The sequence below is a fragment of the Oryza glaberrima genome, chromosome 2, assembly GCF_000147395.1.
Source record: "Oryza glaberrima chromosome 2, OglaRS2, whole genome shotgun sequence".
Lineage (NCBI taxonomy): Eukaryota > Viridiplantae > Streptophyta > Magnoliopsida > Poales > Poaceae > Oryza > Oryza glaberrima.
The window spans coordinates 21,614,386-21,684,940 of record NC_068327.1 but is presented as its reverse complement, the minus strand read 5'-3'; the positions used below and the strand labels follow the sequence as shown (position 1 = coordinate 21,684,940).

At 43.0% G+C, this 70,555-nt stretch overlaps 6 protein-coding genes across 7 annotated transcripts; 2 read left to right on the top strand and 4 right to left on the bottom strand.

Annotated features, from left to right (window-relative positions):
* Positions 1-18,459: 18,459 nt before the first annotated feature.
* Positions 18,460-22,923, bottom strand: LOC127763875 (sugar transport protein MST1-like). The gene is made up of 3 exons (XM_052288676.1): positions 22,727-22,923; positions 19,945-20,264; positions 18,460-19,831 (listed from the first exon to the last, which is right to left on the bottom strand). The coding sequence occupies exons 1-3, from the start codon at positions 22,872-22,874 to the stop codon at positions 18,743-18,745; spliced, it is 1,557 nt and encodes a 518-aa protein (XP_052144636.1). The 5' UTR covers positions 22,875-22,923; the 3' UTR covers positions 18,460-18,742.
* A 1,230-nt stretch (positions 22,924-24,153) lies between these two features.
* LOC127764129 (sugar transport protein MST1-like) lies at positions 24,154-30,253 on the bottom strand. Its single transcript, XM_052288959.1, has 3 exons — positions 30,064-30,253; positions 25,744-26,063; positions 24,154-25,462 (listed from the first exon to the last, which is right to left on the bottom strand). Exons 1-3 carry the CDS (start codon positions 30,212-30,214, stop codon positions 24,386-24,388), a joined length of 1,548 nt encoding a protein of 515 aa, XP_052144919.1. The 5' UTR covers positions 30,215-30,253; the 3' UTR covers positions 24,154-24,385.
* A 5,738-nt stretch (positions 30,254-35,991) lies between these two features.
* Positions 35,992-40,698, bottom strand: LOC127761747 (sugar transport protein MST1-like). Its single transcript, XM_052286077.1, has 3 exons — positions 40,352-40,698; positions 37,541-37,860; positions 35,992-37,452 (listed from the first exon to the last, which is right to left on the bottom strand). Exons 1-3 carry the CDS (start codon positions 40,506-40,508, stop codon positions 36,355-36,357), a joined length of 1,575 nt encoding a protein of 524 aa, XP_052142037.1. The 5' UTR covers positions 40,509-40,698; the 3' UTR covers positions 35,992-36,354.
* A 7,937-nt stretch (positions 40,699-48,635) lies between these two features.
* LOC127763729 (ubiquitin carboxyl-terminal hydrolase 4-like) lies at positions 48,636-53,380 on the top strand. The gene is made up of 6 exons (XM_052288513.1): positions 48,636-49,088; positions 50,450-50,566; positions 51,323-51,421; positions 51,861-52,043; positions 52,124-52,305; positions 52,613-53,380. Exons 1-6 carry the CDS (start codon positions 48,825-48,827, stop codon positions 53,013-53,015), a joined length of 1,248 nt encoding a protein of 415 aa, XP_052144473.1. The 5' UTR covers positions 48,636-48,824; the 3' UTR covers positions 53,016-53,380.
* Positions 53,381-53,575: 195 nt separating this feature from the next.
* Positions 53,576-59,054, top strand: LOC127763730 (UDP-N-acetylglucosamine transporter ROCK1). Its single transcript, XM_052288514.1, has 7 exons — positions 53,576-53,983; positions 54,809-54,857; positions 54,932-55,158; positions 57,307-57,505; positions 57,575-57,718; positions 58,491-58,565; positions 58,643-59,054. The coding sequence occupies exons 1-7, from the start codon at positions 53,859-53,861 to the stop codon at positions 58,802-58,804; spliced, it is 981 nt and encodes a 326-aa protein (XP_052144474.1). The 5' UTR covers positions 53,576-53,858; the 3' UTR covers positions 58,805-59,054.
* A 952-nt stretch (positions 59,055-60,006) lies between these two features.
* LOC127763727 (cryptochrome-1-like) lies at positions 60,007-63,758 on the bottom strand. Of its 2 annotated transcripts, none has more exons than XM_052288512.1 (4): positions 62,949-63,758; positions 61,405-62,333; positions 60,457-61,315; positions 60,007-60,279 (listed from the first exon to the last, which is right to left on the bottom strand). In XM_052288512.1, the coding sequence occupies exons 1-3, from the start codon at positions 63,304-63,306 to the stop codon at positions 60,470-60,472; spliced, it is 2,133 nt and encodes a 710-aa protein (XP_052144472.1). In that variant the 5' UTR covers positions 63,307-63,758; the 3' UTR covers positions 60,007-60,279; positions 60,457-60,469. The 2 variants fall into 2 exon arrangements, with proteins under 2 accessions (XP_052144472.1, XP_052144471.1); XM_052288511.1 differs by having other exon boundaries at positions 60,474-61,315.
* Between the last annotated feature and the right edge of the window lie 6,797 nt (positions 63,759-70,555).

Below are 70,555 nucleotides of genomic sequence, written 5' to 3'. Positions count from 1 at the left end.
GTTTGGCAACTTTGGATCCTCGAACCCCGGTGGTTGCTCCACATAGACCAACTCCGAGATAGGTCCATTGAGAAAGGCACTCTTGACATCCATTAGGAATAACCTGAAATCATGGTGAGCGGCTTAGGCTAAAAGAATTCTAATTGACTCAAGGCGAGCGACAGGTGCGAAAGTTTCACCAAAATCGAGACCCTCGACTTGGGTGAACCCTTGCGCAACTAACCGGGCTTTGTTCCTTACAACCACACCATGTTCATCTTGCTTGTTGCGAAAGATCCAGTTGGTGCCGATGACATTTTGCTTGGGTCTCTCCACCAAAGTCCATACTTGGTTGCGAGTGAAGTTATTTAACTACTCTTGCATGGTCATCACCTAATCCGGATCACCAAGCGCATCTTCCACCCTGGTTGGTTCCAAAGAAGAGACAAACGAGAAGTGTTGACAAAAACTTGCGACACGAGAGCGAGTAGTTACCCATTTTCTTATGTCACCAAGTATGTTGTCGACGGGATGATCTCTTTGGACAGTGTCATGTATCCTTGGATGGTGCATTGGGGGGACCTGAGCCTGATCAGTATGCTCTAAAGTGCCCGCAGCATCGATCCCATCCACTTGTGCCCGTCTTCACTGCCACTGGTCCGGAGGTTCCGGACTGTAGAACCCGGAACTTCCGGGCCTGGAGATGTCTGGAGGTTCCGGTCAATAGGACCCAGAACTTCCGGCTCAGCAGACACAGCACTTGTAGGGCTATTGGATGTCGATGACGGAGGTTGATCCCTATCTTCTTGGTCATCCTGCGTCTCGACTGGTCGTATGTCTCCAATAGCCTTAGTACCTATAGCTTGACTTGGATCCCCATCACCTACAACATGTACAACAACTTGCTCTCCATGGGAGCCATTAGATTCATCAAATGTCACATCCCTAGTGACTTCAACAATACCGGAGGTTTTGTTGAAGACACGATATGCATGTGCATTTGATTCATAGTCAAGTAAGAATCCCTCATCCACCTTAGGTGAGAACTTAGATGAGCGAGACCTCTTACTTAAAATAAAACATTTGCTCCCAAAGACATGAAAATATGAAACATTAGGCTTCTTACCACTCAAGAGCTCATATGAAGTTTTCTTTAGGATTTTGTGGAGGTACAAGCGGTTGATGGCATGACATGCGGTACTCACGGCCTCCGCCCAAAAGACATCCGAAGTCTTGTACTCATCAAGCATTGCCCTTGCGGCTTCAATGAGGGTTCGGTTCTTCCTCTCAACAATGCCGTTTTGGGGAGGATCATAGGGGGCGGAGAACTCGTGCTTGATTCCTTCTTCATCAAGAAATTCCTCCACTTGAGTGTTCTTGAATTCTCCTCCATTGTCGGTTCGCACCCTCTTGATAGTGAGATCATAGAGGTTTTGGGCTTGCTTTGCGAAGCGCTTGAAGACATCTTGAGCTTTGCTTTTGTCATGGAGAAAGTACACCCAAGTGAAGCGTGAAAAATCATCAACAATAACGAAACCATACTTATTACCTCCAATGCTTACGTAGGCCACGGACCCAAATAAATCCATATGAAGAAGCTCGAGTGGTCTTGTTGTAGTCATGATGTTTTTTATAGGATGTGGACTCCCAACTTGCTTCCCGGCTTGGCAAGCACTACACACACGATCTTTCTCAAAAGAAACATTAGATAGACCAAGAATGTGTTCCCCTTTTAGAAGAGATGCCAAATTCTTCATTCCAACATGGGCTAACCTACGGTGCCATAGCCAACCCATAGAGGATTTAGCAATCAAGCATGCCTCCGGATTCACTCTATCCACGTCGAAATTAACGAGATAGAGATCACCCTTTAACACACCCTTGAATGCTATGGAAGAGTCATCTCGCCTAAAAACAGTCACATCCACATCGGTAAACAAGCAATTAAATCCTAACTTACACAATTAAGACACGGATAATAAATTGTAGCTTAATGAATTGACAAGGAGAACATTAGATAGAGATTGATTCTTGGAAATGGCAATCTTACCGAGACCCATTACCTTTCCTTTACCATCATCTCCAAAGACAATATTTGCACGACTTCCACCCTCCTCATCAAGACTTGTAAACATACTCCTCTCTCCCGTCATATGATTGGTGCAACCACTGTCCACAACCCATCTTGAGCCACCGGAGGAGTATGCCTACAACAGAAATCAAGCTTGGGATTTAGGAACCCAAACTTGTCCAAGTTTGGGTCCCTTGATGTTAGTCACCAAAGCCTTTGGCACCCACACACAAGTGCGGTACTCATCATTGTAATTCCCATTAAAATAAGCAACCACTTTGCCCTCTGAATTTTTAGAAATTACATATGAATCATAGTAAAGACCCTCTGGCCGGAACTTCCTGGCATTATACCCGGAACTTCCGGTCAGCCCCTTCGGCTTATCAAAAGTCCGGAACTTCCTGACAAAATGTCTGGAACTTCCTGTCTTACAGGGCAGGAACTTCCGGTCATTTTGCCCGGAACTTCCGGGTGTCTGACCAGTGAAGGGGCAAGTCACTTCACTTGCTTGTGGAGCTTTACCTTCTCTCACAAACATCAAGCATTCTTTCCCATTTACCATCACATGCTTAGACACAGGACTTCCACCAGAAAGCCCGAGCCCGTGTCCATCCTTGTTAGGATGAGCGGTGATGGTCTTGTAAAGGGCATCTCTTGAATGGTATGTCTTCATGCATCCATATTTCACCAATGTGCCCAACCTCTCATTCTCTTTCTTAAGAGCTTGCATAGCATCAACATTAGTAGCATAAGAGTTCAAATCAACATTGTAACACCTAGCACAACCATTGCTAGTAGATGGGTTGGAAGAATTAGAAACCACATTTGGTTGAGAAGTGCTATTTCAAAGAATGTCAATTGAACTTCAAGATCTTTATGACTTTTGTCTAAATTAGCAAATTTCTCTTGAAGAGTTTCATTGACATCCCTAAGGCTAGCTAGAGAACCATTTGCCAAATTAAGCTCATTAGCTAGTTGTTCATTTTTAGCACATTCTTTAGCTAGGCTCTCCTCTAAGGTAAGGTTTCTTTTCTTCTCAAGAATAAGCAATTCTTCTTGCCTTTCGAGTGATTGTTCTTTACTATCCAAAGCTCTCATTAACTTAGCCAAATGTTGCATAGCGGGTTTGCTAAAGCTCTTAAGCACATCATCTAATTCATTATCACTTTCCTCATCACTAGAATCAACATCAGGAGAAGTGTGAGAGGGCTTTTAAGTCATCACCTTGCGGCCTTGGGCCATGAAGCATGAGTAGTGGTAGGAGTCGTCGTCGTCATCACTCAAGTTGTTGAAGAGACGCTCCTTGCTTGAAGAGGATGACTTGAAGGCGACGGTAGCAACACCACCTTCTCCTTCAACCTTGTCTTTTGGCTCGGGCTTGGGCTTGACTTCGGGATCTTCTTCATCTCCGGAGTACCACACCTCCGCCATGTGTGCCTCCGCCACATGAGCACGCTCCGGCTTCTTCTTGCCTCCTTTAGCCTTAGCTTTATTTGACTTGGGACAATCGGCAATGAAGTGGCCATATTCGCCACAATTGAAGCAAGCTCTCTTTGATTGCCTCTTTCCCTTGTCATCATCCTTCCTCCCTTTGCCATAGCCACTCTTGCGAAGAAAGTGCTTGAATCTCTTGACAATAAAAGCCATCTCTTCATCTTCACTTTCTTCACAACTTGACTCTTCTTCTTGTTTTGCCTTCAAAGCAACTTCTTCATTTTTGATCATGGCGGCATTCTTCACCATTTGCCTCACTTCACGAGCTTCCTATTCTTGCATCTCATGAGACACAATTCTTCCAAGAATGTCACTTGGGGTGAGTCTCTTGAAGTCTTTCCTTTCCCGTATCATTGATACAAGAGTAAGATTTCTTGGACCAAATGCACGAAGAAGTCTCTTGACCACAAAGTGATTTGTCATGTCCTCACTCCCAAGTCATTTAATCTTGTTGACAAGGATCATCATCCTATCATACATCTCTTGTGGTGCCTCCTTGTCATCCATCACAAATCTTCCAAGCCTTCCTTCCAATAATTTAATCTTGGCCTCACGAACGGCGGGTGATCCCTCATGAGCCAATTGCAAAGTATCCTATATCTCCTTGGCCTCCTCAAGTCCATCAACCTTGTTGAACTCCTCTGGACTCAAGGCAGAGAGAATTGCATTGGAAGCTTGAGCATTGCGGTGGATGAGTTGTTCTTGCTCCGAAGTAAGCTCCATGTCATCATGGGGTACATCAACACCTGTACAAACAACTTTCCAAATACTTGGATGCAAAGAGATTAGATGAAACTTCATCTTGTGCTTCCAAGCGGCGTAATGTGTCCCATCAAATTGAGGAGCACGCCCAGAAGGCACGGAGACGAAGTTGTGTAGGGGAATGGTAAGTTTGCTGTAATCAAAAGGTATAGTAGCTCCCATGGGTGATGGAGTTCCCTTGCTGCTCGCTCCATCTTTGTCACGCCCGGAATTTCTATCCAAAATTCCAAACGCTTACATGTGTGTGAACCCTCGTCCAGGAATCAGCCGAGGCACACAATAACAAATTGATAATAGAGTACAATTATTACTCTAATTAATAAGCGAATAAAATGTCATTACAGAGGTAGATAGTTCCTCTCAATCAATAAAGATCTAAGCAGCGGAAAAAAAAAAAACGGCGGAGACGACTCCACTCCACAGGCAGCTTGACCAGGGCTACACCTAATCCTCCACACCATCAGCATCACTGTAGAACTCCTCCTCTAATGAATGATTGCAAGGTGAGTATATGACATACTCAGCAAGCCACGCAGCAATTATGCAAGTGCACAGGATAACAAAGGATGGCATAGTAGGGTTTCATTTGCATAAACAGCATTTAATAGACATTTCAGAATTTAATAAAACAGTTAAGTAATAATTAAACATTATTAATCCAACGCTATACAACATACCCTGTTGCATAGGCCCAACCATTCTGAACAACCAATCCCGGCTCCACAATTCTATCTCCAAACCAGGAATATACCATTCCAAACCAGGAGCTAATCAAATTATTACCAGTCATAGTATCTTTTATTATGACGAGAGGTGTGAGACTAATCACGAAAGACATTGTTAGACCCGCCCATAACCGCGGGCATGGCTATTCGAATAGTTTTACTCTGACTAGAGGTGTACCACTGTACCCACAAGACACAGCCCCACGACATGTCACCATGCGCCTTGATACCACCACGGTACCTCAGAAAGGAGCTGTGACAGTACCCCTCGCACAACACAATCCACTACAGCGCACCGTTCCTGGATCATAATCACCCCCTTATAAATAAGGCATGGACTCCCCAGCGACCCCCGTGGGCTTATCTCCGCCACTTCTCAGTCTGGTGCCCCGCAATGAACCATGCTATACAAAAGGTAAAGCCGTTGTCCACGCTGGCTTGTGGTTGGCACGGTTAATGTTTCACAACCGAAACTCGTGAACCGGTCCTTAATTGTCATGAGCACGACCATCAAAATCATGTGCTCACAACCCACCATTATCAGGTTTTAGTTGGCAAATTAATTAATTAACCAATCATGATTAACCATCATGAGTTATCATTAAGCCATCATTAAATAATAGTGAGTCATAAGTTATCCCAATAGTGTGCTAAAGTTTCTAAGCATGGCTAAGCAATCACATCTAATATCTAGCTGAACCGATATATAAAGCTCAACTAGTCAATTTATAATAACCCAAGGTATCAAGGAATAAAGTAATCAAGAACAAAAGGGCTATAACAAACAATAGGTTAATTCCACCCAATGACATTCGAAAATAAATGCAATAATTGAATAGAAATAATAGCTTTAAACGGGATCAACATGCTCAAAGGGTTGTTTGGGATCTGACTTGCCTTGCTGGCCTCGGAACTCCTCAAATTCTTCTCCTGCGAAAACGGACTCTCCGGAAACGTCGGAATCTAAACAGAAAAGAGCAAAACACCAAAACAGCACATAAACAAGCATGAGCAGTACATGTGGATATTTTTAACATGTAGATCTCAATTTTAGAAAAATTTAGAGACTTGAACCAACTAAATCCGAGCTAAGATGAGTTAGTTATGAATTTTTAAAGATTAAATCGGATTAAAACACTTATATGGATTTTAATTGAATTATGACGCAATAATGAATTATTTTTGAAAAGGAAAAGAGGATTTATTGCGTCAGCGGCTAGGGTTTGCGGTGGACCGGGTGCACGGCGACGGTTCACGAGATTGGACGGCCGAGATCGACCCATCCAAAACGAACGGCCGAGATCGACCGGTCCACGGCCGGACCACGGCGGACGGCATCGATGACGTCGGCGATGACGTCATCTCCGGCAGCGACCGAACCGCGCGAGCTCGCCGGCGAACGACGGCGCGGCGGCGTGAACGGAGAGCACCTACGGGTAGCGGACGGCACGGCGAACTCACTGGTGACCAAAGAAGCGGCGGAAGAACAACGGACGGCGACAGCGGCGAAGAAGAAACGGCGGCGACCTCCGGCTTGACGACGGCGACGTTGTTCCGGCGGTCGACAGCGACGGCGGAGGGGCGGACGAGGACGGCGACGTGACGGCGACCACGACGGCGGCCTTCCCGAGCGACGGCGACGACCGGAGCGACGGCGGCGCACGGCTGGAGCGACGGCGGCGACGGCGGCGCTAAGCTACATGGTGCTAGAGCTCTACCGGCGACGAGAGGCGAAGGCGAGGGTGGCGACGGGTAGCGGAGACACCGGGGATCCTTTTATAGGGGCAAGGACATGGCGGCGAAGGCCCACGGCGGCCGGCGACGAGAAGGAAAGTCTAGGGTTCGGAGGAGAGAGACCGATCCGATTTGACCTCGAATCCACGAATTTCTAAACGATTTTAGCCGATGATTCCAAAAGAGAAAAGATAGAGGAGATCGAGAAGATCATTTCCCCTCTATCGATTTCATCGGAAACGGAAAGGATCGGCCGGATTTGGAAGGAGACGGCGGCGGCGCGGCGCTAGGGTTTCGGGCGGCGGCGGCGCGAGGAAGACGAAGAGTCTGACAGGTGGGCCCCACCTGTCAGTGCGCGAGCGGCGGCTCGGCTGCGGACTGGGCCGGCTTGGGCCAGAGAGAGAGAGAGGGTTTTGGGCCGACTTTCGGCGCAAAGCCAAAAGAGACTTTTTAAAACTTTTTCCAATTTAAATTATTCATGAAATGCAATTCCATTTATTAAAAATACTTCCTTAGCTCAAATAAATCCCAGAAAAATCTAGGAATTATAGAATTAAGCAAAGTATTTAATGAAATTTTATCTGGCCCCATTTTATATTGGAATTTATTATTTAAAATTAGATCTTCTCTTCTAGGCTTTTAAAATCATTTCTAATAATTCCAATTAAACAACAATTTATATATTTAGGATTTTTAGGGTGTGACAATCTTCATTTCCATTTTCCTCGTTCTTTCCCCCTAAGTCCGACATCGTGGATCACTCAAAGTGGTGAAGCTTGAATCAAGAGCACCTCGCTCTGATACCAATTAAACGCGCTGATGAAGCCTAGAGGGGGGGTGAATAGGCTGTCCCTAAAAACTTTAAAACAAATCGCAGCGGTAAAATTTAAACAGACCTGGAACTTCCTGGTAAGGAACTCCGGAACTTCCAGCCTTTCAGGCCCGGAACTTACTGTTCTAGGACATGAACTTCCGGGTAACAGAACAGAGGTGAAATTCAAATTTCGACACAGGAGACTAAGTCAATCTTCACAAGATGGTGCACAGGTATTCTAAGCATAGGATATATCATAGAATCATCCACACAAACATTACAGAAAGAGACAAGAGTAATTTTTTCCCGAAATTCAGATCTTGCGATCCTACTCTTCGTTGAGGAGCTCCAAAGAGCTGGGTCTCGATTAACCCCTTGCCTCACTTGTGCAAAAACCCCAGAGGAAATCCACAGCCTTCAACCCCAAACACTCTTAGGCAAATTTCTAGAATTGAGTGAGCACCAAGATCCAACTCAACCTACTTCTAGAAATCCACCACAAGTGTAGGTTGCTCTACTTGTAAAACCTCTAGAATCTCAGCACAAGAACTTCATTAACTTACCTCGTTCCCTTTCGGAGGAGAGGAGATCCTTCATAAACTTACTCGGGACATCCACAATATGCAATGGATTCTCGTGGGCGACACCTAACTGTCTAGGAGATCATCTCCAAGAGTAATAAGCACCGAGATGACAGCCCACGAGATATTCCAAGTGCTCACTCAAGTTCCTAGTCTTCACACCTCTCCAAATCTTCTTCTCTCCCTCTCAATCTCTCTTTCTCATAAGAATTAGGCTCTAGATTGAGTGGAGAAGGCAAGAAACACTTGGGAGAGGCTAGTGTCACGCCCAGAATTTCTATCCAAATTCCAAACGCTTACATGTGCGCGAACCCTCGTCCAGGAATCAGCCGAGGCACACAATAACAAATTGATAATAGAGTACAATTATTACTCTAATTAATAAGCGAATAAAATGTCATTACAGAGGTAGATAGTTCCTCTCAATCAATAAAGATCTAAGCAGCGGAAAATAAGATAAACGGCGCAGACGATTCCACTCCACAGGCAGCTTGACCAGGGCTACACCTAATCCTCCACACCATCAGCATCACTGTAAAACTCCTCCTCTGATGAATGATTGCAAGGTGAGTATATGACATACTCAGCAAGCCACGCAGCAAATATGCAAGTGCACAGGATAACAAAGGATGGCATAGTAGGGTCTCATTTGCATAAACAGCATTTAATAAACATTTCAGAATTTAGTAAAATAGTTGAGTAATAATTAAACAATATTAATCCAACGCTATACAACATACCCTGTTGCATAGGCCCAACCATTCTGAACAACCAATCCCGGCTGCACAGTTCTATCTCCAAACCAGGAATATACCATTCCAAACCAGGAGCTAATCAAATTATTACCAGTCATAGTATCTTTTATTATGATGAGAGGTGTGAGACTAATCACGAAAGACATTGTTAAACCCGCCCATAACCGCGGGCACGGCTATTCGAATAGTTTTACTCTGACCAGAGGTGTACCACTGTACCCACAAGACACAGCCCCACGACATGTCACCATGCGCCTTGATACCACCACGGTACCTCAGAAAGGAGCTGTGACAGTACCCCTTGCACAACACAATCCACCACAGCGCACCGTTCCTGGATCATAATCACCCCCCTTATAAACAAGGCATGGACTCCCCAGCGACCCCCGTGGGCTTATCTCCGCCACTTCTCAGTCTGGTGCCCCGCAATGAACTATGCTATACAAAAGGTAAAGCCGTTGCCCACGCTGGCTTGTGGTTGGCACGGTTAATGTTTCACAACCGAAACTCGTGAACCGGTCCTTAATTGTCATGAGCACGACCATCAAAACCATGTGCTCACAACCCACCATTATCAGGTTTTAGTTGGCAAATTAATTAATTTACCAATCATGATTAACCATCATGAGTCATCATTAAGCCATCATTAAATAATAGTGAGTCATAAGTTATCCCAATAGTGTGCTAAAGTTTCTAAGCATGGCTAAGCAATCACATCTAATATCTAGCTGAACCAATATAAAGCTCAACTAGTCAATTTATAAGAACCCAAGGTATCAAGGAATAAAGTAATCAAGAACAAAAGGGCTATAACAAACAATAGGTTAATTCCACCCAATGACATTCGAAAATAAATGCAGTAGTTGAATAGAAACAATAGCTTTAAATGGGATCAACATGCTCAAAGGGGTTGTTTGGGATCTGTGTGACTTGCCTTGCTGGCCTTGGAACTCTTCAAATTCTTCTCCTGCGAAAACGGACTCTCCGGAAACGTCGGAATCTAAACAGAAAAGAGCAAAACACCAAAACAGCACATAAACAAGCATGAACAGTACATGTGGATATTTTTAACATGTAGATCTCAATTTTAGAAAAATTTAGAGACTTGAACCAACTAAATCCGAGCTAAGATGAATTAGTTATGAATTTTTAAAGATCAAATCAGATTAAAACACTTATATGGATTTTAATTGAATTATGACGCAATAATGAATTATTTTTGAAAAGGAAAAGAGGATTTATTGCGTCAGCGGCTAGGGTTAGCGGTGGACCGGGTGCACGGCGACGGTTCACAGGAACGGACGGCCGAGATCGATCCATTCAAAACGAACGGCCGAGATCGACCGGTCCACGGCCGGACCACGGCGGACGGCATCGATGACGTCGGCGATGACGTCATCTCCGGCGGCGACCGAACCGCGCGAGTTCGCCGGCGAACGACGGCGCGGCGACGCGAACGGAGAGCACCTACGGGTAACGGACGGCACAGCGAACTCACCGGTGACCAACGAAGCGGCGGAAGAACAACGGACGGCGACAGCGGCGAAGAATAAGCGGCGGCGACCTCCGGCTTAACAACGGCGACGATGTTCCGGCGGTCGACAGCGACGGCGGAGGGGCGGACGAGGACGGCGACGCGACGGCGACCACGACGGCGGCCTCCCCGAGCGACGGCGACGACTGGAGCGACGGCGGCGCACGGCTGGAGCGGTGGCGACGACGGCGGCGCGAGGGCTCACGGCGCTAGGGCTCTACGGAAGACGAGAGGCAAAGGCGAGGGTGGCGACGGGTAGCGGAGACACCGGGGATCCTTTTAAAGGGGCAAGGAGGCGGCGGCGAAGGCCCACGGCGACCGGCGACGCGAAGGAAAGGTTAGGGTTCGAGAGAGAGAGACGAATCCGATTCGAGATCGAATCCTCCGCTTTCCAAACGATTTTAGCCGAAGTTCCAAAAGGGAAAAGGTAGAGGAGATCGAGAAGATCATTTCCCCTCTATTGATTTCACCGGAAACGGAAAGGGGCGGCTGGATTTGGAAGGAGACGACGGCGGCGCGACGCTAGGGTTTCGGGCGGCGGCGGCGCGAGGAAGATGACGAGTCTGACAGGTGGGCCCCACCTGTCAGCGGGTGGACGCGCGAGCGCGAGCGACGGCTGCGGCTGCGGACTGGGCCGACTTGGGCCGGAGAGAGAGAGAAGGTTTTGGGCCGACTTTCGGCCCAAAGCCAAAAGAGACTTTTTGAAACTTTTTTCCAATTTAAATTATTCATGAAATGCAATTCCATTTATTAAAAATACTTCCTTAGCTCAAATAAATCCCAGAAAAATCTAGGAATTATAGAATTAAGCAAAGTATTTAATAAAATTTTATCTGGCCCCATTTTATATTGGAATTTATTATTTAAAATTAGATCTTCTCTTCTAGGCTTTTAAAATCAATTCTAATAATTCCAATTAAACAACAATTTATATATTTGAAATTTTTAGGGTGTGACAGCTAGCAACAGCTCTAGGTTCGAAAAGTGAGTGGAATAGCCAAGGAACGAGCTGGAAACGAGCTGTATATGTATAACGGCTAGGAGAGGTCATCTAGCCGTTACTCACAATTTTGAACTGGAAACTAGACAGGAAGTTCCGGACCTGGAAGACAGGAACTTCCGGATAACACTTAGGGAAAGTTCATTCACAAGACCGGAACTTCCGGACCTGGAAGACAGGAAGTTCCGGACCTGCACTTTTGGACAGATGGAGTATAAGCAAAAATGACTCCTAGGGAAACTTGACACTTGGTTCACACTAAGAGCACTTGACATATCTCAGAGCATCACCTGGAACCCCTCTTAATAGTACGGTTTTTCCTAAAAACTCGATTTCAAGAGATAAACTATCCTATGCACTTCTCGAGTTCTGGTCCGCTTTGATTTTGTACTTTTGGGGGGTCTCCAAGCATCCATCTTCCACACATTTAGACTAATGCACCTGAAAGTTAGTCAATGAACTCATTAGTCCATTAACCACATTTGTCATTAATCACCAAAACCCACTAGGGGGATTAATGCACTTTCAATCATAACATTAATTATAACATGTTGGCTCCATATTTGTGATGTATTTAGTGCTATAGATATTAATAGTTTATTTATTTAAAGGAATACAACTGAATCACAAATTGGATATATAATTTTAAAATTATTTAAAAGATAGAGCTTAAAATCATTGATTGGATATTATATATTTTCATTTGTGTAAATTTGAAATTGTTATATTTTATCCTTAAATTGTTTTTTAGGGTTATTATCCTTAAAATGTAGAAAAATCTTTTTTAAAGACTTCCGATTGTTTTACTTTATCACAAGTATTTTTTTGTCCTTCCCTCAGACAATATGTAAGCATTATTGTTTTTGTTTCAATCATCTGTACATACGGAGTAATTTTTCCGGTCAACAGTTATATATTTTTCATGTATCCGTATATAGGAGAATTGCATTATTTGTCAATAATAAATATAATCTAATGGTGTAAAATGAAACAACTAAATTGTGTTGTTTTCATTTTTACAAATGTAGATTTAAATTAGCGTTGTATATTCGTCAAGTGATATTTGATACCTTAAAATATGATATGAAATAAAAAAATATCATAGCATTAATTATTATATATATTAGTCTTGTATGTTAAGAGATAGAAATTGATGGGATATTTCATATTTATAATATAAATTTAGTTTAACTACGTATATTTACATAAATTTGTAGAGTAATATATTTATCTTCAAATAGTAGATAATACTATTTCAAAAGACCATCGATCTTTTTCCAATGATACACATTTTTTATGGTTTTTATAGTAAGTGATTTTGAAAATACTATTTCAGAAAACCACCGTGAGTAGATTTTTCTTGGTTCCGAAGGACAGTGGGTAAACTTCGTTTCTTTTTCCAGGTTGTATGCACGTACTGACTACTTATGTTTCCCGTATACGTACATAGAGTAATAGGGTGTTTTTAAAATAAAATACATCTAATCTAAAATACTAGGTTCACCAATTTAAGTGAAAATCGACGGTGATATTTGCTTAAATTTATATTTATAGAGTAATAGGTTTTATATTTAAATAGTAGAAAACTCCAATTTTAAAGATAATTGATTTTTTAATGGTACTACGTGTGTATATTTTTTTAGCTTTATTGTTTTCTATAGAAAGTCTGCGCATAGTTTTTTTTATAAACGGTAGGTAAGATTTATTGTTTTTTAGTCTTACGTATGTACGTACCAATATGGAGTGTATAATTTTGTTTTTGTTTTCTTTTTCTGGTGAACAGTAAGGTATTAGTTTATTTTTAAATAAAATATATCTAATCTAACCGAATGGTCTAAATTATCGGGTCCACTTATTTAAGTGAAAAACGACGATGAGATTATGTGTTTTCTTTCTTTTTCCAGCCTAACAGTTCTATATTTCTCCCATTTACGTACACAGCGTAATAAGGTATTAGTTTTTAAAATAAAATACATCTAATCTAATGATTTAAAATATTGGATTCACCAATTTAAGTTAAAATCGATAGTGATATTTGCTTAAATTTATAGAGATTAGGTTTTATCTTTAAATAGTAAAAAAATCTATTTTAAAAATAATCGATTTTTTTAATGGTAGTACGTACGTATTTTTTTTGGCTTTATTTTTTTTATAGTAAGTCTGTGCGTAGTTTTTTTTCCTTACGATGAACAGTAGGTAAGATTATTGATTGTTTTTTAGTCTTTACGTACTACGTAGGTACCTATATATGGATATATGCAGTACTTGTGCTTTTGTTTTCTTTTTCTGGTGAACAGTAAGGTATTTGTTTCTTTTTAAATATATAATACATCTAATCTAATCTAATGGTCCAAATTATTGGGTCCACCGATTTAAGTGAAAATCGATGGTGAGATTAAACATTGCCACGTGGCGGTCTAGGAGCGTTTGTAGAAGTGCCACGTGGCGGCTTGAGAACGTTTGTAGGAAGTTTAATGGACTTTTAGTACATAATAGATAGATTGAAGATGTTTTTGTTAGTATTTTGGTACGTCATTCATGTTTGAGTCGGTTTTTATATCCAGTCATCCATGTTTGAGTCGGTTTTTAAATCCATTCGCTTTTGGAAATAGCGATCCGTATTTGAGTCGGTTTTTAAGTTCTCGCTTTTAGAAATACAAAAAGAGTTGTATAAGAAATCTCTTTGACCAACCTCTCGTATGCTAATTTAAGATGATCGGACTCCTAATTATAGCTTATGATTTTGTAAAAAAAAATATCCTTCACCCGTTGCAGCGCACGGACATTTTCTCTAGTATATTCTAGTATATTCAATATTAGACTTATTTTTTCACATATTTTAAGTAGAATATGATGGTTTAAATGGATATTAAAAACAATATGCGGTCTATATTTAATATAGGTCATCAAAGATTCTATATAAAAAAAGAAAATATACTAGTGAATTGACATATAGCTGGCATATAGTATGTGGTCCTCTTTTTCCGGCCTTGTTTCTATCTCTTGGTTGGTACAACATTCACATGTTCGTATGGTATCCATCACCAACTAAAACACGAATATTAGGGAAGATCTAACATCAAATAAATAGAAGGAACGGAGTTTTGAATTCGGACCGGCTAGCCCACCACCTTATAGAACTAGCCAAATCATTTCTCCATCTCCATCATCAACTGATCAGATGGTTTACGAAAGGGCCGCTAGATAAGACCAAATGGTACGGGCGCACTAGATAGATTTTACCACGGCCCACGGGGCGCGCAACAGCTCGGTTTCAGTCCAGAGATGGCATTTTTGCATGACGAACAGCTCCAGATCGATCTAGCCATGCTGCAACCAACAACTATACATATTCCTAACTTAATTTAAACTTGCAGCAAATTAATAGCTACTCCGGCTCGCTTTGTAAAGAGATCGAGCTCGCACACATGACATTGATCGATCAGGATATGTAGAAAATATCAACAGCACACAGACTTACATGGTAATTAGTAAAAGAAAGGAACTTGCATTATATTGCAACCAAATGTTTGTGTGGATCGCCGCCTTACCGCAGTCCAACTCCGACATGATCTCCTGAATACGATCGATTGAGATGGAATTAACGGATCAGCAGGACGAGATCTCCATACGAGGGGGCAAATTGGAGCTGGTGGGCCATCAGATCCTCGTGGACCTGTCGACACGAGGGTTTTCTAAAGAAAAATGTCTATTTTGAGCCCCTCCCTCAACATTGTCCAAATTTCAGCCGTAACCGTAAAACTGAGTCCCGCGTCTTCGACAACACCGGCTGCTTCCCCTAGTAGAAGGGTTGAGAGAAACACCCATAAATCTTCCGGCTAGCTCCACAAGGTGGTGGGCTAGAAGACCTGTGTTCAAAGCCTCACTCCTTCTAATTATTTAATATTAGATCATTCCCTAATATTTGCGTTTTTTGAAGTAAGGGTTGAGAAGAGCTATGTCGCTAATGGTCGTGTCGCCGTGCAGCCCCTTCCCTGCCGGTGTGCATCACTTTGTTGTGCACGATGTCTCCATAAGGGTTGTCCTAGACGAGGAACAAACCTCACTGGTACATCGGCGAAGAGACCAACTCTATGGTGAACGCACCACTGTGGTAGAACACCACGATCGGCAACTTGTTGCCACTGCGCTTCCCTGCCGTGAGGTTGGCGAGGTTCAACAAGTAGTCCTTGGATGGCATGCTGGTGGCCGGGTCCAGGGATGTTGTCATGGTGTACGTGCCAATGAACTGTACCAAGCGACCGCACTTGTAGAGGACCAGGAAGGGGAAGAAGAAGAAGTCGACGTCCTCTCCATCCCTGGTGCCAGTTGAGGCAAACGGAGCCAGAGAAAGAGGGCACGGCGCAAGCAATGCTCTCGCCGTGTTGAACAGGAGCAACAAGCGTAGACAAGATGGTCGCCACCATGAGCAAGGCTAGCACGTATAGTGGAGTGGTGCCAATGCAGCTCCTAGATTTCCTTCCATAGTCGCTCCTCCGCCTCCAGCAGCCTCCATGTCGCCGTCTCCAATGCCAACGCTACCTGTTGCGAGGTCAGTTACAAGTAGTAATTAAGCGGGATCAATCGATCATCAGGAGGAGGATGGAGAGAGCGCGGGTTGATGGTGGGCTCGGCGCCGACGGAGAGGTCGAACGACAGCGTCGAGACGAAGGCATGGCTGTCATGGTGGAGATTTGACGGCTACCGACGCTGCTAAGACAAACAAAGAAAGGGAGAAGGAGAGAATGTACTGTCACTGACATATATATCTGCTCCATCAATTTTTGATTTTTTATTTAGACTGAATTGCCTTAATATGTGGGTCCTACGATGACTCAGCCATTACCTTAACTATATTACCTCTGAACCTCGAGTATACCGATTTTACAACATGTGAAACGTGTTATACTGGTATTGCAGTTCAGAGACGAACTTTAAAATCGGCATCAAGACGAGGGATTTAAGATGAACTTATTCCTATATTTATGGGTCCAAATCTATTATATCTATAAAGTAATAGAAAAAAGAGCCTCCACGTTCGCTCTCACAGCCTAGAAATTCTCACATTAATCCAAAAAAATAAGAAAAAAGAAAAATAGAACTAGACTAGGATTAGGATTAGTTAAAAACTGAAGAAAGGAAAAAAAAAAGAAGGCATACTAAGCCACTCGAATCGGACAACAGTCAAAAAGGAAAACCAAATCATACTATACACTGAAACGGACAGGAATCCGTGTGTTCACACTGCTTTTAGAAATCCTAATCAAACTCTGCCGATTGTCATGTCAATAAATACGAATAACCAAAGCAAACCAGAAATCTTCAACAAGCCAAAAAAAACACTATCTATCTATCTATCTACCTATCTATCTATCTATCTATTATTACATTATTAAAACAGCTTTGAAAATAGACACCACGTTTACTGTGGTAGCTAGAAATTCTCATATTAATCGGAGAAAAAGAAAAAAAAGAAAAGGAGAGTCCAAGTAGAAATACAATATAAAAATAGCTGAAATTTGGAATTAAAAATAAGTAATATTGAAAGAAGTTTCCATATAAGTACCCAATACGAGAATAATCAAAATTCAAAATAGAAATAAAATAAAATCTAAAATTAGAAAAAGAAAAGGATAATCCATGTAGGAATACAATTTTAAAATAGCTGAAATTCGGAATTAAAAATAAAAAATATTAAAAGAAGAGTCCATATAATAACCCAATACGAGATTAATTAAAATTCGGAATATAAATAAAAATAAAGTCCGAAATTAGAAAAAAAAAGAAGAGTTCAAGTAGGAATACAATTTAAAATTAGCTAAAATTTGGAATTGAAAATAAGCAATATTGAAAGAAGAATTCATATAAGAATCCAATACGAGATTAATTAAAATTCAGAATAAAAAAAGTAATATTCAAAATTAGAAAAACTAAAAGAGAGTTCAAGTAGGAATAAAATTTTGAAACAACTAAAATTGAAAATAAAAAATAAAAATATTAAAAGAAAATAATACGGTATTAATTAAAATTTGGAAAAAAAATTCTGAAATTATAAAAAGAAAAATAAGATTTCAATTAGGAATATAATTTATAAATAACTCAAATTTGTGATAAAAAATAACGACTATTGAGAGAAAAGACCATCTAAAACACATGACCAAATAAATTAAGTAACAGGCTTATAAAGGAGTAGAGTGGTGGCAGTTGATACGACATATAAAAACTGTTAATAAAACACCAAATAGAATCCTAATGACAATTAAAAGGAGGGACGACAGGCAGGCCATGAAACAAACAAGCAAGGCAGTTGCCGCGACTTCTATAAAGTTAAAAAAAACCATTTATAATCCATGACAATAAAAAGAAGAAGGAGCGGGCGGGGTGTATAGGAGTATAGTTGCAGAGCCGCCAATGGTTGTCGGGTCTTCCAAAAAATAAAAAATGAATTTCAACGATAGTTATGTTCGATTTTTAGAATCACAATGACAATAAAGAGTAGGCGACAAACAGGTCATAGAGGAGCATAGTGATATCGTTTGACGGGACTTCTAAAAATTATAAAAAATAGAACCCAACAAGACAATAAACTCTAAAAACTATAAGGTCTAATTTTTAAAGGTTTGAACTTCTAAAAAGTAAAAAAAGAAGAGAGGGAGCGGGCGAGCCGTAGAGGAGTACAATGGCAAAGCCGCTGACGGTTTGGCGAGACATCTTGAAAAGTAGGAAGTAAAAATGAACCCAAACAATAATTATGTTCGAATTTTAAATCTCAATGACAATAGAGAGAAGAGATGGTGGACGGGCCGTAGAGGAGTATAATGGCAACGTTTGACGAGACATCTAGAAATTATAAAAACAAAATCCAACGTGACTATAAACTTTAAAAACTATAAGATCTAATTTTAAAGGTTACAAGAAAAATGAATAGAAATAGTGGTAGATCAAGCAAGTAAATAAATGAGGAGATGACATAAGGGGTAGTAGCTGGTGTGACTTTTAAAAACTATATAATTAGAAACACAGGGATGATAAGGTTTGGTCTTTCGAAGTCTTAAGACAATGAGATAACTATTTAATAAATTTTAAGTAAAATCGTAATAAAAAAATATACATTTTGTTTAGGTGCTAGCCGCGCAATTGCGCAAGTCACCCACTAGTTAACGTTAAACAAGCATATCTTACACCTAGTAGCGCTTATGGTTTCGAACAACCATTACGCTCGGCCCCGGGCTCAACGAAATCCTAGGTACACCACCGCATGGACACGTGCCGCGAAACCCGATTCCCAACGCATCATTCTGGCCCATCGGCCTGCTTGGCCGGTGCCAGCTTGACAAAGCGCTTCCAGTACCAATGCTGCGCCCACACCGCGCCCATGGACTCGATCGGCACCCCCTTCGTCTCCGGCAGGAACGCCGCCACGAACGCCGTCATCATCACCAACCATCCGGCGTAGTAGGCGAACGCGCCGTACTTGAAGCTGCACAGCATCTCCAAGAACGACTGCGACTGCATGAACGTGAGCGCCGACGAGATGGCGCCGCCCAGCCCCAGCGCCGCCGACCTCACCTCCAACGGGAAGATCTCGCTGGTGACCACCGACGAGAGCGGGACCCATGACACGCATAGCCCCGCCGCGTACATGCACACGAGCGCCACCACCGCGACGGCGTACCCCCGCGGCATCGCCCTCCCGCCGTCGGTGCCCAGCTCCGCGCCGAAGATCCACGCCATGGCCACCTGGCACAGGATCAGCACGACGCCGCCCACCATGAACAGGGTGCGCCGGCCGCGGCGGTCCACCACGACCGCCGCGACGGCGACGGAGGAGATGCTGACGACGTCGGTGATGATGGACCCGAGGATGGCCTTCTGGCTCGTGAACCCGACGGTGTAGAAGAGGAGCGGCGTGAAGATGCCGACCACGACCCCGCCCGTCATCTCGTAGAACACCGTGATGAGCACGGCCATCACCAGGTGCGGCCGGTACTCGCGCCGGAGGAGCCGCCGCAGAGCGCCCGACTCGTACCTCCTGTCCTCCTCGGCGGCGCGGACGATGTCCTTGAGCTCGGCGTCGACGTCGGCGGCGGCCGCACCGGCCCCGCGGATGCGCCGCAGCGAATCTCGGGCCTCGTCGAGCCTACCGCGCAGCGCGAGGCTGTTGGGCGTGTCCGGGATGGACGCGGCGCCCACGATGACGATGAGGGCCGGGACGACGTCGGCGCCGAGGGAGAGGCGCCAACCCCATCTTGCCATGGTAGTGGCGCGGTAGTTGATCATGTCGGCCATCAAGAAACCAAAGTTGGCGAAGAGGCCTATGGAGGACGTGAACGCGCCGCGCCACCGCGCCGGCGATATCTCCGCCAGGTACACCGGCGCAGCCTGCGACGACGAAAGCAACAAACACAAACACCATGAACACTTCACGTCCTACAAAAAAAAAAAATGTATGTGTGTGCAAGAACGTATTAATTGGCTGGTCAGTGATCGATCACCAAGCTGCTGAAGCCGACGGCGACGCCGAGGAGGATGCGGCCGATGATGAGCATGCTGATGTTCACGGCGGCCAGGTTGAGGAGGGTGCCGGCGAAGAAGAGCACGCCGGCGATCAGCAGCGAGTTCCTCCTCCCCAGCGTCTTGGTTAGGTGGCCGGCGACAAGGCTGGCGACCATGGTGGAGAGGTAGAAGGAGGAGACGAAGGCGTTGAGCACCTGGCTGTCGAAGATGCAGTACGCGTCCTGCTTCGCGCTGGACATCTTCCGCAGGACCTCCGGGAAGAACGCCTGCAGGAACGATTCCATCTGCGTCAACCCACCTGAAAATTCAACATTAAACGAGATATGGTGATCAAATTTCTATTCATGTTCCATATTATAAGTTATTTTAACTTTTTTAAATCAAACTTTTTAGTTTTGACAAATTTATAGAAAAATATAGCAATACTTTCAGCATAAAACAAAGAAACTATAAAAAATAAGTTTAGTGCTAGATGTACTAAAACCAATTTGGTGCTATAAATGTTGCTACATTTTTTTATAAACTTGATCAAAGATTAAAAACGGTTTATAATATGAAACGGATGGAGTAGGATTTTAAAAATAAAGAAATACAATGCATAATTGAAATGTTTTGTACTTGCAGATCATGTGGTGCTCTAAGGGTAGTTGGGAAATTTTACCGATCATCTTGTGTTTTTTTATTTAGTTAGAGAACTTATTAGCTATGTGTGGCCGATATGTAATACATTTATATTATTAAAAAATTACAATCAAATCCTGCAGAGATTCAAAATACAGGAATTTGAAAAATATTTTGTTTAGTGGCTTATATATGAATTTGATGAATTCGAGGGTATGTGGGTTTGGGGGTGGGGGTTGGGGTTAGAGAGAGAAGAACCGTGGACTTTTGAAGTAAAAAATAAAATTAGATTTGAACTCTCCTCTATTTTCCATGTGGAATTGAGGCATAGAGAAAACATTATTTTTTAATTTTAATATTATGTTCCTAACTACTAAAGTAGGGAAAATTCCGATATCTGTATCCTTCAGTATCCCTATGGATTTTCAACCCAAAGGAAGCCAAAGAGGTTTTGTCATGGTGAATTATTTTGGCACATGCATGACATATATCACATGGATGAGACTTCATATAATATGCAAGCTTTATGAGCTCATAAATGGTACGATCGCAAAAAAAAAACTCTCTAGACATGGATTTTTCTTAGTAAATTCTTCTAAATTCATTTTTTAGCTCTATAATATTTAACTAATTCATTAATACCCTCAAATAATTATTACAAATCATTCTGCCATTCATCTATACATAATTTTGAAGGTTAGACAAGATAGAAAGAATGTTGAAGCATGTTCATGTGTTCGCATGGTTTTTGTTTCTTTCATAAAAAAAATCCAAATTGTATTCTGAAATGGATAGTAATGTATTTGTTTTGTGCGAAACATGTAGGGAATGTCTGAATGAAGACAATTGCATTCATTATGTATGCTGGCATATACTCCCTCCGTCCCAAAATAAATGCAGTTTTGCATTATTCACGTTCAACGTTTGACCGTTCGTTTTATTTGAAAAAAATTATGATTAGTATTTTTATTGCTATTAGATGATAAAACATGAATAGTATTTTATGTGTGACTATCTTTTTTCTTTAAATTTTTTTCTAAAATTTTCAAATAAGATGGACGGCCAAAACGTTGAACACAGATATTGTACTTATTTTGGAACGGATGTAGTATGATATATCCACGTCAACTGACATGCATGCATCATCTTGAGTCTTGAGACTGTAGTGTTGACTAACAGAAAGGAAAATGATATGTCTGTTTTTAGTGCCCATTTGGAGTGTAAACAAATATCAGATCCATTTTTTTTTTCGAAAAAGGTATCTTATATAATTTTTTGGAAGAGAAGGTAATCTTATCTTGTCGTGTACTTTTCATCAATAATAGTAGTTGCTACTACTAGCTAACTGTTCAGATAAGCAATGAATCAATGAGATCGTGAGAAGGCATATAAATTTGTAAGGTTTTTTTTTCCGAGAAAAAGTGATATTAAATTGAGCTGTGTGTTCATATAGTGACGGTTGAAGTAAAATACAATATAGAAAATAACTGAAATTCAAAATAAAAACAACTAAACAAACATTATAAAGAGTCCATGTTATATATTTACATTAATATAAGAGCATATGCCTAATTTATGCACGGGATTTTATGCATAATCACTACGTGCATAACTTTACTACTCTCTATCTATCTGTTCTAAAATATAGCAATACAAAACCGAATTTAACACATCATACTACTAGAAATCTGGATATATCTAGATTTCTAGTATTAGAATATGTTTTAATTTTTAGTATTAGAATATGTTTTATATGGTTTTAGATTGCTAGATTTTAGAAAAAAAAAGAGTATATTATGATGAAAAGCAACTGCTTTGAAACTCTAGCTGCGTGGTACACTCTTGTTATTTCCTTTGCTGATAACCAGATCTCCTGAGCAGAAAATGTGCAGAATCCCTGAACTTTCAGAACAAACTATGTATTGCTTTTCTTACTTTAATCCGAGTAATAAATGGATCATAAACATACGGTAATTAAGATATTTTTTTGAAAGCCCTACGGTAATAAAGATAAATCTTCTGTAACCTTAAGAGAAGAAAGAAACAGAGAAGCATAAACCGTGCCATGAACGGGAATTAAACATGCAGAGTCAAAAGCTCTGAAGGCACATTCAGATTTTCAGTTTACTAGCCACTGACCTGTAACACCGATGTCGTACCCAAGTAAGAGCCCGCCGGCGCCCGCCGTGAGGCAGCTCATAACAACTGTAAATGTCACCTCGTCACCGCCGCCGTTGCCGCCGGCGGCTGCTTCACCATCGTTGGCAATCGATCCACCTCCACCCATACCTAGCTAGCTACTTCTGTCAGGGAGAGAGCTCGAGAAGACACGGTCGTTGTATCTTTGGATGATAAACGATGCGCCACACTGATCAAAGACTATTTATAGAGTACGGCACACTTGGTTTTCCAGTTCTCCTACAAAAAAAAATCGTCATACGCTTGTGGTCCAAACAGACACAACGATAGGATTTTTCTTTCTCTCACTTTCATCCAATGGAAGATTGTAATTAATTCATGCACAAAACCAATAGTGATATTGGTAGGGTGGAGCAACCTCAATTTATAGCAATTATGACTTTAAGAGCCATAGTATAATCGTAAAATCTAATCCGTGCGCACGCATAGATTAGTCTTACAGCATGATACCTACCGATCCATTCGATTAAAACCATCATATGATCCATTCGATCACGTGTATGCATGCGTACTTTAAAAATTATATATCTCCATGCTTTTGGCCTGAGAGTCTCATGTGAGTTAGTCTATTTTTAATATTTATTGAATTATATATTTCAAACAATGTAGTAGTTGTAAGATCTGTTTTAACCATTAAATTCCACTCAAATATATAATGAAATGAGTATAATATTAAATATATTTAAATATATAAAAGTAATTTACTTAAATGGTAGAAGTAAATAAGCTAGAAAAAAAATACATATATGTGTGTTAAAAGAAATATCTTCATAGATAAAGTGTAGAGCCGCAAGTAAATACATGTTTTTTTTTATTTGAGGTAAACCATATATAGAGATTATTATTTTTCCATAAAAGTTTCAGTGTTATAGATAAGACATACATATTACTTTTAGGTTCCGCGGATTCACCATATACCAAGTCTTATACGGAATAATGCCTTATATATGAAAGGTGTTTCGGATAAGAAAGGAGAAGCGAAGTTCTATACTCAGACACTATAAATACTATTCGGATCGTATCCATACTTACATCCTTAGTTTTACTTAGATAAGTGGGCACCCAAGGGTATAAATACAAGACCTCCTAAGAGGAGGAAGAGGGGGAGAGCACGGGTTGAGGGTGGGTTTGCATCGGCGACAGTGCTGAGAGGAACATCATGGCTAGCGCGGTGGGGAGTTGACGGCCACGACGCCGCTGAGAAAAAGGTAGAGGCAAACAAAGAGAGAGAGGGAGAAGGAGAGAATATTTCACTGACATGTGGGGTCCACTATTTTTTTTATTTAGACCGAATCGCCTAGACATGTGGGTCTCACACTAACCCAGGCACCACGTTAGCCGAAATCGAGCACTATACTTCCCTGGAACCTTGGGTACACCGGTTTTGCATACTGAGAGACCGAATTTCAAAGTCAACATCACAATGAGGGACGTAAAATGAACTTATTCCTACATTTACAGATCCAAATTAACGTTAAATATGCTTGTAACGCTTATGGTTTCGGATAACCATTACGTTTCGGACAAACATGCTTGTAACGCTTATGGTTTAAACTATGTGCATACACATCTACATCTAGGTGTAGAAAATACTTTCCATCATTCGGGCCTATCAACCTGCTTGGCTGGCGCTGGCTGGACGAAGCGTCTCCAGTACCAATGCTGTGCCCACACCGCGCCCATGGACTCGATCGGCACCCCCTTCGTCTCCGGCAGGAACGCCGCCACGAACGCCGTCATCATCACCAACCATCCGGCGTAGTAGGCGAACGCGCCGTACTTGAAGCTGCACAGCATCTCCAAGAATGACTGCGACTGCATGAACGTGAGCGCCGACGAGATGGTGCCGCCCAGCCCCAGCGCCGCCGACCTCACCTCCAGCGGGAAGATCTCGCTGGTGACCACCGACGACAGCGAGCCCCACGACACGCTTAGCCCCGCCGTGTACGTGCACACGAGCGCCACCACCGCGACGGCGTACCCCCGCGGCATCGCCCTCCCACCGTCAGCGCCCAGCTGCGCGCCGAAGATCCACGCCATGGCCACCTGGCACAGGATCAGTACGGCACCGCCCACCATGAAGAGTCTACGCCGCCCGTGGCGGTCGACCACGGCCGCGGCGGCAGCGACGGAGACGATGCTGACGACGTCGGTGATGATGGACCCGAGGATGGCCTTCTGGCTCGTGAACCCGACGGTGTAGAAGAGGAGCGGCGTGAAGATGGCCACCACGATGGCTCCCGTCATCTCGAAGAACACCATGATTAGCACGGCCATCACCAGGTGCGGCCGGTACTCGCGACGGAGAAGCCGCCGCAGCGCGCCCGACTCGTACCTCCGGTCCTCCTCGGCAGCGCGGACGATGTCCTTGAGCTCGGCGTCCACGTCGGCGGCCCCGCGGATGCGCCGCAGCGAGTCTCGGGCCTCGTCGAGCCTCCCGCGCAGCGCGAGGCTGTTGGGCGTGTCCGGGATGAACGCGGCGCCCACGATGACGATGACGGCCGGGACGATGCCGGCGCCGAGAGAGAGGCGCCAACCCCACCTCGCCATGGTAGTGGCGCGGTAGTTGATCATGTCAGCCATCAAGAAACCCAAGTTGCCGAAGAGGCCTATGGAGGCCGTGAACGCGCCGCGCCACCGCGCCGGCGCTATCTCCGCTAGGTACACCGGTGCAGCCTGCGACCAAAGCAACAATGCAAACACATGCAATGAACGCATGAAAACTTCACGTCCTACAAATAAGAAAAAATTTACTTTACTTAAAAAATTAGTTCGAGAGATACCTAAATTATAAATTAAAATTTTTAGTATCTCGAGATACTTTAACTAGAGGTATCAAATTTTACAATAAAAAATGTGCTACCTCCCGAGATATTTTAAGGATGATAAAATTAACCTACAAATAAATAAATGTATGTATGCACGAATGTATTAATTGGCTGGTAGCGATCGATCACCAAGCTACTGAAGCCGACGGCGACGCCGAGGAGGATGCGGCCGATGATGAGCATGCTGATATTGACGGCGGCCAGGTTGAGGAGGGTGCCGGCGAAGAAGAGCACTCCGGCGATGAGCAGGGAGTTCCTCCTCCCCAGCGTCTTGGTTAGGTGACCGGCGACAAGGCTGGCGACCATGGTGGAGAGGTAGAAGGAGGAGACGAAGGCGTTGAGCACCTGGCTGTCGAAGATGCAGTACGCGTCCTGCTTCGCGCTGGACATCTTCCGAAGGACCTCCGGGAAGAACGCCTGCAGGAACGATTCCATCTGCGTCACCCCGCCTGAAAATTCAACATCCAACAAGATTTGGTGGTGAAATTACTAAGTGCCCTTTTGAAATGTAGTAGAATTTTAAAAGCTAAGAAATACAATGCATAATTGAGATGTTTTGTACAGGTAAATGATGTGGTGCTTTAAGGGTAGTTGGGAATTTTACCCATCACCTCCTGTCATTTTATTCATTTAGTCATAGAGCTAATTAGCTGTGTGTCTTGTGAGAGACCGAGATGTAGGGATGAAAGTGGAGCAGATAGTTTTTGTCACCTCCGGAGAAAAATGAATTGGAGTGGATAGTTCAGATATGTATATGAATACAAATATTTTCTCCTGGATAGGAATACGAATATGGTATCGAGGTTTCCGATGGATACGGATATCCGATGAATAGTGTTATTCACATATCCGCTGAAACCATGAGACATACCTCATTTCTTTATAACTTTACGATCTTCGATATACCTTTTTAGATTATAATAGTAGCGCATCTCTTATAGTAGTCCACACTATTAATATTATTTTAAATATAAATATTTTTATAAATTATACTATATTTTATATAAAATGAGCAATTATATATATATATATGATATTTATTTCTATTAGAAGTTAAGATGGTTTTTGTGTTCCGTGAAAAAAACTATTTCCGTATTCGTATTCGAATTCATTATATGCCACTGACTTTGTCACATGTCAACGATTTGCCACTGACTTTATCACGTTCTACAATATGCCATCATATTTTTCTTAACTTCTATGATTTACCATCGTTATCCGGTTAGTTTCCATTAGTATTGTACAAATTTGTTGAAATGACCAAAATACCTCTGGGATAAAAACTTTCAAAATTTGGATAAAAATTCTGAAATATCAGATTTTAAGTTTTTGTCCAAATTTTGGATGTTTACAATCTTATGTTTATAATATGGTATTTTGATATTTTTGTCACGGTGAATTATTTCTTCGCATGCATGACATATATGGCATAGATGAGACTTGTATATAATGCATGTATATATCGTGTATGGAACTTTGTGGTCTTTTCCCCCAAATAGAATGGACTAATAATACGAAAGCTTTCTGAGCTCCTAAATGGAACGATTGCCAAAAAAAAAACTTTCTATGTATGGATTTCTTAGAAAATTCTTTTAAGTTCATTTTTAGCTTTATAATATTTAATTAATTCATTCATACCCTCAAATAATTATCTCAAATCAAGGTTGGACATGGCAGAAAGAATGTTGAAGCCTGTTGATGTGTTCGCATGGTTTTTGTTTCTTTTATAAAAATTCCAAATTGTACTGTTTTTTTCTCCTGAAACAGATTTATTATTGATATTGAGGCGGCTGTAGTTGAAGCAAGATGTGATTCACGAAGTTGTGAGATAATGTGTTTGTTTTGTGCGAAATTAAAGAATGAAGACAATTGCACTCATTATGTATGCTGGCATATATATGATATATCCACATCAACTGACATGCATGCATCATCTTGAGTCTTGAGACTGTGGTGTTGACTAACAGAAAAGGATATGCCTGTTTTTGGTGCCGATTTGGAGTGTAAACAAATATCTGGATCCATTTTTTTTCAAAAAAGGTATCTTACATAACTTTTTTCGAAGAGAAGGTAATCTTATCTTGTCATATAGGAGTACTTTTCACCAATAGTTGCTACTACTAGCTAACTGTTCAGATAAACAATGAATCAATTAGAAAACCCATCAATTATATTCTTATAAAGTTACTAAAACAAGGTGAAAAGAAGTCATCATGAGAAGGTATATAAATTTGTAAGTTTTTTTTTAAGAAAAAGATGATGTAGTAAAAATTGAGTTGTGTGTTCATATAGTAATGGTTGAAGTAAAAAAAATATAGAAAATAACTAAAATTCAAAATGAAAACCACTAAAAATACTTTATAAAGAGACTATGTTATATATTTACATGAACTAGCAAAAGTGCCCGTGCGTTGCAACGGGAAGCGTACAGATCAGAAAAATATGCAATTAATTAAAATATAAATTCGCTGAAATATTTGGTATTTTTAAGTAGGTATGTGTATAATTAAATAAATTTACAAGTAAAGCAAGTGTGAGAAATAAAATGACATGGTTAAATTTAATTTTATTAAATTCTTCAAAATTAGTTACGCTCTTTGGAATTTTATTGGAATTTTTAGAGCTTAATTGCTATTTTAATAATACAAATATTATTTAACAATTATTTAATTGGAAAAAGAAAGAAAATCTTTCTTAGGTTTGCTTACAAATAAACTCATTCAATAACTATAATTGTAAATGCTTCTGAAAAAAATAAAGTACTAAAATGAACTCTTTTTCTTGGGCCTGAGGGGCCTAAAATAGACTTATTTCCGAGCCTTGCCGGTCGGCCCGTGGCCTTTTGCACGCGCGCGGGCGCACTTCCCCTCTCCATGCCGCAACCTGGGCTTGGGCTGAAAAAGTGGCCTCGCTCTCGATCCCTCTTGGGCCGATTTCAGCCCGGCCGACGCCGGCCGTCCGATCTCTAGGGTTTTGATCGGACAGCCGAGCATCGAGATCGGGGAAACAAACCCCCCGCCCTCTCCTCAGGCGCCGAAAAAACCCTAGCCTATTTCCTTCCCTCCCTTCTCTCTCTTCGCCGCCCTCCCCTCCGTGTTCCTGATGCTCTCTCCCTCTCTCTCGACCTTCTCCCGAGCGGCGGCCTTCCTCTCGCGAGCGGCGGCGGCGCCCTCCCCCCCGAGCAGCGGCGACGGCGCCCCTCCTCCCACGAGCGGCGGCGGCGCCCTTCCCCATCACCGGTAGCGGCGGCGGCGCCCTCCCCCACCACCGGCGGCGGATCGAGCGGGAGGGGAGGCGGCGGCGGCCCGTCGGCGTCCCAAAAGCGGCGGCGCTCTTCCCTCCGCCGGATCCAGCAGGAGGGGAGCCGCCGGCGGCCAGGCGTCCCTGCGGCAGCGACGGCGGTTCGGCGGCCACCGATTTTTTTTTTTTGTAATTTTTTTCCGTGGCTATTGCTAATCGAAACGGATTGTGTATGGACGAAAACACGGACGAAAATTAGATATGACAAACAGAAAAATACGAATATTTATATTAGTTATAGATTAGGCAAAAAAGCAACTATGCAGCCATGCACATGCAGGCTATCTCCATCGGTATTTCCTTCCAATCTAACCAGGCGCACATCTCTGCAATGTCTACGGAGTGCAGAGCCAAGTCCATCTCGCTTGATCGTGGGCTCATGGCAATGGTAAAACCGAATTAGAGGGGGTGCTTTGGACATGCTTTAAAAAAAGGCAACGGGAGCATATTTCGATTCGATGGCAATGTACGTGGGAATCGGATGTGGACGCGGCACTGCTTCCCATGGATCATGCCAGTAGTTTTTGAATCGGAGATAGCATATGGCAATTAGACTCGGATACGAATGACTTACCAAACCACCAGCAAAAACATGTTAAACTTTTATAATAGTAGAGATAAGAACATCTACCTAATTTATACATGGAATTTTATGTATAATCACAATGTGCATAACTCTAATATATCATTCGCTTCCAAAATATAGCAACTTAAGATAGGATGTGATATATCCTACTAAAAGAATCTGGATAAGACAGTTCTATCCAGATCCTACTATATCACATATGATTTTAGGTTTCTATATTTTAGAACAGATAGTGTTTATTATGATGAAAAGGAAACTGCTTTGAAACTTTAGTTGTGTGGTATACTCTTTGAGTAATGCTACGGTGCTATTTACTACTAGTACGAGCACAAAATGTGCAGAGCGCTAACCTTTCAAAACAAACTACAGGTCGCTTTTCTTACTTGAATTGGTAGTAAAGATATATTTTTTTGAAACCCCTACGGACCTACGGTAATAAAGATAAATCTTCAGTAACCTTAAGAGAAGAAAGAAACAGAAAGACATAACCGTGCCATGTACGAGAAACATGCAGGGTCAATCTCTGAAGGCATATTCAGACTTTCAGTTTACTAGCCACTGACCTGTAACACCGATGTCGTACCCAAGCAAGAGCCCGCCGGCGCCCGCCGTGAGGCAGCTCATCACAACTGTAAATGTCACCTCGCCACGGCCGCCGCCGCCGCCGCCGGCGGCCGCTTCACCATCGTTGGCAATTGATCCACCTCCAGACATATCTAGCTAGCTTCCTCGGTTAGGAAGTGAACTCGAGAAGACACGGCAATTGTATTTTTGGATGATATACGCTGCGCCACAACTCTAAGACTATATATAGAGTACGGCACAATTGTTTTTCCAGTTCTCCAAAAAAAAAAACAAATAGTTATATATAAGCTTGTGGTCCAAAGAGAGACGCCGATGATAGGCGAGCAATCTGATTTTCTCTTCTCTCTTTCATCCAACGGCTGATTGTAATGTCAACGCACAGCTAGAACCGATAGTCATATCGGTAGGGTGGAGCAACCTAGCTCAATTTCTAATGATTAGGACTTTAGGAACCAAATTGTAGTAGGGTTGTTAACTATCAGCTTCAATTAATACAATATAAACTACAAGTGGTCGATCTGTTCAAACTACCAAAAAAATAAATGGTACGATAAGTTTCGGTAGCAATCCAAATTGATCATTTCTAAATGAAAATTTTCTATCTCACATCTAACGGGGAACTAGTTTACGTGCAAATTTCTACCTCTGATTCAAATTAAATTACTCATCATTCTGCTTATAGTTTAATAGCATGTGAATTATATGCTATGAAAGCATTTCTTATGGTAAATCTAATAATATAAATCTTATTATATTAAAATATATATTTTAAAATTAGTGATCAAAGACAAATATTTGACAATAATATTTGACTTAGGATAAAACTAAAATAACGTGTAGTTTGAAAACGGAAGTAGTTGATTCTGCAAATTTCAGATTCTCCCTCCAGTTCCGTGATCCGGCTGACGACATGGTGGTACATGGGACAGTCAGACACTGGACCGAGAAAGTAGACAAAGCTCAAATAGTAATTACATAAACAGTAAACCAATTACTGTTCATGCAGTACTTTTGCTGCAACAATGCTACTGCATTTCACTATGGTGATAGATACGATATACCGTTGACACAGTGTTCCTCTAAATTACAGGAGAGGATCTAGTTCCAAAAACATGTGTGAGCATAAGACACACACCTTCAGTCCTCGCGCTCCCCGTCGTCCTCGCGCGGGTGCAGGGAGTGAATCCTACCCCTCGCCGCCGCCACCCTCCCCTCCTCTCCCCTGCCTTGCCACCACTGGAGTGCGCCGCCGGAAACCGCGCGGCCGCCGAGATGGCGGCGGCACATTCTTCAGCACGAGGAGGCGGCACACGGCGAGGAAGGCCGTGCGGCGGCGCACCGCGAGGTGGCGGATCCGGCGCCGCCGCCGCTGGATCTAGCCCCCTCCCCCCTCCCCGGCGGCTAGATCCAACTCTCTTGCCGCCGGATCTGGCCGGAGAGTGCGGGGCAACACAGGCGACGGCGGGAGGGGGCTGGGGATGGCGGCGGTAGCTCGGCCTGCCCAAGCACGAGGCGACGCGGGGTGGCTGGGAGCCGGGGTGCGGCGGCGGCGTGGCCGGCCTGGAGCGCCGGAGGCTTGGCGGCACCGGCCCAGGGCGGCCGCGGCTCGATGGGGGCGTGGCCTGCCGGAGCGGCTTGGTGGTGCGGCTGCGAGCCCCCATGGCGCGGCCAGGCAACCAGGGTGCCGTTGTGGTGCCCTAAGCGCCGGGCAACGGGGGCGCCGGAGCCGGAGCGGCAGTAGCGTCACCGGCATTGGTGCAAGCCCAGATGGCAATGCAAAGGGAGCTGGCGACGGTGGGTCGTCTTCCTCATTGTCGGTCAGTACCCTCACCCTTCCTGAATATTCTTGGTTGGATTGAGGCGGCTGCTTGTCATCAGGGGAAGCTCAGGCTGTCGAAGCAATGCCACCCAGCATGGGTTCTCCTTTGGTCAAAACTGGCGAGGAGGTCGGCAGGTGGTGGAACGGAGGGGTCCTGAACCAGCTCTCATGGGTGGTTGTTCGATGAAGTCGGCCGACGGAGGGACGTTGGTGCGGTGTGGTGGAAGCTACATGATGCCATTTGTCCGTGAGGTGGTTCTGAGTTGGTGGACATCAATCTTCCATTAAGGTTGTAGGGTCCCAAGCGAAAGCCTAATCTGATATTCACCGGGCCGACAGCGGCTACGTCTTCAGTCATCGTAACCTTCCTTGGGGCGTTATCGAGGGTTAATTACCCTCTCCTTTTCTTGACGAACTTTTTTGGGTGAAAACCACATCCTTTTAGATAGGCGATGGCAGCATTCTGTATGTACTTTTATTTCTTCTTAATATACCCGGATGGCCTCCTTCGGTATTCCCGGCAAAAAAAAATATATATATGTGAGCAAGGCTGACCGAGGAAGCGAGGGAAGACAATCTCTTTCTGATGGGATGAACATCGTCTGCCTTTGGGCCCAACGGTAAACATTGCCGTTCCATTCATCTATGCCTCACATTCTCCAATCAACAGCTGTATGGAGTGGCTCCACCATTGTGATTAATTAGGGGCCTAATAATCGGTGGAATTAGTTATTTTTCTTCCGGAAAAAAGTCAGTAAATAGAATATAAGCGGCATCAAAGTGCAGAGGATAGATTGTAGAACAGTATAAAAGAAGTTGACCAGGACTTTTTTTGGGTAGCTATACCCAACTACTGACGGTATAATTCACATTGACTTTTACTCTTTAAGATTTGATATGTTCCGTTTCTTTTAAACTTATATCAGTTTATACATTTGCAGGGTGATTTAGATGGCTGTGAGTAGGCCTGCTAATGGGTTGGATGAGAATGGGTTTAATGGATTGGTTTTCAATTTGGATTGTTTTGGTATGGGTGTAAACGGGGTGAGCTACCTAATGGACTGGGGCGGTTTGGATGATGAATAGAGGTGGGTTGGATTGGATTGGTTTTTGGTTTCCAGTTTTCGGCCTGAAATGGGTGGAGTCCATGGATTTTCATTGGATTGGCCCCAATGGACTACTGGCGGCAAGAAGGACAGGAAGGGCAAGGAGTACAGAGGTGATAGCCAGCCGCCGCCGTCGTCGTCACCGGCGGCGGTGCCGACGCCTGTCTGCCAAGAAGAAGCGGTGGTGGAGCTTTCGACGGCCAGCGGCGGCGACGACCAACACGTCGTCGCTCTGCTTCTCAGGCGTGCACGCTGTCATGCAGCAGCATGACCAGCTCGTCGTCATGGCCGCTTCGCCGGCGGCACCGGAGGCGGAGAGGTTGACTGCCGCTGGCGTCGCCAAGGAGGAGTTGGTTGCGGCGGTCAGGATTCAGGCGGCGGAGGTGATGCGCGCGGCGGCGCCGCGACGGGGCGAGGGGCAGCACGTGCTGCTCGGCACCGCCGGCGAAACCCGAGCTGCACCACAAGGTCTCGCCGATGCCGTCGACGTTGACGGACTCGAGCGCGCGGACGATGAGCGGCCGCCGGCCGGCTCGATGACTACTCCGCCGCGGCGTCCGAGGCCAGTGGGCGCCAACACCGCGTTGCAGCGGCTGCAGTTGCCGCCGCCAACGGCGACCACGAGGCGACGAGCTGACGACGCTGCAGCAGTGGATTTGGAATGGACTCGAATGGTTTGAAGAAGTGGATTGAATCCACAAGGGGGAAATGGTTTGGTTTGGTTTGGTTTGGATTGAGCTGAGAAATGGGTTGGGTTGGTTTGGATCATGAAAGAAGGTAAGTGGATTGGGGTGGTTTGGACTATTGAATTTCACTGTTGTGGTTTGAACTGGAGGCGGGGCGGGTCTTGCACCATTAGCAGGCCTAGCTGTGAGTTGTATTCCGAAGGATTTCATTAGTAGCTCTATTTCGCTGCCAGTTTTTTTTATGACAATTCTCTATCTGGGAGCTAGTAGTAATGCCAAATGCCAAAGGAATACTAAAAGTTTTATATAAGATATATACATCGTTCAAGTATTTAGGTACTGATGTTTGGTTTGTGGTCTCTTCGTATAACAGAGGCTTGCATATTCTATTTGCTGAATTTTGTTTTGGAGAGAAACAACTAATTGTACCGATTAGTTGGCCTCTAATTAATCTTTGTGATAGGGCCACTTTATACAACTGTTTATGCATGGAAGAATGTGCGGTACAAATGCATGCAACGGCAATATTTGCCGTCAGCACCAAAGGTAGACGATGTGAACCCTTTCCAACGAAGATGAAGATGAAGATTAAATTTTTTACACAAAACTAGATGTTATTAACGTATGATTGATTGCGTTTTAATTATTATTCCCTCCGTATTTTAATGGATGACACCGTTGACTTTTTAACCAACGTTTGACCATTCGTCTTATTCAAATTTTTTATACGAATATGAAAATACTTATATCATGCTTAAATAACATGTGATGATAAATCAAGTCACAATAAAATAAATGATAATTACATGAATTTTTTGAAAAGACGATAGGTCAAACGTTTGTCAAAAAGTCAACGGCGTCATACATTAAAATACGGAGAGAGTATAAACTTGAAAAATAGATTAATATGATATTTTAGAGCAGCTTTCATATAGAAAGTTTTCGTACAAAACGCACCGTTTAGCAATTTAAAAAGCATGCCACAAAAATCTTTATATTTGTTCAACTCTTGTTGGAGAAATGAACTAAACGGTATGTTCCGTGCGAAAATTTTTTATGTAAAAGTTGCTTTAAATTATCAAATATATCTATTTATCAAGTTTGTAATAATTAAAGCTTAAATAACCATGTGTTTCAAACACCACCTAAATAAAGAAAACATATGATCCACGTACAGCCTGAACACATACACGCGTGTCCTACCGGAGGTTGAATAACGTTCATGAGATCATAGCTTTCTACTACTACCTTTATCCTAAAATAATTATTTTTTTAATTTTAAATTTATCCTAAAATACTTAGCACTAATTGTACTACTTGTTATCCATCACCTCTCATTCATTTTTTTTACTCTACCCCATATCTACCACTCTATTTCTATCCACACATCATTTAATAATGGTTACTATAGTTTTTTTTCTTAAACCTTAACCAAGCTGGGTCGAGTCACCCCTCACCATGCGACAGCGGCGATGAGTGTGGCGGCCAATGCGAGAAGGGAGCGCGACGGTGGTGGGAAGAGGCGACGGCAGCGAGCCCGAAGGCCAGAGGCGGCGGAGGAAGAGGCGACGGCAGCGGCGAGGCCGGAGGCGGCGACAGCGGGACAGGGCGCCCCGACGACTGGTGTGGGCATGGGACAGGAGATGCCAACGACAACGATCGGATCAGGAGGGGACGGATCCGGTGAGAAAGTAGGGGGTTACATCGTCATCGTTGTCGACCGGCGAGCAAGCGAGGAGATGGGGCGGCGGTCGGCGAACGAGGAGGTGAGGCGGTGGCTCGGAGACTTGGTGATGGCCGGCGAACGAGGAGGCAAGGCGGCGGCCCGAAGATGAGGCCATGGTCAGCGAGCGAGGAGGCAAGCCCGGAGGCGGCGGCCGGCGTGCGAGGAGGAGAATCCGGAGGTGGCGGCCGGCGAGAAGAGCGCGAATGACCTTTTTTTTTTTCTTATTTTCGTTTTTCTCCTTTCCCTCTTCTATTTACTTTTGATTTCTTATATTTCCATTTAGATTTTTTTTCGTTTGTAGTGATTGATATTTTCATGGTTTTGATGAATTTGAAGGGGGTATACTCACCATCTTTAATGTAGGGGTGATTGTATCCACTCATCCATTCTACTCCCTCTAACAAAAAAAAAAGATCACCAAATCCACCTTTATCTCTAGAACCAAACAAAAAATTGGATCGCCATATTCACTGTACCAAATAAAAAACCGAATCGTCATATCTAGCAAATTATGGACCGCCATATCCCATCTAACCTTAACCGTGAAGGCGTAAACCAAACGCACCCTAAACAAACAAACAAGTATCTTTCGTTAATTCGTTACGCCCACATTGTTTTCACGCGAACGACTCATATCAATCGAGATACTGCGGAGTACTGTATATGTGATAAGTAACGTTTGATGGTCAGACTCTACCGTGTCTGCGTTACACAAGACAGAACTAGTCGACTTGTTCGATCATCCATGTCCATCGCCCCGGTTTGCTCAGTTGCCCGTGTGGCTAGCCCCAACAACGGCGATGCCGATGGATATCGAGTCCACACTCCACACCACCGCACCATGCATGCAGTGCCCGACATCACGAGCCCATCAGCATTAGCTAACACAACGTACGTACGTGTCAATGCCCAGGCCCCCACCACCACGTCTCTCATGCCGGAGCCCCGTCCGCCTGCTTGGTCTCCGCCGCCGTCGATGGCGGCGGCTTGACGAAGCGCTTCCAGTACCAGTGCTGCGCCCACACCGCGCCGAGCGACTCGATGGGCACCCCCTTGGTCTCCGGCAGGAGGAGCGCCACGAACGCCGTCATGACCACCACCCACGCGGCGTTGTACGCGAAGGCGCCGAACTTGAAGCTGCACAGCATCCGGAGGAACGACTGTGTCTGCGCGAAGGTGAGCGCCAGCGAGATGGCCTCGCTCATGCTCTGCCCCGCCGACCTCACCTCCAGCGGGAAGATCTCGCTGGGGATGATCCACTTGAGGGGCCCCCACGAGATGCCGAACCCGGCGTCGTACAGGCACACCAGCGCCACCACCGCCACCGCGTACCCGCGCGGCATCGCCTTCCCGCCGTCGCTCCCCAGCCGCGCCCCGTACGTCCACGCCATGCCCGTCAGGCACACCAGCAGCACGCCGCCGCCCACCATGAACAGCGTCCGCCGCCCGTACCTGTCCACGGTCAGCGCCGCCGCCGCGATGGACGCCAGGCTCACCACGTCGGTGATGATGGACCCCAGGATGGCCTTCTGGCTCGAGAACCCCACCGTGTAGAACAGCAGCGGCGTGAACAGCGTCACCACGATCATCCCCGTCAGCTCGAAGAACACCGGGATGGCGATCGCCATCACCAGGTGCGGGCGGTACTCCCGCCGCACGATGCGCCGGAACGCGCCGGTGTGGTGCTGCCGGTCCTCCTCCGCGGCGCGGGCGATGTCCTTGAGCTCGGCGTCGATGTTGGCGGCGGCTCCGCGGATGCGGCGCAGCGAGGCGCGGGCCTCGTCGAGTTTCCCGCGCAGGACGAGGCTGTTGGGCGTGTCCGGGATGAACGCGGCGCCCACCAGGATGACGGCGGCCGGGACGACGGCGACGCCGAGCGACAGCCGCCAGCCCCAGACCGGGATGGTGTTGGCGCGGTAGTTCACCAGGTCGGCCACGAACATCCCCACGTTGAGGAAGAAGTGGAAGATGCTCGTGAACGCCCCGCGCCACCGCGCCGGAGCTATCTCCGCCAGGTACACCGGCGCAGACTGCAACATATGTACACAGAGAAACCGCCATTAGAACGCAAGACTTACTCTCCCATCATTGGCAATGGCGCCTGGTTCGCGTTCGCACCTGGTTGGTGAAGCCGACGGCGAAGCCGAGGAGGATGCGGCCGATGACGAGCATGGCGATGTTGACGGCGGCGCAGTTGAGGATGGCGCCGACGAAGAAGAGAGAGGCGCCGATGAGCATGGAGTTCCTCCGGCCCACCCTCCGGGTGACGTGGCCGGCGATGAGGCAGGCGAAAACGCCGGCGAGGTAGAGCGAGGAGACGAAGGTGGTGAGCACCTGGCTGTCGAAGATGCAGTACGCGTCCTGCTCGGCGTTGTTCATCTTCGCCCAGATGTCTGGGAAGAACGCCTCGAGGAACGACTGCATCTGCGTCAGTCCACCTGGAATTTTTCGATATATTGCAAACAAAATTAAATCGCTTAATCATCATATGACTAAGGGAAAAAAAATCCATACCCCCATTTAAAAGTTTACAATAATGTACCCATCCATTCAAAAATAAAAAAGCATAACCACCAATAACATAATCACCTCCTCGTGTGAATCGCTCTGATAAATACCATCATGCACGGAATGGATCAGAGATCTTTTGGGTGGAATGTTTTGACATCATTGGTTACGATTTTTTTTTGGCACGAGTTGGTGGCATGAGGGAAAGTTTATAGTGCATAAATGAAATCGCTCGAAACTCCTCTAATGTGTTTTTACGCATATTAGAAACCCTCTAACACATGCTCAAAGAGACGGAGAGCACACCCATGTTGTGTAATATTTGTAGGTAGCAAGATTTAAACCGTAAGGATAAAATCATGCACCAACAAGTACACAACCACACTACCTAGACCCTATGTGAGACAGATCAATTATTCTAATCTGGTTGGATGCAAAGTCTAATTTTTTATTTTCTTTTAGTGCAAGTTGTTAGTGAAAACAATTATGTTTAAAAACAATTTTGATAGATAATGTCTTTAGCCCTAATTTGTTTATTTTTCAAACAAGCTATGACAGTTTACATAACTACAAATTCCACAATAGAGTGGAACCAGAGGCGGATCTAAGGCCTTTGGAATTTCAGTCCCACTATGGCCTGTATTTTTTCCATCATGTAAGATAAGATACTTCCTCAGCACAAAGTACAATGGGCCGGCCTAGGTCTTGGGCCAAACCTAGGCCTCCCTGGTAGAAAACAAAGCATTTGCATGCATAGTTCATAAACAACCACAAAATATTATAGAACTATTGGTTCATCACATTATTATTTATGATAAAGGGATGGCAAAAAATACCCATCAATTTCAGTCTAGAGACCTAAAAAATATGGAGAAAAAAATATAAATAATTTTAATTGTGACAAGTTTAGGTTATAATGACGTGAACTGAACAATATAGCTGTGTATAGATGAAAAAAAGAAGGTGCCAAATATATATATTTTTCACTTAATCTAGTTTTAGAAAAATGTATGAAAAGAACAGCTAGTAGTAGCATATTGTGTCTCATCTGCAAATCATCATGAACTACGTGTGATTTGTGTCTTTCATAACCGTAGTTGCATCAGCAGGGGAGATTGCTGGGGGTTGCAGTATCAGCAGCGTGAGAGGGCCGCAATGAGAGATTGTGACCCCTGAGAAATGAGCATGTTTTGCGTAGCTCGAGATCATGACACTCGCATATTCTACATCGCGTCTTGTCTCTTTCCGCGATCCATGCATACTGTAGCGTTGACTAACTATTGATTTTCAAAATGTAAGTATTTTATTTTCTTGTGGGAAAGATCAGGCGTAAACAAATTTCCTCTGCTTTCACTGTCGTAAATCATATCTCTGGACTTCATGTTTGTTTCTTTGTTAAAAGAACATTTCTTTTTCTAAAAAACAATAAGTATAAATGAAACGATGAGACTGAACAGCATAAGCGAAATGATAAGTATGCACCTTGGTCTTTGGGTACGTATGCGTCCTTTTTCATTACACGCTGCATGATTAATCATTAATAACATTCATTACCTAAGCAAGTACAGCGTACTCGTAGTAGTACATATCTGTAACAGTAAAAAAATGTCCTGGGATTTTTTTCACCTGGGATAGTGTAACGATATTCTGAGGTAGTAGTGTAGTACTAGCGGTATGACTGTTCTATCTGAAGGAAATGGCAACTTGACAAGCTAGCCTTGCCAATTGCCCCCATCAAGTAGAAAGGTCCAATTGACGAGGAGACAAGACAGAGAATCTCCATGGCGATCAAACGTGACACCTGACTCGATCGACTAATCTAAGTAGGGCTGTGTTTGGATACAAACTTTTAACTTTTTCCATCACATCACACATAACTTTTCAGTCACATCGTATCAATTTCAACTTAAACTTTTAACTTTGAAAGGAACTAAACACAGCCTATGAGTAGTAGTCAAGTAGGATATCGACTGGATCTGTCGGAAGAACTGGAAAATGAAGCTGACAAAGCTTCTTTCAGTAGTAGAAAAAACAGAGAGAGTAAAATTGCACTTTATTCCGCCTCTGCATCATACAATCTATGAGTTGTCTTACTATCTCGATAGGATTAATGCCTTCAATTTACTCCCTTTTCGGTGGATCATTTGGGCGTTGGTCTGTTCTGGTAGATGTCTACAAGGATGGCATCTTTAAGCATAGGAGAACAGCTCACAAATCTTGAGCCAAACTCTGTTTTTTCTATTATGAAAGAGGCGAAGAGCTAGAGAAACTCGGTCCAAATCGTGCCAGAAATTCATGGCATATATAATTTGCGTCCGATTTGTATGATCATCGGACGCAAGAATGGATTGCGTCCGATATATAATCGTGCCAGAAATTCATAGCATATATGCAGCAGAACTGAGCGAGTGACTGACTGACCTGTGATGCTGATGTCGTAGCCGAAAATGAGCCCGCCGGAGGCCGCCATGAGGCAGCTCATCACCACGGTGAACGTGATCTCGCTGCTGTACCCGGGCGCCACGCCGGCGCCGGCGCCGGCATCCGCCGCCGCGACCATCGCTCCCCCTCTGGCCATCTCCACCGCCCGCAGCAGCAATTCAGCAAATCAGAGAGAAAAAAAAAAGAGCCCGCACAGCTCAACGCGAGTGTGTATGTACCACCATGTGGTACGGTACTTATAGCGGCAGAGTCAACAAGCAGCCTCAATCTGTCCAATTGGAGATCGAAGGCGATGAAGTTTCTTTTTCTTTTTTCCTTCTTAATTTGATCCAGCTTGTAGCCGACTATGCTACGCCCCATCGTTGACAAAAACGGCGAGAGGGTAGTAGTATTTGGGCATTCCGCTTGATTGAGTGAGCAAGTTGCAGTTAATTGTCAGTTTGTCACCATGATTTGAGAGAAGAAACCCTTTGTTGCAGTTAATGATTCTCCAGCGACATGAAAAAGTTTCATAAGTAAGCAAATGGTTAATACTCATAGTAGGCTACGAAGAACAGGTCATTGTAAGCGATATATAATTGTGCGAGTGAGATTATTATCATTCCCATGATTGTCCAGCGGCATTAAAATGGTTCTGAAGTAAGCAAATGGTGTGCGTTAGTCGGCTACAAAGAACAGGTCACTGTTAGGGATATAATTGCACGAATGAGATTATCTTGTGTGGAGGAACGGATAAGAGTGGTGTTGCAACAGATGGCCAAGTCACACAATTCCACTTGCATAAACAAATATTGTGAAACTTGCATCATCCATGTTCTCAAAAAAATAAAATAAAAAACTTGCATCATCCACCCAGAAGAGTTTTCACACAAAGTAAAATCGAGACCTTATGCAAACCTGACGTGAACTTCGATGACATCGTGTCCCAGAACTATGATAGATCAATCTTTGATGGACCAATTAAATTATGATATAGATGTCTGTAATATGTTACATTTCCAGTGCCTATAGGCAGTAATGTAACTTATCTAGTTAAGCAGAGCACATGCATTCTTCTCCCTAAGAAGAGGGACTCGGTAAACTCAGCACATGACTCTGCGACCGAGTTTGGCTACTGCTAAAACCCTGCAGTGCTGTTCAATTGCGGACCACATACATGTGTGATTTTCAACATTTCTGGATAATTTAGTGCAAAAATCAGTAGTTTGCTGCACCATTGTTCTTGGAATGAATCTAGTCAGAAAAAAATATTTATTTGCAAGGTTATTATTCCACTTGCATAGTAAGTGCAGTGGACTGACCAGCAACATGGTAAGAACCACACCACTAGCACGAGGCTACCACGGGATTAATTATTAGAATATACAAAGTGAAACCCCACGCATTGCTATGGGAATTCAGTATAATAATAATAAGTAAAAATAACGTGTAATATAACTAAACAATATAAACGTAACTTACATAAGCACTAAAATCAATTGATGTGATATGACTTAATTAGAGAAGAGAGAAATAACATTAACCAAGTGAGGATGAACTTACATAGGTACATAAGATATTATAAATAACAATGAAGATATATATTAAAATATTATGTAAATTATGTGGGATGATGATTTAACATGCTTTCATTTAAAAAGCTCTAAAATATAATAAATTTTAAATTATAGATAATATAGTATGTTTGCATGATATTAAATGTATTGATTGTTAGTGGATGATGATGTGTTAACCTGTTAGTGGATGATGATGTGGCATCTTATTTGCATGTTAAACTTTAGTAGTTAGTGGATTATAATTTTATAGTAAGATATGATTTTTGCAGTATGAAATGGCGAGTACAAAATCAACAGGAAGCTAAAGACCAAGTTGCATTTTCGTTTACATGGTTGACGAATTTTGCCATTTCCTCAATGTCAACCCTTTCAAGATATCGCTGATTGCCAGCAAAACGACAAGTGTCAGTAAACTGCAAATTCATAGGCTCATAGCCGAAACCCGAAAGAAAGTACTCCCTCCGTTCAACATACGTTCTGGTCTCTTGATTTCTCGTATAGATTCAATAATATCCATATGAATTTTAACACACATATAAAGCGCATATATATATATATTAAACATAAATCTATTCAAAATCCAAAGCGTCTTATAATATGAAATAGTGAAAATATACTTTATGCTCACTGCATGCATCCTAAAGATCTTCATGGATCATCTGACGAGCGTTGATATTTTCCAAAGTACATGTGCCCACCTTCAGAAACATTCCGAATCAAAGATATTTCAGAAAAGGCTGAAGCACCAATCAGTATATCTATGGAGAGAGAGATTGATTGGTGATGAGCCATGTGATTTCAGCCAGGGTATTAAGGTATTATGATCAAGCAATTTTCCAAGTCACACTTCTAACTTGATACTAAACTATTGTTCCAAGTTCTATACAAACCTTGTTAAACATAGGAAGCAACGTCAACTGAAACTCCAACATTCTTACATTATCTTCAGACACCTGTCATCATAGGAATTTGCACGTTAAGCAATAGATCCACTTGGGCTTTCTGCAATTCTACGTCTTAAAATCTTATGCCAAATCCGCCCACTGATTTTGGAGAAAATAAAGTTTGTCCTGAGAAACCCACAGGACATGCACTTGTCTGATTAACAGAGTACAGTGGAAATAATAAACTTTGCTAGATAAAACTGTAGCTTATGAAACCATTCTCATGTATCCCTCGCAACCCTGTTATAAAGCATGGGCATAGTATTAGTTGTAAAGCAGAACAGTCTAGATGCAACATTTGGTAAATTATTTCTTTAACAGAGAACATCCAAATTTTGATTTGGGCAACATTATTCTACATTTCTAGATTCTTCTCTAGACAATATTTCAAATTTTGATTAGAGCCAACTCTTGATTCTGCGCTAGACAGCCACAAGGGCAAAATAGGAAATTATGCATTGGAAATAGTGTTGTGCCAAGTATTTGTGGAAGAAAACTTTAGTCGAAAATGATAGCAATGGAAATAGCATTTCCGAAACGATAAGTACATGGAAGCGGAGGAGTACCTTTGCAAAGGTGCTATATATATACACACACTGAAAACAACACACCTACCATTATTTTACGTTTAAGGGTGTGTTTGGTTGGGCTTTTCAACCTGCTTTTGTTTTTGCAAAAGCCAAAAGCTAACCAAAGGGCCCAAAAGCCACAAGTGCTTTTGCTCCAAAGCTGCTTTTAGTGTAGTACAAATCCAAAAGCAGCCCCTACCCCTGCTTTCACTGGCTTTTGTGGGAAAAAATTACCCACCTATACCATTACGGAAGAAAACGATTCGCTCTTTCTTTCTTTCCCGTTCCCCTTTCACGAGGCCAAGCGCTGGCCATGGGTTCGACGCGGCGCTAGGGTTTGCCGCCGCCAGCGCGCGCCGCCGTGCTCCCACCACCGGGTGCTCCCGCCTGTGGTCCCGCCGTCGCGCGCCGCATCTCCCGGTGCCGGCTTGCTCCGTCGCCCGTCTCCCCGTCGCCCGCCCCCACGCCACCCGACATCGCCCCAGGTCGCCTGATGGCTGACGGCCGTCTCCTCGTTGCCTGCCCGACGCCGGCCGACGCCGCCCCACGCCGGCTGACGATCCCCAACGCCGGCCGACGCTGCCCCACGCCGCCCGACGCTGCTACGACTCCTTCGCCACTGCTCCGGCCGGCCTGAAAGGTGAGGCCGAATGCTCCTGCTCTTGTGTTGATGCATGTGTTGCCCCTAGAATGTTACAGCAAATTGATTTTTGGCGTGCAAATTGATTGAACAAAAATTTATTTGGTTCAAGAATGGGTGACAAGGCAGATTGGGGTGATGGTTTTGTAAGGCATTTGTTTGATGTTTGCAAAGAAGAGATAGAAGCTAGGAATAGACCCATGGGAATTTTCACCACTATGGGTTGGAAAAATGTTGTTTCCAAGTTTGCAGAAAAATCGGGTGACAAGAGAACCAAAAAACAATTGAAGAACAAGTTAGATGTGTTGAAAAAGGTATATACAATGTTTATGGAGTTCAAGAATTGTGCCACTGGTCTTGGATGGGATGAGGCAAAACAAACTATTGTCTGTTCGCCGGAATGGTGGGAAGAACACCTTGCTGTAAGTACTATTCTTTCACCCTGTGATATTTTTTTTTTCTATTCTTTGTTGTAGTATGCCTTGCTAACTTTATTTATTTAATTTCAGAGATGCAACAATCGTGAGAAAGGAATCAAATGCAATCATGTGAAGTTTCGCAAACAAGGACCAAAATTCCTAGATGATTTGCATATCATTTTTGGCAAGTCACATGTTAGTGGGGCTTCAGCATCATGTCCTGGAGATGTATCCTCCGATGAGGCGAGTGATGATGATGTGGCTGAGGTACCAAAACCTGCAGAGACAGTGAACCCCGGAAAAAATAAACGCAAGGGGTCATCCACTATTGTTCGAGATAAGGATGAGAAGAGCCCATTCGCTCGTATGTACAAGAACACTTGTTTGAAGATAGAAACGGCGGCAGAAAAGATTTGTACAAGTGTTGAAGCATCATCAGCTTCTCCATGCAATGTAGTCCCTACCATTAAAGAGGCTATGAAGATGGTGAAAGATTGTGGGGTAGAAGAAAAAACTGCTCTAATGCACACAGCCACAACTTTGATTATGAAGCCTGAATTTAGGGAGGTCTTTAGCTACCTAGAAACAAATGAAGGAAGACTCGATTTGATCGAGAGGGAGCATGAAAAGGAGATGATGAAGCATTAGTGATTCCCTACGTTAAAATTTTATTTTTATCGATTGTTGCCTTGTTTATGTGATATTTGCTTCCCTATGTGAGAACACTTTGAGTTATTTATTTCTATGTTGTAACCAATATTTGCTTCCCTATGTGAGAACACTTTGAGTTATTTATTTCTATGTTGTAAACCAATATTTGCTTGGACATGTAAAACCGTTATTTCCATGTTGTGAGCTAATATTTGCTTCCCTATGTGATGTTATGTTCTGTACTTGTTGTTGTACTTGTTTGCCGTTAATTATTACTATATCTTCTGTAGATGGATGGAAAATTGGTAGATGTAGCCAAAGAAGGGCAAAAGGGATTATTGATGCTAGCTGACCTTGCCCAACATGCTTCTATTATGGGAGAAATGGCCAATTTGTACACTGAGCGGTATTTGCAAAAAGGTGCATACAGACAAACGCCAGAAACTGGAATTCAATGGGTGATGAGGTTGATGGATCGTCCAAGGTATTTTTATAAGATGTTTCGGATGAGCCCTGAGATTTTTCATGCACTTCATGACTTGCTAGTCTCTACCTACGGATTGAGCTCGAGCAACAATGTTTCATCCATTGAGTCATTGGCGATGTTTTTGTGGATCGTCGGAGGGCCACAATCATTTTCACAAGTTGAAAGTCGTTTCACACGGTCACTTTGGACGGTTCACACCAAGTTTCATGAAGTGTTGAAGTGTTTGCGCAAGTTAGCTAAAGACAATATTACTCCTAGAGATCCTACTTTTTCTACGGAGCATGGAAGGTTGAGAGAGGATCGATTTTGGCCATACTTTAAAGATGCGATTGGAGCAATAGATGGTTCACATATTTCAGTGGTAGTGCCATTGGATGAAACAATTAGCCACACATGTCGTCATGGATATACATCTCAGAATGTGCTAGCTATTTGTGACTTTGACATGAGGTTTATATTTGCGGTTGCTGGTTGGCCAGGTTCTACACATGACTCACGCATCCTCAGTCATGCATTGGCTAATTTTCCTTCATTTCCCATGCCTCCTACAGGTATAAATGGTTCCTTCATTAATTTTAATATTTGTACACTAGTATTATTATTTGCATTACTAACTTAGTTTTATAGGAAAATATTATCTCGTTGACTCAGGTTATCCAAACCGAATAAGGTATCTTGCACCTTTCAAAGGAACCACATACCATATACCAGAATTTCGGCATCGTTCGGGACCTCCTCAAGGAAAGTATGAGGTGTTCAATTTCTTGCATTCCTCCCTTCGAAATGTTATTGAAAGGTCTTTTGGAGTCTTGAAGCAAAAGTGGCGTATTTTGAAGGGCATCCCAAGTTTCTCACCTACTACTCAGAAGCATATCATCATGGCTTGTCTTGCTTTGCATAACTTCGTCCGTGATAGCAATTTACGTGATAAGGAGTTTGAGAGATGTGATGCTGATGAGGACTACTTACTAGAAGATACAAGTGACACGTCAGACGATGAGAGTGAAGATGCACGATGAGAGTGAAGATGCAGAGAATGATGATATCATGAATACTATTCGTACTAGGATAGCTGATGCTTTGATTAGTGCAAGAGGAGGATAGTTATTTTTAGATATGGCATCATTGTATGAACCATTTATCTTTTGCTCTGTTTATGTGGACCATATCACTTTGATGGATAAAAAACTAATATATGTTGATGAAAAACTTTGATTGATGGAAAAATTATACATTTTTTCTTTAAAAATTGGCCATTCAAATACAAAATATTGAACAGATTAGGTTTGTATGAGTAATTTGCATATAAACAGTCCCACATGCCATTAGGGGTATTACAGGTATTTCTTCTACAACCTACAGTTTCACAGCTGCTCTAACCAAACGGGCTTCTGTTTTTCTCACAGCTGATTTTCAACAGCTGCTTTTCCACAGCCCACAGCTCACAGCAGCTTTTCCAAAAGCCACAGCTCAACCAAACACACCCTAAGCTGATTTGTCAACTTGGTGGTAGTAAAAAAAGACAAAACTAACCTCACATGTTTCTTCTCTTCCCCTCCACCAGTAACATGGTTGAGTCAAGGCCACGAATGCTGAGATTCCTTCTTTGGCTTCTCAACCACGCCTCTCTTTGGACCATGGTTTATCCTGTCATTTATGCTCATAGCATGGATGTGGAGATGCAGACCTGAGGCAATTGAAATATTGTGCTTCAAGCGATAGAGGCTACAACTGAAAGTGGCATGGCCAATGTAGAGGACAACAAGGTGACCAAATGGTGAGCCAACCTCTAGTCACGGTCAATGAGTAACCAACTAAAATGACTCCTTCCATGCCTTAGTGCTCCATCTTGACTTTGATGCAAAGGAGGCTCAATAGTTCTATCATTGATAGTGCTCGGAATATAATCATACTACTTTGAAGAGAGATGCGACTAGATAGGCTTCCCTGTCCAAACTAACACTATTGGGGTGGAAGATGATGGCTTTGTGCTTAAAAAATATATGGTATTAGGGCATGTCTTTTTAGCTAATGGATGGTGGATTATAATGGACATGATTCTCAACCTCCTAGACGATATGATCTTTTTGTGAAAAAACATATTCATCATCATTCTTAGAATTTTTTAAAACCAACATTTTAACTTTCCAATATTTATTTAATGTAGTTTTGTCTTTGAAAACTGTCACAAACTCAGTTTCATCCTTCAACACTACTTTAACACTTTAGAACACACTTTTAAATATGGTTTATAGAGGTTTATATTTATTGGCACTGGCACTAGCACTCGCGGTCATTGCCATGATTTTCTAACTATGAATTGCCGGGCAAACACCCAACAGTCAGCTTTTATAAATAAATTGCCCAAGAGTACAGAAGTTTTGCAAAAAAAAATTGTAACCATGAAAGCACAAAAGAAGATAAGCTATCATTCACCAAGCAACTATGCAGGAGAATCTTTGTTGAAAAAAAAACAAGAGCCTCTACAGTAGGCATGATAGATCAAAGTATTTCGTTGTTTCAGGCAATAATGAAAATCTCCGCAAAACCCTTCCTCAAAAATCAATATCTGCATAAAGCCACAATTTGAAAAAAAAAGTTCAAAGTGATGTCCCATTAAAATTCAATTTCATTCCAGCATGCAAGGCTAAATGGGCATTGAAAAAAAAATAAAAGTATTAAAATGTAAAGACAATGTTATAACCTAAATTTGTGAGAGATCGAATCACACAAACTACGGAGAATACACTAATAATTCGAGATAATTCTAAAGAAATTGAGGAATCAGCCCTAAACCCTGAGCACGAGGGGGAACCATATTCATTTCATTTCATTCGCGGCTTTAATCTCATTTGTATACATGGATTGACTATTTAATCTTATCACAAGACACTGGCAAGTGGGCCCATCGCACCTTTCGAGTTGTACATGACACGAAAGAGATAGGCATTATATAAACTCCGAAGAAAAATGGGCAACAGCCAAAGCCAACAACTCCACTAGTAGAGGGCGCGCTGCGCTGTGCTGTGCTGCCGCCTTCCACTGAAGTTCCACCTCCCTCCCCCGATCAAACCGTGAAGATTTGGGGGGGCTAAATGGTCGCCGCCTCCTGCGGCCTTCTTCTTCCCCCTTAATCCGCCCGCCGCCACGCGCGTTCGAACCGAGCGATCCATCCATCCGTAGGGGATGGCGAGGACGGCGCGGCTGCTCGCGGCGGAGGACCCGCCGCCGCCGGCTGCGGCGGCCGCGGAGAGGCCCCGGCCGGCGGCGGCGGGGTCGGGGCTCCGGTCGCTCTCCAGCGCCGCGTCCGGGCTGTGGGACCGCCTCTCGGTCCTCGGCGCGGGCGTCTCCAAGCTCGAGAAGGCCCTCGGCGACCACTTCCCCGAGGGCGAGCGCTACTTCGGCCTCGAGAACTTCGGCAACACCTGCTACTGCAACAGCGTCCTGCAGGTAGCTGCCTAACCCCAGCCGGCCCCCCTTCTCCGCTGCTCGATGGATGTGATGCGCGGCAATTCCGGGTTGGTTAAGTGTCCGTATGATCTGAGTTCTATGAGAAAATGTTTGTGTGTAGTTGCTTCCGAGATCGGTGGTGGTGGTGGTGGTGGTGGTGGTTTTGGTTTGTTGCCCTAGTCGTCAAATTGTTCTAGGCCCGGCACTGTTCAAGGGACTAGCCAGTGAATTTATTTATTTATTGTTTGTTTGTTTGGGTTCATGGGATGGAGAGTCATGGGCAAAGATGATACATATGGTTCAGCAGTAACTGGGTTCCTCTGTTCATTTGACTGATGTTTAACAGGAGAAGGTGGTTAAATGCTTTAGTCCACTCGGCTACATGCTCCGTGGCAATCAGCCAACTCATTAATCATGTGAAGCTGTTGCAACTTACAATCAATTATATAAACGACCTATTGTGTGGGTTGCCTATACTAATACCAAATGACATGGAAAGTACTATTCTGAATTCTAAAGCCATTGATGGTGTGGTATTGACTATTAAGGGCATGAACTGAATACAGTGGCACAGATGTTTGCATGTAAAAAATATTTCTTAGTACAATGTAAACAAAGTAAAAAACCTGTTCCTAGTACAATGCTTACAGGTTTGTATCACAAGCCACAGGCGCATTTCAAGATAGGTGTTCAGATTTCATGATTCTTGTAAAGTTCTTCAGTTTTCCTCAACAACTCTTTAGGATCCTCTTTCAGTTGTGAATATGTCATCGATTTTGTATGTTTAGTCTGGTTCTCTAATAGTAACTTTTGAATAAAGTATCCTGGAATATGAAACAGTGGTGTCATCTGAGTGACTGAGTATTCTATCTGCTTCATAGGAAATTTAGTTAAGTAACACTATATAGTTACAAATCAGATGAATATATTTTTTAAAAATAGAAACTTTTTATACCACAAAAATTTTTTTATAATCAGTGTTAGCTTAATATCAACAATTTTATGTCCTTTTGAGGGTGCACTAACCTTTAGTTGTTTGTTATGGAAGATTAGGATTCTTATTTAAGATGCTATCTATACTGCTACACTTGGACCATGTTTAGCTTTAAGCTTTCTCACTTCTTAGTTCTCACTAGTATATGAGCAGTGGGTCAGATGGTGATAAGAAGGAATGCAATGCAATTAAGTATCTTTCACTTCATTTTAAAAGTTAGGTTTTGTTTCTTATTCCTGATTGGTCATTAGTAATAATGTAGATCATATTCTTAACACAGATCAGTTGGTCATGCTTGCTAAGAATAACTTCATAGGAAATATTTGTTACACTGTTGTGAATCTAAAAAACTGTACTTCTTCTTCAGGCACTTTATCATTGCATCCCTTTTCGGGAGCAGTTGCTGGAATATTATGCAACTTACAAAAACACAGAAGACTCCGAGGACAATTTGTTGACTTGTCTGGCTGATCTTTTTGCACAGGTGAAGGAGGAGCATAAAAAACCTCGTTATTAGCTGACATACTACTTTATTGGTTGTATTATTTCTTCATATAAAAGAATATATGTACCAATTCCATTGATGCTACATATAAGTGACTCCTAGAATGTGCGTAGTAAGATATTTTTAATTTTGATAATCAATATGTGAAAAATATTCTAAATTTTCTAACATAAATTGGTTATAAAACAGGATTCATTATGAAATATGCATTTATAATGCATTTACTTTTTTATTTAATAACAACAAATGATATTGGAAATTGGATTAGAATAATATTTTGGAACCGTATCATTGTCCAAATACCACTTAAATTTTGGTAAACGAGAGTTCTTCTATCCATAGTTATTGACAGTCTCTTTCTTATTTGAATCAAGAGGATAATTACTGTGGTATATAGCAGTCGATTCAATATTTTTTTTCTTTTACTTCAGAAGAGAGATTAAGCTTTCCTAAGCACTTGCTTATGCAAACTCTTTTGTACAGTCCAATTATCATTGTTGTTTGCTTTGCCTCAGTTCTCAGCTTTGCAAGGTGCTTGCTGACAACTTTGTTCTGCTTTCTATACATCTGACTGATTGGATAACTTACCCTGAAGCCGCATTGAACAAAGTTGGAAGTTGCAACTAAAGCATGCCATAAACCTGTTATAGGATCTTGCATTAACGATCACCGCTCTTCCTGATTAGTTTGCAAATGTAGCAGGCACTTCCAACAGATTGATGATATTTTTTGCAGATAACTCTAGCGAAGAAAAGGACTGGTGTTCTTGCACCAAAACGTTTTGTTCAAAGAGTGAGGAAACAGAATGAATTGTTCAGAAGTTATATGCACCAGGTAATGTGCAGATTTGTTCACATTAGCACTGCATCATGTCCATTGCACAATCAGATAATAACTGAACCTTATTGACACAGCTTATTCCCATGGCAATGGTGTTATATATTTCCTAGTGTAAAATTGAATTGTGCAAACTCTGCTATGTGTATGTCCTGATCTTTTGGGCTGCACATCATATTATTTTGTAAGGGTGAATGGTTCTCAAGAAGAGTCTTTCACCATTGATCTAACCAGTCTAATAAAGTTGCCCGATACTTTTCAACTCTGGCTCTATGCTTTTTTCTCATTATGTATAAGAGCAGTCCTCTCTGCTAATCTGGAATCCTTTTAAAAAGAAGGATGAACTGTTCTATTATTCTGGTTGTGCTTGTTAAAATTTAGCTATGTAAAAGAGCTGTCTTTCACAACTCATATCTCTTTTCATTTTACACTGTAGGATGCCCATGAGTTCTGGAATTTCTTAGTGAATGATATTATTGATATTCTTGAAGAAGATTGTAGAACTGCAAATAGTTCTCCTGAGACTACTCCTGAAGAGGTCTCAAATCGGGCAGCCAATGCTTTAGCAAATGGAGCCAGAGAAAGGCCATTAGTTACATTGGTGCACAGGACTTTTCAGGTGAGAAATATCACTGCAAAAAAGACTTGGAGTTTTTTTCCCAAGGATTTTGTGCATAATCATCCCTTTTACCTATGCAGGGTATTTTGACCAATGAAACCAAATGCCTAATGTGTGATACTATCACAGCAAAAGATGAGACGTTTTTTGATTTGAGCATTGACGTGGAACAGAATAGTTCGCTCACAAGCTGCCTGAAGAGCTTCTTTTCCACTGAGATTTTAAATGGCGAGGATAAGTTCTTTTGTGACAAATGCAGCAGGTAACAGTGCTATATGTTATTTAGGTCCCAATTTTTGTCTCTTTATTGGGGCAAAAGCAGAGGCCTTGTGACAGTTTAAGTTCATCAAATTCTATCCACTAGCTGCCATAAATATAGGCAATATAATAAATTGATTCAAACAGGTCTAGTTAGAGGACCCTGCTGGATTTTCAACCTTGTTGTTTGTTAGATGGAAAAAAAATGCATTAGTAACTAGTACCTTGTTAGAGGGGATCTATTTTGCTTGCTTGATTTCATATTTTCACTGTAACAGTTACTGAAATCAGAATGTTGGTTGCATGCTCAGTTTGCAAGAAGCACACAAGAGAATGAAGATAAAGAAGGCGCCACACGTATTGGTGATCCACCTGAAGCGCTTCAAGTACGTTGAGCAGCTTAGCCGGCACAAGAAACTGTCGTACCGAGTGGTATATCCCCTGGAGCTGAAGCTGGGCAGCATGTCTGAAGACGCTGACTGCGAGTACTCCCTCTTTGCGGTTGTAGTCCATGTTGGGAGCAGCCCCAACCATGGACACTACGTAAGCCAAATTAAAAGCCATGGTAACTGGCTTTCTTTCGACGATGACACCGTCCAGATCAGCGAGGAATCCACCCTGCAAACATTCTATGGCTCTTCTCGGGAGCATTGTGGTGGCAACACAGATCATGGCTATATCTTGTTCTATGAGCGCCTTGGTGGGAAGAGCTAGGAACTTCCTTTGGCATTTCTCCACCTGGTTGCTTCCGTTGGTAGCCTTTGCCGTCAATGACAGATGCAGATTCTCTGGAGGAAGGCACATGTTTTTTTTTGCCTGTTACCTCCATGAGGAAAACTGGCTCATGCAAAGGTTCAGTATGACCGACGGTTGTTGTAACAGGGACAGAGGTGCTAGCCAGGTAGACAGGTAGTAGTATGCACCGAAAGGATGGGAACCTGGTTTTATCTGTGTAAATAGAAGTTTTTTTATACCACAGTTTAGTCATTTATTAAATAGAGACATCTTACAGTTTTATTACTATGTATATACATAAACAAATATAACAGCTTATCTAGGGAGATGAAAGTTAAATCTCACTATTGAGCTTCCCTTTTTCTTTGTTTATTAGTAGTAGTAGTTAGGCTAGGATGAACAAAAAAATAATTTGGCTTCAGATTCATCAAATGCCTTTTATTCTCTCTTGCGAGTCTTGATTGTATTTAACTCTGAATCTTCAGAGATGATATTTTAAAACGTTCTTGTCGAGGAAAGAAGCGATGGAATAAAAATCGTAGAGCACTAAGCACAGCAGCTTTCACGCAGAGATTCGAATCCCAAATAGTCGGCCGCCTCACCCTGCGACCAAATCCCCATCCCCACCACTCTGCACTTCCGCTAGTCCCACTCCCACCACGGCGTGGCGCGTGGGACGGTAGGCGGCCCCGTTACCGACAAGCGAAGCAAAGAGAGGCGAGGCGACCAGCTTGACGGAACACGAGCCGAGCGGCCGAATTCCGGTGGCTTCGACTTCGATCGGGAGCGGGAGGGCGGCGCGACGCGGCGGCGAGAGGCCGAATGGGCTCGTCGGCTACTCCGTCGACGGCGGCGAGCGCGCCGGGCCGGCGCAAGGTGGCGCTGTACCTCGCGCTCCTTACCCTGCAGTACGGCGCCCAGCCCCTCATCTCCAAGCGCTTCGTCAGGTACCCACCACCACCACGACGTCCCCCACCCCCCACCCCCCCCCCCCCCCCCCCCCCCCCCCCCCCCGCGTCTCTCGCCGTGCGCTGGGGGCTCCTTCGTTGTCGATTCGATCGCGTTATGTGGGGGTTCGATTTGTGGGGAGAAGGTCTCGGGGAGTCGAATAGGTTTAGGAAGACGGGAGAACGGGCAGCACCGGCGGTTCGTCAGATTTTATCTGCCGTTGAAGGGAGGGAGGGAGGGAGGTGGCAGCGTCAGAATCTTAGAAGTTAATTGACTGTTTGTCTGACCATATCGCTGATGAAAACAGTGCAGTGTGAGCTGCTTGAGATATAGGAACCTAGATGACTAGTTCGAAATATATTTCAATAAAAATCCAGTACTCTCGTTGATAACAGGGGAAAAAATGTTGACGGAAAGTGAAATTGGACTTTGGTTTAAATGAATAAGCACTGATTTCAGGTTATAACAGAGGAGGAACCTGACAACCCGTGAGATTAAAATTTTGAGTTCAGATTTGGTAATTAAAACCACCCATGAGGAATTGTAGCTGGCTTTTACTGGCCGAGTAGCCATTGTGTTTTCTATAAACAGGTTTGATTCTTTGCTAGTAATTAAGATGGCAGAAATAGTTTTCATGGGCACATTCTTTGATAATTTAATAATGATGAACAATTATACTAGTTAACAGACAATTTGTGTTGCAATTTAACAATTCCTTGTATGTGAGGTTTTTGCATTTCATGGGGTTGGATCTCTTCGCGTTCCTCTCCTCCGGTCATATAGTTGAATGTGTTGAACCCATTTTTTTGCTTCTACTCTTGCAGGCAAGAAGTTATAGTGACTACATTGGTTCTTTCAATCGAAGTAGCAAAGGTCTGGTCAGAAGTTTTATTTGGTCTAAATTGTTCTTGACCTGGCTGTTTCTGATAGAATGTGTCTTTGCATAGGTTATATGTGCAGTCATTTTATTGGTGGCAGAAGGTAGTCTGAAGAAGCAATTCAATAATTGGAGTATCACCAGATCACTTACTGCATCAGGACTTCCCGCTGCTATATATGCATTGCAGAATAGCTTACTGCAGATATCATACAAGAATTTGGATTCATTGACCTTCTCAATCCTTAACCAGACCAAGCTATTATTCACAGCATTCTTCACTTATCTTATTTTGGGGTATGTCCTGGTGATACCTCCTATTTACATATTACAATGTATTGATGATGCACATGATCTTATGAAGTTATAACCATGAAGTGTTTGTGTCACTAATATTTGAACTTCCCTTAATGAATGCCACTGTTTGGCCTGGCATGATCTTAACATTTGAATTTTTACTGTAAATTTATTATTTTACAATATATCATTGACACTTTTTACTGTTAATTTATTTTACAATATATTATTTACAATCACAGAATTATTACCATATGGACGTGTTTTTGTTCAAGTACAAATATAATGGTACTGTTTGTGTGCCACTAAATCTTTGTTTTGCTAGATTTACAATGTTTGAATCAAATACATGGGAATCTTGCAAAAGTCAATGTAAGGAGTAATGTTGTATTCAAGCCACTGCTAAAACAATCGGTTCGCTTTGTTTATATGCATAGTTTTATGGTTCAATCCTTTAAATGGTCCTAGATCTCCACCCAAGGGAAAACTAGTTGTCCTGATTTTTGCATATTATATAACTAGGCTTTAACTGAAATCCTTATTTACCATCCATGGTCACTGTTTTAGGGATTGCAATTTAAGTTCATGATATTTAAGACTTTTTCCTTAACAAATCAAGTTAAAACTCTATTGGCCTTGCTGGTCGCATCATTATCGGGTTTATTTTCTGTACCATTTCCCTTTTTAATTCATTGACATATGGTGAGTTGGTGACAAGCCAGAAAGAAACAAAGTTAAGGACTGGAACATTTTGTTCCGCTTCACCAAAATATGCACAATTTAGCTATTTATGACTGCGTGTAATTTAATACCACAGAATGCCGCACATGAAATCCTAAATTGCCCTTTGTTCCACCATACAGCCAATTTGTCCCTTGCGTTTCCTCTATTGCCAGCATCTTTACCATTCTTTTCGTAAATGCACCAAGCAGAGGTTGCTGACAGGTTAGGAATGTGGTGGGGTTGTGGCTTGATTGGGCAGTGGCAACAATTAAACACAAGGGTGATGATGGTGTGGTGCTTTTGAGAATCCGGAAAACGGCAGAAGAAAGGAAGATGATTGTGGATCTGAGCAGTAGCTCAAGAATTGCAGCCATGCCTTATCCATGTGTTGACCAGCAGGACGTCCATATTGACCATGTGTGGTTAGTGTGGGGATGGAAGCCTGTTACCAGCATCCTTGCTGGCCACTGGCTACCACCCACCACCGCCTTTGCTTCAAGTCCGACCACATCATCTATGAGCCTGCTTTGAAAAAGAGAGGTGAGAGGGACGATGTGTGCCATTTTTCGTTGTTGGTTCCTGTTGTCACTCGTATTTCCCCTAGTCTTTGAGCCTGCCCACCAGTGAGGATGGTGTCCACACGCTAAAGGAGGTAAGGACTGAGTAGGAAAAAGAGGACAAGACAAGCAAAATAGAAAATGGCTGGATCCCTTAATTGCCGGGAATTGTATTTTTTTAAAAGATTGGAGGAAACCAGTATTGGAGTGCGTTAGAAAAGTTCAGTTCTATATAGCTAACTAGATGATGCGCCGTGCTATGTTGTGGAATATATGCTAGATATTGTAGAAATGATTTGGATTGAAATATTGTAGAAATGATTTGAAAATGATGATTTAGCATATGTATGTTTAGTTTTAGAATGAAATAAATTATAGATATAATTACTATATGCTTGCATGTTGAGCTTTGTGTGCTTAGTAGGTTGATGTGGCATGCTTGCATGTTAGGTTTTAGGAGTGCTAATAAATACTATGCTTGCATGTTGAGCTTTAGGTGTTTAGTGGGCATTAGCTTTATAGAAAGAAGGGATTAGATTTACTACTACAAAACCTTCACCACCTACTTTTTCCTGGTATTTGGTAAAAGTTAAACCAAAACAAGGGTATTTGGTAAAAGTTAACCAAAACAAGCCCATTACATATTATTCTTCACTACATGTCATGCAGGATTAGAGCTAGGGTTACACACCTGTTACTAGTTACTACACGGAACATGAATTGTTTGGTTGTGTTCTAACAACTGCCCTTTATATTGTTTCCTTTTTTCTTATGCTCCACATGTCACATGCTGGTCTATTCTGTCACTAAACATCTGAATTAAGGGCCTATCCATTAATTTTATCTCTTTATGGATTATATCATGCAGGCAAAAGCAATCACCCAAGCAAATTTTTGCATTAACCCTCTTAATCGCTGCTGCGGTCCTTTTGAGCATTGGGGAGAGCAGCAGCAAAGGTTCTGGTGGTGGCAATTCAGACTATATCTTGCTCTATGGAATCATTCCTGTTACAGTTGCATCTGTATTGTCTGGTTTGGCCTCGTCTTTGTGCCAGTGGGCATCTCAGGTTGTACTTGTCATTGTACTTTCCATGAAGCATCCCATTGCCATTGTTGACCCTTTCAATAAAATGCAGGTTAAAAAGCATACCTCCTACATGATGACTATAGAGATGTCGTTTATTGGGAGCATGTGCTTGCTAGCAAGTACTTCTCAATCACCAGATGGGGAAGCCATCAGAAAGCATGGTTTTTTCCATGAATGGACTTTGTTGACAGTGGTGAGTACTCTTTGTTCTTTTGCCATAACCCGTCCTCTCTGTTAGAATCTAGTTTCAGGAAATAAACCAGTATTGAGATAGCTAAATATGTAACTGTATGAAAATCCTTGTTAGTTCCTGCTTCATTTCTCATTAGCATTGAGTTTATTCCTTACTGTTGTTAGTAATAAAATTTGTTTAGATGTTATAGCTTCTAAACACTGCGCCTCTTGTGAATTGATTTTAGAGATCATCTATTATGAAAGCCTCAGTTACAATATCTTTCTAATCTAGTAAGCTGTTATTTTATAATAACATTATGCCATCACTACTCACTGGTTGGATCGATATCGATGTTCAAAGATGCGGCTGTCAGTTTAGCACATATGCTCCAGATAACTGTATACCTTTTGTCACTGCATTTAATCGATATAGGCATGTAGTAGAATCCAGACCTTTGTTTTTTTTACATTCATATCTGAAGATGGTGTGCTTTTATTATCATCATGGTGTAACTTTTGCTGGGATCATGCCCTTATAGTGTTTAGAAGTAGGCCATTGATCTGCAAGAACTAAACTATGTGTTTTGATTCCCTCTGTAACACAACTAAGTCTTGATTTAACTACGTAATACATCTCTAATTTATCCAATACGCATGGTTTGTCTTCAAGAAGATGCATGGATAATAAGAAAGAAAGTTGTATTCTTGGTTTAAGTTTGAAGCAACTTAAACAGGTTTGATCGTGAACTATCACTGATTTGTAGGCCTTTGATGTTGACTGTCTTATTCAGGTGCCAGTATTAATGAATGCTGTTGGTGGAATTCTTGTTGGTCTGGTCACAACATATGCAGGAGGTGTTAGAAAGGCAAGTGCATGAACTTTTACAAAATGAAAATATCTCATTCATTTTTACCTAAGAACTGTCCTGCTTTGCTTATTCAGGGTTTTGTGATAGTGTCAGCTCTCCTTGTAACTGCACTACTACAATTTATATTTGACGGAAAGCCTCCATCACTCTATTGCCTGATAGCATTACCACTTGTCATGACAAGCATATTTATTTACCAGAAGTATCCATATGTTGATAGAAAGAAGAAAGACTGATAAGCTTGCTCAGAAGAGAAGGGAATTATTTAGCATCAGCACAACATAAATACATTATGCTAACCTCATTTTGATCCCACGAAAGTTGGATGCGCCTTGAATGGGCCATATATGACCTTGAAGAGTGTCTCTTCATGAAGCTATGTATCATTCATCTAATGATCTCTATATTAAATGGATCACATGTTCACAAAACATATGGCTGGAGTTTATTCCGGCAGTCAGTTTGATATTAGTTGTATTTTCCATTGACTTGATTTTCTTCTTTTACATTAGCAAGTGGTATGCGTATAGCTATATATGTTATATATCTGAACAACTTGGGAACTGAATGTATCTTTCAGATGATATTCTGTACCTTTATATCAAGATTAAATCTGTCACAATCAAACATCACATCATGCATTCCATGTTGCATGATCTTCATTGAAAATCAAACTAATCCTTTTCGTTGAAATTTACACTATCTTGTTGTCCATCTTGCCTTGTAATGCCTCATCAGAAATCAAACAGTTGCTTGTCATTTTCATGCTACGTTTCTCACACTGCCAGAAGCCAGAGCAAAGTAGCATGTGTTCACGATGTCTTAGCTAATGAAGATAGTGGCACTGTGATTTATTCATATGATTGGTTACTTATTAATCATCTCTCTTGACCCCAATACATCCGCTCAGTCTCACTATCACACTCCATGGTAAGTCGATGATAAGAATTTTAAGTACTGATCAGTTCGTGTTATCTGGTTACTGTATCATCTGTGTTGCCTCTGATAAATCTCTGAAGCTTTTTTTTGTTCTTAACTAACTAGTGCCTCTTTAATCTTTCAGGCCATCAGATTATTTCTACCATCATGGTACTTCTATTATTTCCTGAATCCACTTCCATACCAGGTATGCACTACTGAACTGTTTCTTAACTAACTAATGCCCCTTTAATCTTTAAGACCATCAGATTATTTCTACCATCATGGCACTGCTATTATTTCCTGAATCCACTTCCATATCAGGTATGCACTACTGAACTGTTTCTTAACTAACTAATGCCCCTTTAATCTTTCAGGCCATCAGATTATTTCTACCATCATGGCACTGCTATTATTTCCTGAATCCACTTCCATGCCAGGTATGCACTACTGAACTGAGTCTAACTGAGATCTCTGTGATGACTATTCCACCAAGATTACAATAACCAAAGGGAGAATGTACAAGTCTAAGACATAATGCTAGAATAACCTCTTATCTAACAAATAGTACATATCCTTTTGACAACTAGCAAACCTATACCACAAATGTTCTGTAAAACTAGCTTTACATAATCATTATTGCATCAAGGAAGCTTCATCACTTGATTCATGCACACCAAGGCTATAGACAAACAAAAGGTGATAATTTACATATGAATTCTTCTCAATGTCGACCTTCCTAATGATTAATTCTGACAATCAGCATTAATTTTCCACTTCCCAGCCTGTTGTCCTACATTCAGATGCATAAAATAAATGGGAGCATTAGTAAGCGTATAGAATGCTTCATTTCAGATACTGCACTTGAAATTAAATTTCAACCCTTTTAATAACCAGCTGAGACAATTATTCTGTAAGCTGTGATTTTTCAATGTAATACTGACGCAGTTTGCTGGGAACAATGAGTTACCGTGCGTGTGAACTCACAATGACTGCGAGAGCTGACTCCAGTTCATCAACGTATGCGACTGTGGATGCCTGTCCAAATAACTTCTACTGGTAATGTCAGCTTCATCGGCAGCGTAGTGATCTGAGGGGCCTGACGCTGCCGGAGGCGACCAGACGGGCACCACGCCGCCTTCTCTCCCAGTCCAGTTGCTTGATGCCTCTGACGTAGACGGCGCAACGCCCCGTGCCCGGTGAATTGTAGTCTGAAAGTTGTGCTGTTGCTGCTGGTGTTGGCCTTGGTGGCCGCCGCCGTTGCTCCTGCCGACCATTCCGCCGCCACCGCCGCCGTCCACTGTTTCTTCCCTTTCCATCCGAGGCTGGAAGAGCACCTGCGACGGCACCTCCGGCCTACTGTCCATGCTGTTGTCAAAATCCGCTGAAAGTTCTGTTTCAGCTCTGACCAGCGAGGAGGTCATGCTGGGAACCATCTGATCCTCTCGTCGCCGGCCAGCCGTTGTCGGTCCGTGAACAGTAGGCTGGGCCGGTGCTCGGTCAACTTCCATCTGCAGCTCCGGTGGGAAGGCGATCGGCGGCACGTCGGAGGAGTCGCCGAGGCCCTCCTCCATTCCGTTCTCCATCGCTGCGCGTGACGCGGCCTCGAGCTCCCACATCTCTGACAGTGCATCCTGCAGCCTGGTCTTCGCCGCGTCCAGCTCCACGATGGGGAGAGGATAGTTGGAGCCTAGCTCAATCCCTGCAGCCTGGAGCACCGACTCCGGTGCGTCCCATGGGTGGTGTATCCACTCCGTCGGCAGCCTTGCCAGCTCCGGCAGCCATCGCCGGACATACTCCCCGTGCGGATCAAACTTGTATCCTTCAAGCTGCGAAACACAACACCAATGCATCAGATCAATATGGTAATGGCAACAAAGATGGTCCCATCTCATGGAGGAGAACAGAAGTTGGGTACCTGAGGGTTGTCGATGCGGTCGAGCTCACGGCCATCGGGGAGAGAGCCGGAGATGTACTGCCAGCCGAGCGCGTCGCTCTCAAGGTCGGCGTCGAGCAGGGTGTCCCAGAAGTACTTCATCCCCCAGCGCCATGGAAGCTGGAGCACCTTGACGAAGAAGCTGGAGACGACGACGCGTATCCGGTCGTGCAGCCAGCCGGTGGCCCAGAGCTCGCGCATCCCGGCGTCGACGAGAGGGTACCCTGTCCTCCCCTGCCTCCACACCTTGAAGTACACCTCGTCGACCACCCAGGGGAAGAACCTGAGGTGCGCCAGGAGTGGCTTCTCCAGGCTGCACGGGTGGTTGAACGTGAGGTACCTCGAGTACTCCCTGAGGCCGATGGACCGGAGGAAGAGGACGCAGCTCTCGTCGCCGGCGTGGTTCCCCTCGTTGCTCCACATGAGCTGCTTCATCCTCACCTGGTGGAACACCTTGCGTACGCTGAGCTCGCCGAAGTGCAGGTACGGCGACAGCAGCGACGTGCTGGCGCTGTCGGCCTTCTTCCGGTTCACCGAGTAGTCCATGAGTGGCCCGTTGAGGAACGCGGCCAGCGCCTTGTCGGCGTTCTGCCACCCGGGCGACCACGCCCTCGCCAGCAGCGCGTTGCTCCCCCGCTCGGACTCGTCCTCGAACACCAGCTCGTCGGAGGGGCACCTCCTCGCCGGCAGCTCGCCGGGCGCGATCCTCTTGGGCGGCAGCAGCGGCGCCGCCGGGTCGGGCATGCACAGGCACCTGTCCCAGAACGGCGCGAACATGGTGAACGGGCAGCCGTCGTCGTCGACCACCTCCCATGGCTCGTACAGCAGGTCGGCGTTGAACGACTGCACGGCGATGCCCTCGGCCGTCAGCAGCGCCTTCACCCGGTGGTCCCTCACCAGCGACAGCGGGTCTGCACACCAAAAGACAGCGATCGGTCAGCTGCGCCTGGCCATTCGCGTCATCCCTCTGACGATAAGCCACTCACTAGGACACTTAACTAATTAACCATTCTTCTTGTTGCTAAAACAGTAAACCAGAGCACACACACACCATTCCTGAATCCTTGGCCAACTGCTAAATTTAATGGAGTTCTTGGATAGGCTATGAGGAGGTGAGGAGGTTGGTGGCTGCATGAACTTTTGGGAATTAAAGAGGGAGACGGTGACCGAGTGTTCAGGGAGTGTTTGATGGGAAAGTCTAAGGTAGATGCTCTCCATACTTGGAGCTCTTTGACGTGAAGAGTAAGGGTGTTAAGGTGCGAAATATCCATAAATGGTAGACACACAAGATGCTGTTCGTGGAAGCTTAGCCTAGTCTCTCTTTTTTTTTCCCTTTGTGAGATATAGTACCTATCTGGAATTCTGGATCAATGGATCCTGTTAAACGAGAAGAGGGAAGGAAAAATATTGAACAAATTTAACTGGAACTCTAAGCTGAAGTCTGAATCATAATAGCAGAGCCTAAAAAAAAAGGAAGAATTGACCAAGAAGAGGTCGCAGTGCAGAAGAAGATATAGGAATCGAACCGTAGAGGTGGTTGAAGAAGAGATGCGTGGCGCCGATGCTGCGGACGAGCTCGATGAGCGCGAGGACGGCGTCGGCGGAGCGGCGGGTGACGAGCCTGCTGGCGCCGAGCCGCCGGAGCGAGGCGTCCAGGTGCTTGAGGCTCTGGCTGAGCCACCACCGGGACACCCGCCCCGGGTAGTACGGCCCGTCCTCCTCCGGCGCCCACACGTACACCGGCACCACCTCCCGGGCCGCCCGCGCCGCCGCCGCCAGCGCCGGGTTGTCCTCCACGCGCAGGTCCCGCCTGAACCACACCACCGTCCGCACCCCCGCCTCGCCGGCGCCGGCGCCGCTCATCGACGACGGCGACGCTGACATGCCGCCCAATCCCACCACAGCTCGCCGAGAGGACACTCCTAATCAAGCAATCAATCAATCTTTCTTACTTGCTCGCTCTCTCGGATGATTGGTCGGCAGCAGCTAGGAGAAGCTATCAAGAAACCAAGAAATGGCAGTGGTAATATTTTTTTTCTTGGACTTCGCGAGGATTTTCCAGGAACTCCGGAGTGGGCTGGATTGGATTTCACTCCTCAGAGTGCGTGAGCACTGAGATGGAGCAGCAGACTGGCTGGCTAATCTCCTTTCTTTTTTTCTAATAAAAAAAATTATCTGAGTGTTTTTGGCTGGGGAATTTGATGGAGTTCTTGCAGAGAGCAGCAGGGGTTTCTTAGTTTTGGTTTGGTTGTGGGGAGAGAGAAGCTGTGGTCCAATGGAGAGGTGGTATGTGGATATTGGGATTGGTTGGTTTGGATTTGTTCTCAACTTTTCCTCTTGGCCATTTATCTCATGCCCCCCCCCCCCCCTTCCCTCTCCTCTTGGCCTTTCTTCTCTCCCCATAATATTCCCTCCTTTTGTTTTTCTCTCAGTGGGAAAAAGAAATCAGGATTGATGGATAGATTCTTGAGGGGCTCCAACTTTGGCCACTTACAGGTGGGGTCGGTGAGCAGAGGCTTTCACCTGATACGGTGTAGCGAAATCGTAGCTTGTGCTTATTGCATGCCTAGTCCAGACATTCGTCTTTTTGGTTTAAATTGTAGGGTCTGTTTCTTGGTTTAAATTGTAGGGTCTGTTTGGGGAGTTAAGATTTCGAGAAGCAGTTGGCTGGTAGCCAGCTTCTGAGAATCTAGAAAAGCTAGGTTTCTCAGCTTCTAGCTTCTAGTTTATTTTCTGGATTATACAACTACAGCTTATCAGAATCTGGACCAAAGTCTAAACTATTTGAGGGAGCTTCTGATTCTAGGAGAAGCTGCAGCAGCTAGAAGCTCCCCCAAACAGGTCTGTAGAATGGTACAGCTCTAACCATGTTATATTCTGCTGGGTCACATCTATGTGCCGTGTTTATTACTTCATCCGTTCCATTTTAAGTGCAGATGTAGGTTCCGTGTCCAATGTTTGACCGTCCGTCATATTTTAAAAATTCAAGAAAAAAATAAAAAGGTTACGTATAAAGTATTATTAATGTTTTATCATCCAATAACAACAAAAATGTTAATCACAATAAAAAAATTTAAATAAGACGAATAGTCAAATATCGACGTAGAAACCTACGTATGTACGGAGAGAGTATTTCTACAAGTCCTGGTACATGTCTGACTAATCTACAGTGGTCTTGTCAAGTCCCACCAACTTAACAATGTCGACTATTCTCCATTTATATCTTTTTCTGATTATACGGAAGCTGCACACGCATATACACCACCACGTACACACGTCACGTATGCATACTTGCGAGTGCTTAAAGAGACAGACATCAGCAAATCCCCAACATAACTAAATTCCTATTGAAAATAGTCCATGTGTATGTAATGCTTGTGGATAGTAAAACTTGAATTCTATCGGGTAACTTGAACTCTATCAGTAAACAATTGTGAAATAAACAACATTTGAATTTGTTTGGTTAATTTCGTTTTGAAAAAAAAAACTACAATTAAAACTTCAACGTCGAAGTTCACATCAACTTAAAAAATAAGCACAACTTAGCACTTTACTTTAGAAGAACATTAAGAGCCTTTCTATCTTTTTACTTTTATAAGGATTAAAGGAGGCCTTAATCGTTCGAAAAAAAGACTAAAAAATCCAAATAACCGCCTAAACTTTAGATGGAAGTCCATCTAGCAACCTGAACTTTAAAACCGAACATTCCACCCCTAAACTTTACAATACAATTTATATAACCCACTAAGATGGTTGTGCATAATGGTTTTTATCTAATTTATATATAATTAGATGAGTTTGATCACATATTATATGCTTTAAACATACATATTAAAATTTTGATTTAAATCTTTCTTTTTGCTCTTTATTTACTCTCACTTACAAATAAATATCAACATGATAATAGTATGATATCAATGTGTAAGAATAAATTAATGACTTATAACTGATGATATGCAAATATGTTATATTAGTTATTCAAAATTGTTTGTTTAAGCTTCCAAAATATGCAAAACCATTATCCAAAACCACCTTAGGGGTAATATGGTTGGTATGGCAAAGTTCAGGTGGTTGAATGTCCGGTTTTAAAGTTTAAGGTACTAGACGGACTTCATCTAAAGTTTAGAGGATATTTGGACTTTTTCCTAATCCATATGCAGTTGCATGTATATGTACAATTCCACCATTTAACGGCCATCCAAAATTATAGAAAAAACCTGCTATACATGCCACTAGTGAACATTATTGCCCAGCAAGAAATAAAATACATACATATAGGTTCCACACTGCCAAGGTGCTTGCTTCATCACCTATGTATTGGAAAGTATTAGCAATAATTAATAGTAACTAGTAGCAGTGCAATTTATTCAGAAAGATAAAAGGGACCTATGCAACTGTCAAAAAAGAAATTGAAGCATAGGGGTAGGTCGCAGCTGCACTCACGCTCATCCTGTCGAGAATGGGTGCATTATTTTCTTTTCACGAAAGTACAAAAGAATTACACGTCAATATATTATAAAAAAATAGTGTTTGTTTACAAAACATAATCAGTCAGACCGGAGAATGGGTGCGTTATAGTACATAGCCACTTATTAGCCCATGTTATCACTCTAATCCATGTGGTTAAACAGTTCGTTAAGCAGCAAGTCAGATTCAGTCGATTCGGAAGGTTTGCCTTTCAACCGACAACCTGGGCAGATTAATTGAAATATTTTAATTATTACTTGTGAGGGGGCATTATATTATTATTTTTTTATATGCAGCTCTAGCTTTAGTTGCTATAATGCAATTCCATTGATGAAAGGGTAAGGTTTCTGAGTCAAATCCAATAGATTACAATGCGCAGCTTTGATTAATTACACTGGTGTATGAATCGACAGGGGATCCGTTTGGCGCTGTATAAATTTATCTTTTAATAATTTTCCAAAACAGTATCCACATTTCAGAGTATCACATCATCTCAGGATTAGGCGATTAGTTAAATTTTGATAAACTTGAAATATATTATAAAATATAACAGTTAGTTGGTCTCCTATATAGATATAGAAATGTTATTTTTCCTGATTATGCAAAAACTTTTGTGTGTTGAAATTGAGCACTATAGAAGCAGTAAATACAACACAACTCTGACGGGTGTCAAGGCTCTTGGAAAAATAAAAAGGCGGAAGACACAGAAATAAAGCTAGCAATGTGCGATCCCCAGTTCGCCACCTGGATAATTAATTAGACATGCTGCCTGCGTTTATTAGCTATGTCACTGTCATTTTTCGGTTGGATTTTTGTGCTGTGGTTGTTAATCTATTGGTCATTGCCTTGTCATTTGTCACAGTTAACTCGCCACGAAAGAACACATCACAATTAACTCACCACGAGAAACACTGAAGAAAGCTTTTCCTCCCACATTGTGGTATTTTAATTTATTGCTTTGTTTGTCATGAAAAAAGGTTTACCACATGTTTGAACTCGATCAGCCGCACTTTCGATAGAAACGCTAAATGATCGGCACTGAGTACGTACGCTAATATTCCTTTTCAATTTCACGATCTCCATCGCCGTCAGGATGGTTGATTTGCTGCCAACAAGACAATTACATCGATGCACTTGGTGACTGATCCATCGAATTCTAGAAGGCGCTACCATGTGTGATTTGAAAATGATATATAATTCCGTAAAAGAAAACCAAAAGAATAAAAAGGAACACTATGTAGTATCTTTTATTTGTCACTTCCATCTTAACCTAGCTTTCTCTTTTATTTGTCTCTATGTGAGTTTGAGAGGAGAAGAAAAGAGAAGATTGAGAGATATGCAAAATGAGGTAAGCCATTAGCGCATAATTAATTGAGTATTAACTATTTTAAACTTAAAAATGGATTAATATGATTTTTTAAAGCAAATTTCATATAGAATTTTTTTTTAAAAAGACACCGTTTAGTAATTCGGGAAGCGTGCGTGCGGAAAACGAAACAAATTTTCTCTCTTTCACCGGCTGCCGAATGCAGTTTTTATCAGTATTGTGCTATTCAATAGCACGGGATAATGATTTTGTCGTTCTTACTTCACTTCGTATTCATGTTCCTATTACCTCGCTATGTTTTGTATATATCGATGTCGTGTGATAAAGAGGGTTGGGAGCTCCTTCTCTCTTATCCATCATTTTTCCTTTTTTAATAATGTGAGGGTTAGTATTAGGCCAAGATGAAATAGGGCGAGCTAAATAGGAGGGGTCACCGCCATTTGAGGAGGGAGTAGGCACCTGTCAAGGAAAGGGTGATTAAAGGGGAGGACGAGGGCCATGAGGCTCACTGATGCTGGCCATGGTTGAGTGGAAAGAGGAGACCAAGGTCAGGATGCTAATTAATGAAGAAAATAATGGAGGAAAAAGTTTGGCAAAGAAAGGAGAAAAAGGTTGAGAGGAAGAAAAAGGGTAAAATGGACACTATGGTTAGAAGAGTGGTAGGGGTAAACATTGGATAAATATTAATTACAAAGTGGCATATAAAAAAAACAACTTTAGAGAGGCAAATTTGAGAAGTGGTCGACTTTAAGGGGAAATAAAGAATTTTCATAATCTCTTTCTTATAGCTAACAAAGAAGTTGAAATGCTTTTCCACCTATGACAAGTTCAAAGAAGAAATAATATGTGGTATTTTCTTTGGACAAATGGAAGTGAGCTTCCGACATCTATACTCTGGATAGACACAGCTATTTAATTCCGTGCATTAATTAAGAAATGAACCCTGGATGGAAAAATACTCCCACATCAAAGAAATAATTTAAGGGCATCTAGTTTCTAAATTTGGAAATAAATTAATCCCAGATGTAAGGACGACGATAAGCCCCTGGTACAAAAGCCAAAAGATGTACCTAACCAACACGTGGGTTTGCCTCTTATTATCTGCAACTTTGTTTTGGTCCATTCTGATCAACCCGAGTGTCGCGATCTGTTCTTTCCCTGACCTCCACTGAATGATGTCTCGTACACAGGGTTGTGTGGTGTGGTGCGAGCTTAGCTGCACGCATTAGAACCACAGTAGCAGCTGGTGTTTGCCTCTCAACCACCCATTTGTTGTTGCCGTTCATTTCCTTGTTTTTGCTCTTTAATTTCTTCGACATGCAGGCCGAGCAGCTTTGCACGGTAATCAGCTAGGTTCAAATAATCGTCGATCCCTGTCAACGTCTACCGGCATGGCATGGTGTTGTGGTTAACACTAAAATGATTGTATGCACTGTATCCTTCATTTTCCATAAATAGTGTGTTAGTATTACATATTTGGAATAGTGTCAATAGCATTATCTGACGGCAAACACTTCACTTCTCACGGGATCCGCATCCGCACTTGAAGTCCGAAGTCCACAGTGGAGCTCCTACTGGAACTGGAACAACTGCCTAAGCTTAGATTTCAACTGGTAAGAATACGACGTGTGCCGAAAAGGTGCTATCCTGAATTCCTGATGGAAAGTCGTGAGGGTGTGAACCCTTTTCGTTCCGGGCCGATCGGGGTTATCCTGAGGAATCGATTCCTCCACTGTTTCGGCTGAGTGACCTGAGACCCAGAACCTCCAGCGATCGATCTCAGCGGATTATATGATCATTGTACTGTCCATGTCACATATCGGTCCCATCATGCTCAGGAAATTTTAGTAGCAGTTTACTGTTTCCTAATGCTGTTCCCAATCACTGAGAGAACAAATTAAAGGGCTTATCTTAATTAGCTAGCTAGCCCCCACTCAGCCCCTGCATTAAAAAGGTTGTTCCCGCAATTAATTAGGCCAGATCGGTCAGTCCCATCGTTCGGTATACTCGAGAAAAAACGAAACGGTATATTTACAAGTAGAAAATACTCTCTCTGTCCTAAAATGTAAGCATTTTTTTCTATGAATCTGGATGTATGGAGTATTTTATAACCATCTAAACTACGACAAAAAATTTTCTAAAATCAACTTTAAATTTAAGATTAAAAATTTAGATTTTAGCTCACAAATATAAACATAATATAGCGAAAAGATGAGTCACACACACGGCACACTCTCCTTGATGTAAAATATGGCACCGTGCCCATCTTATAGTACTCTTAGGCGCCTGGTTTAGATCCATAAAATTTTGGCCAAAAACGTCACATCAAATGTTTAAATACATGCATAGAGTATTAAATGTGAGAAAAAAATCAATTGCACAGTTTGCATGTAAATTGCGAGATGAATCTTTTCAGCCTAATTACGCCATGATTTAACAATGTGATGCTACAGTAAATATTTGCTAATAACAGATTAATTAGGCTTAATAAATTTGTCTCGTAGCTTATATGCGGAATATGTAATTTGTTTTGTTATCAATGAATGTAAACTAAATACACCCTAACTGTAACGGTATGGACCAGCTCAACGTCTCAACGATGTGGCATCAGCGAGAAGCTGACTATCCAGCCGGGCAGATCGGCATAGAAGGAGCCAAGAAGGTGACAAAACCAGGGCACGTGATGATGCGGCGACTGATGGAAAGTTTGCTTGAGCTGGACTGAGGCGGGGCGCCACGGTCAATTTGGACGCCTCGACTGTGCCACGAACGAAGGATGCGCCACTCCGGCGGGCGAGCGTCTGTGAGACTGTGAACAGTGCGCGGGGCCACCGCTCAGCTAGCCCGAATTCCCTTCCACCTGCCGAGCCACGCGCCGGTGGTGCGGCCTCGCGCGCGGATGCGCGTGCGCGCGCGTGTGAAGCGAATCCGGGGCAGAGCGCCCCTGCGCAGCTGCTGCCCCGGCCCCGGCCGAACGGATGGCGCCCTCCTCTCCGCTTGGTTCGTTTCGACTATCTTTTTCCCTGCTTGTCACGCCCGCCCCCGTGGGCTTTCGCGTGGGTGCCGGCATAAAGCTTTACTAGCAGCTTCTGATCTGTTCTTCGGCCGGGACAGCGACGGCAGTGACGGGTAACGATAGTTGTGGCCTGTCGTTGCGTACTTGCGTTGATTGTGTGCCTGCTACTAGTAGTAGAATCCTATGGCGATGCATGCTCCAGATGGTGACCTACAGTGTGATAGTATTTGGCCCTAACAACGGTGATTCGGTGAGTAATAATTGACTAAAGCAAATCGGTGATGACGAGTTCCCGTGCCACTCTGGCACTCTCTGGTCTGGTC

Excerpts from the sequence above, each read along its gene's own strand:
- LOC127763875 (XM_052288676.1), bottom strand. The coding sequence starts at position 22,874 with ATGGGTGGAGGTGGATCGATTGCCAACGATGGTGAAGCAGCCGCCGGC. Across the intron at positions 20,265-22,726 it reads GTACGACATCGGTGTTACAG|GTGGGTTGACGCAGATGGAA; the intron begins GTCAGTGGCTAG and ends TTGAATTTTCAG. Across the intron at positions 19,832-19,944 it reads CCGTCGGCTTCAGCAGCTTG|GCTGCGCCGGTGTACCTGGC; the intron begins GTGATCGATCAC and ends TCGTCGTCGCAG.
- LOC127764129 (XM_052288959.1), bottom strand. The coding sequence starts at position 30,214 with ATGTCTGGAGGTGGATCAATTGCCAACGATGGTGAAGCGGCCGCCGGC. Across the intron at positions 26,064-30,063 it reads GTACGACATCGGTGTTACAG|GCGGGGTGACGCAGATGGAA; the intron begins GTCAGTGGCTAG and ends TTGAATTTTCAG. Across the intron at positions 25,463-25,743 it reads CCGTCGGCTTCAGTAGCTTG|GCTGCACCGGTGTACCTAGC; the intron begins GTGATCGATCGC and ends CTTTGGTCGCAG.
- LOC127761747 (XM_052286077.1), bottom strand. The coding sequence starts at position 40,508 with ATGGCCAGAGGGGGAGCGATGGTCGCGGCGGCGGATGCCGGCGCCGGC. Across the intron at positions 37,861-40,351 it reads CTACGACATCAGCATCACAG|GTGGACTGACGCAGATGCAG; the intron begins GTCAGTCAGTCA and ends GAAAAATTCCAG. Across the intron at positions 37,453-37,540 it reads CCGTCGGCTTCACCAACCAG|TCTGCGCCGGTGTACCTGGC; the intron begins GTGCGAACGCGA and ends CATATGTTGCAG.
- LOC127763729 (XM_052288513.1), top strand. The coding sequence starts at position 48,825 with ATGGCGAGGACGGCGCGGCTGCTCGCGGCGGAGGACCCGCCGCCGCCG. Across the intron at positions 49,089-50,449 it reads ACTGCAACAGCGTCCTGCAG|GCACTTTATCATTGCATCCC; the intron begins GTAGCTGCCTAA and ends CTTCTTCTTCAG. Across the intron at positions 52,306-52,612 it reads TTTTGTGACAAATGCAGCAG|TTTGCAAGAAGCACACAAGA; the intron begins GTAACAGTGCTA and ends TTGCATGCTCAG.
- LOC127763730 (XM_052288514.1), top strand. The coding sequence starts at position 53,859 with ATGGGCTCGTCGGCTACTCCGTCGACGGCGGCGAGCGCGCCGGGCCGG. Across the intron at positions 57,506-57,574 it reads TGTGCCAGTGGGCATCTCAG|GTTAAAAAGCATACCTCCTA; the intron begins GTTGTACTTGTC and ends AATAAAATGCAG. Across the intron at positions 58,566-58,642 it reads ATGCAGGAGGTGTTAGAAAG|GGTTTTGTGATAGTGTCAGC; the intron begins GCAAGTGCATGA and ends TTGCTTATTCAG.
- LOC127763727 (XM_052288511.1), bottom strand. The coding sequence starts at position 63,306 with ATGTCAGCGTCGCCGTCGTCGATGAGCGGCGCCGGCGCCGGCGAGGCG. Across the intron at positions 62,334-62,948 it reads CTTCTTCAACCACCTCTACG|ACCCGCTGTCGCTGGTGAGG; the intron begins GTTCGATTCCTA and ends TTTGGTGTGCAG. Across the intron at positions 61,316-61,404 it reads ACCGCATCGACAACCCTCAG|CTTGAAGGATACAAGTTTGA; the intron begins GTACCCAACTTC and ends TGTGTTTCGCAG.